The 65,253-nt window shown below is 40.8% G+C and overlaps 4 protein-coding genes and 1 long non-coding RNA gene across 8 annotated transcripts in view; 1 reads left to right on the forward strand and 4 right to left on the reverse strand.

The window, feature by feature from the left end:
- Nucleotides 1-14,038: 14,038 nt before the first annotated feature.
- On the forward strand, nucleotides 14,039-22,112 carry LOC102707280 (protein indeterminate-domain 4, chloroplastic-like). The gene is made up of 4 exons (XM_006647605.3): nucleotides 14,039-14,247; nucleotides 14,697-15,068; nucleotides 16,399-16,798; nucleotides 20,372-22,112. Exons 2-4 carry the CDS (start codon nucleotides 14,840-14,842, stop codon nucleotides 21,573-21,575), a joined length of 1,833 nt encoding a protein of 610 aa, XP_006647668.2. The 5' UTR covers nucleotides 14,039-14,247; nucleotides 14,697-14,839; the 3' UTR covers nucleotides 21,576-22,112.
- Nucleotides 22,113-27,372: 5,260 nt separating this feature from the next.
- Nucleotides 27,373-38,466, reverse strand: LOC102714812 (protein argonaute 1A). 2 transcript variants are annotated; one of them, XM_006648863.3, is made up of 23 exons: nucleotides 38,301-38,466; nucleotides 33,099-33,778; nucleotides 32,787-33,007; nucleotides 32,571-32,720; nucleotides 32,357-32,490; nucleotides 31,607-31,716; nucleotides 31,385-31,491; nucleotides 31,148-31,286; nucleotides 30,904-31,020; nucleotides 30,240-30,347; nucleotides 30,074-30,145; nucleotides 29,738-29,860; nucleotides 29,460-29,625; nucleotides 29,259-29,380; nucleotides 29,036-29,173; nucleotides 28,773-28,915; nucleotides 28,625-28,687; nucleotides 28,493-28,556; nucleotides 28,265-28,400; nucleotides 28,106-28,179; nucleotides 27,926-28,020; nucleotides 27,810-27,841; nucleotides 27,373-27,697 (listed from the first exon to the last, which is right to left on the reverse strand). In XM_006648863.3, the coding sequence occupies exons 1-23, from the start codon at nucleotides 38,344-38,346 to the stop codon at nucleotides 27,483-27,485; spliced, it is 3,255 nt and encodes a 1,084-aa protein (XP_006648926.3). In that variant the 5' UTR covers nucleotides 38,347-38,466; the 3' UTR covers nucleotides 27,373-27,482. The 2 variants fall into 2 exon arrangements, with proteins under 2 accessions (XP_006648926.3, XP_015689391.2); XM_015833905.2 differs by lacking the exon at nucleotides 38,301-38,466 and adding an exon at nucleotides 34,357-34,760.
- A 3,387-nt stretch (nucleotides 38,467-41,853) lies between these two features.
- Nucleotides 41,854-53,663, reverse strand: LOC102707555 (protein argonaute 1A-like). 3 transcript variants are annotated; one of them, XM_015833898.2, is made up of 24 exons: nucleotides 53,529-53,663; nucleotides 47,951-48,630; nucleotides 47,639-47,859; nucleotides 47,423-47,572; nucleotides 47,208-47,341; nucleotides 46,665-46,727; nucleotides 46,491-46,600; nucleotides 46,242-46,348; nucleotides 46,005-46,143; nucleotides 45,760-45,876; nucleotides 45,028-45,135; nucleotides 44,861-44,932; nucleotides 44,524-44,646; nucleotides 44,243-44,408; nucleotides 44,041-44,162; nucleotides 43,814-43,951; nucleotides 43,551-43,693; nucleotides 43,409-43,471; nucleotides 43,277-43,340; nucleotides 43,049-43,184; nucleotides 42,882-42,955; nucleotides 42,691-42,785; nucleotides 42,575-42,606; nucleotides 41,854-42,463 (listed from the first exon to the last, which is right to left on the reverse strand). In XM_015833898.2, exons 1-24 carry the CDS (start codon nucleotides 53,566-53,568, stop codon nucleotides 42,249-42,251), a joined length of 3,312 nt encoding a protein of 1,103 aa, XP_015689384.2. In that variant the 5' UTR covers nucleotides 53,569-53,663; the 3' UTR covers nucleotides 41,854-42,248. The 3 variants fall into 3 exon arrangements, with proteins under 3 accessions (XP_015689384.2, XP_015689385.2, XP_006647669.2); XM_015833899.2 differs by lacking the exon at nucleotides 53,529-53,663 and adding an exon at nucleotides 49,173-49,403; XM_006647606.3 differs by lacking the exon at nucleotides 46,665-46,727 and having other exon boundaries at nucleotides 53,529-53,662.
- Nucleotides 53,664-54,997: 1,334 nt separating this feature from the next.
- Nucleotides 54,998-57,757, reverse strand: LOC121053636. Its single transcript, XR_005811179.1, has 3 exons — nucleotides 57,481-57,757; nucleotides 55,927-56,033; nucleotides 54,998-55,388 (listed from the first exon to the last, which is right to left on the reverse strand). It is a non-coding gene; the product is annotated as an uncharacterized LOC121053636 (long non-coding RNA).
- A 4,223-nt stretch (nucleotides 57,758-61,980) lies between these two features.
- The window catches only part of LOC102715094 (protein argonaute 1A-like), a 7,338-nt gene continuing 4,065 nt past the window's right edge, over nucleotides 61,981-65,253 (reverse strand). The window contains exons 10-23 of the mRNA XM_015833932.2: nucleotides 65,081-65,188; nucleotides 64,916-64,987; nucleotides 64,582-64,704; nucleotides 64,303-64,468; nucleotides 64,103-64,224; nucleotides 63,876-64,013; nucleotides 63,613-63,755; nucleotides 63,466-63,528; nucleotides 63,335-63,398; nucleotides 63,109-63,244; nucleotides 62,928-63,001; nucleotides 62,737-62,831; nucleotides 62,621-62,652; nucleotides 61,981-62,509 (exon numbers count right to left, since the gene is read on the reverse strand). Of these exons, the coding sequence (XP_015689418.2) occupies nucleotides 62,295-62,509; nucleotides 62,621-62,652; nucleotides 62,737-62,831; nucleotides 62,928-63,001; nucleotides 63,109-63,244; nucleotides 63,335-63,398; nucleotides 63,466-63,528; nucleotides 63,613-63,755; nucleotides 63,876-64,013; nucleotides 64,103-64,224; nucleotides 64,303-64,468; nucleotides 64,582-64,704; nucleotides 64,916-64,987; nucleotides 65,081-65,188 (1,551 nt within the window). The 3' untranslated portion in view covers nucleotides 61,981-62,294. The remainder of the gene's footprint in view (nucleotides 62,510-62,620; nucleotides 62,653-62,736; nucleotides 62,832-62,927; nucleotides 63,002-63,108; nucleotides 63,245-63,334; nucleotides 63,399-63,465; nucleotides 63,529-63,612; nucleotides 63,756-63,875; nucleotides 64,014-64,102; nucleotides 64,225-64,302; nucleotides 64,469-64,581; nucleotides 64,705-64,915; nucleotides 64,988-65,080; nucleotides 65,189-65,253) is intronic.

Genomic DNA, 65,253 nt, shown 5'->3' on the forward strand with positions numbered 1-65,253 from the left:
CCCACGATCGAGCTTAGGGGCCTCCTCCTGCCTTCCGGCCCACAAGGTCTGTTTTCGTTCTCTAAGAGAATTATCAGTCTTGTGAACAAAAGAGAGAGACAGAGATCGGCAAAGCATGATACACAGTTCTCTGTCGTGACAAAATGACCAAAAAATAAGAGAATTCGCTTTCTCTTAAAGCTTCGATGACGCGACCGTTGCATGCTCAGTCTCTAGAGCTCTATCTGACGCGCGCTCCCTGGCCTGCCGCTTGGCCGTGGTGCATGCATACATCTGGAGGAATCTTTGCCCCGCGGACTGCGGGTGATTAGTGTGGGTCAAGAAGGTGCACGGGAGCCGCCTCTCTGATGGCCGTTGGTTGGAGCCGCCCGTGAACGCTCCGGCAGGCGGCGGGTCCAGCTCAGGACTGGTCCGTTCTGTTCTGTTCTGTTCTCTTGCCTTTCCCTTTTCAGAGAATATACCTCATCTCACGCGCTCAGCCGCGCTCGCACTGTGACGCGGTCAGTGCCGCCACTGGTAGATGGACGTCGACGTGTACTGTATAGAACGGTACGTGGCCGTGGCCCGTAGGCCATGGTGTTGTATTATGCCACGCGTAAAGATATTTATTGGGTGATTATTTTCATCATCGTAGAAACTATGATGACATGAAATAGATTAAGGAAGAAAAGAGAAGCGTTGTTGCTAAGCATGATAATGATACAAAATTGATTCTTAGCATTTAGTGAAGAAAATTTGGCTGCATGGGTTTTAAAAAGGAAAGAAAGGTAATATAAATTATTTTGATGTATTGATAAAGAGACCATAGTTAATTCTATTTTCGTATGTTTTATTGTTACTGATTTAGATCAAGAAACGTGTCCTAAAGAAATATACTCTATATATGGTAAAGTGTTGGTATTATTGTAGTTGTCATTTAGGTTTCATATTTATAAAAAAATCGTTGGGCTGTAATTGAGAAACTTTTGGAAGCTTCGACCGGACTTTTCAGGCAGAATCTGATCGAACTATGAACCCTTTTTTTTATTTCAATCAAATTCTTTTTTTTTTCTGGAAGCATACGTTCTCATTGATGGTCGACCGTCGATGCAGGCATTAGGCATCGGTGATCATCAGTGTCCGTTTGTATACAGATGCATGCATGCATCTGCAAAAAAGCCGCAAAGAGCCGTAGTCGTACGTCAAGCAACGTACGGCGCGCAGTGCAGCACATGCATGTATTCGATCCAACAACTCTCGCGCTGCAGGAAAGTAGTACACGTTCGTATAGTGTTATCCTGTTTGACATTCTAGTTGTCGGGTGGCTTTAACCTCTTCTTGTCCCTCTCATCGCGGCGGGTACGTTCTTTCAAGGGAAATTATTCTTAATTTTTCTCTCTATCTTTTTCATGTTTTTAACAGTAGGCGATGCGTTTTTAGAAATTGTATACATACTCAAAAATTATTATTTTTACTTTATAGCAGTTAACTTTTTAATCCATAAATAATCTAACGAAATAACACCGCCCGCCTACGCACGTATTCTATGATTAGCGATCGCTCGTCGTTAAGCTAGCGGAAGCTAGCATTGGTTATTGGGTTTCAGTCCATCGCGCAGGACTCGATCAGGATCCGCGTACGATACATTGCACTCTTGGTCCGCCACCGCGCACATGTGCTAGCACGCAGCTAGCAAGCTGCATCCAGGCTGCCGATCGATCGAAAGCCTGAACACAGCTCGGGTTTCTCTTGCAACAAGGACGTCATGCGCGGAACTCGATCGGCTCTTGATTGTCGGTCACGTACTTCTCTGTGTCAGCCACTTTTAAGGCGGTTTTATCTGCGTGGACGGACTTGTATGTCTGCGCGTCTTCGTGTTTCGTTAGGATCAGTACCGCGTGTTTTCTTCTTCCTTGTTCGCGAAGCTTTTGGACGTATCGTTTTCTCACCACCGGCCCGTGAGTTTCCGATCGATCTCTCCCTTAGGTTTAGAGCAATACAACTATCATGAAATTTAAAGTTATAACTAGAGTTTTTATCGTAGTTTATTTTAAGCTAAGAAAAAACACACTTAACTTCACTTTTTTTTGAAAACTCACATAACTTCACCTTTTACTCATGACGATTGTTCTATAAAGACTTTATTCTTTTACCAATTATTATGTTAGAGTTTGATAAAGTAGGGGACGAATATGTTGATAATTGAAAAGGTAGAGCTTTTTTACTTTAAGTGTATAATAATTATGTATATTGCCTATATAAGTATGTGGCTCATATTTTAATTATGAACTAAACCTTAATTCATTTGTATAATTTGCCTATTCACTTTAATATTAAATTTCTAATATACTAGTACATAAGTCTAAAATATACTATCTCGTTTCATAATGTAAGATTTTCTAGCGTATCCTAAATTCATATAGATATCAATGAATCTAGACATATATATAAACAATATACATTGGTTAATAGATGAATCTAAGCATAACTAAAACTTCTTACATTATAAAACGGAGGAAGTAATATTTTTGGCTGTGTACTTGGATAAAGTGCTTCACAAAATAGATATATATTTTTTTCCTATATTTTGGGACAAACGTAGTAGTTAATAACTGCAAGACAGATAATTTATTTCTTATTTTTACCATTTTTATCTGATTATTTATCTAGACTTAAAGTTCAAAGTTCAAATAATATTCTCACTAATAAAATTTTCTTTCCAAACATCTGATTAGCTCTGAAATCATTAAACAATACGAATCAATATAAAATGCTCAAATTATGGTATAAAATTAAAATTTTAAAAATACTTATATTTTGAAATGTATAGAACAGTGAATTTGGTCCCCCTCATGCTCATCATGATTATATGTTGTGTATTTTATCATATCAGTAGTTCAGCGCGCTCGAAACATCCTAACAGATTGTTTTTTCTTTGGGACATAAATTTGGTTTTTCCAACCAAAGGTGCAAAATGTTGGGTGATTGTCAAACGACATATTTATAAACAAAAAATAAATTATGATTAAAATTTTTATATACATACTTTTAGCGATCTAAAATCAATGCTGAAAAATAATCTTTGATGAAAAACCTCAAAAATCAACTCTAATTTAAGTTTGAAAATTCTTTTTTTGCATATAGTTATAAGAAAAAATACGAGGTATCTTGATCCTAGAGAGCATGGAGTATTTTGCTGCGGAAACTCCAGAGATCATGTACGGCAGCAGGCCCGGGTGCGCGCAACAGTTCACGCGATATTGTCAGGACTCAGGACGCTCAGACCTTGCGTAGTTAGTAAAATTTTTTTTCAAAAACATCACATCGAATTTTTAGATATCTAAATAAAGCATTAAACATAGATAAATCAAAATACTAATTGCACAGTTATGTAAGAAATCTTGAGACGAATCTTTTGAGCCTAATTAGCCCATGATTAACCATAAGTGCTACAGTAACCAACATGTGCTAATGACGAATTAATTAGGCTCAAAAGATTCGTCTCACGGTTTTAGGCTAGCCGTGAAATTCGTTTTTTCATTCGTGTCCAAAAACTCCTTCCAGTATCCGATCAAATATTTAACGTGACACTTCTCCCAAAAATTTAGTCAATCTACGAGTACTAAGAACTACACACAGGAGACCGGTAGTGCGGCCAACTATACTCGAGCACCACCACTGTACATATATCGATCAGCTCAGAGCCCCGATCCAAGCAGCATGGGCACATGGCAGATGGCATGCATGCACCCAGCTTTAGCACCGAGAGAGAGAGAGAGGAGGAACAGCGAGCGATCACGAGCCGGCCCGCCCGGGCCTCTTTCCTCTGTACACTGAGGCCGCCCCTGCTGCGCCGCTGGCCTGGTTCCCACGGCCCGACGGGCCCCGGCCAACCCTCGGCCGCGCGCTCCTCCCTCGCTGCCGCTGTCCAACTCGTCGGCTGGGCGGCAGGCCGGCAGCTAGCTAGCTAGCGTTCGTTCGTGTGGGCGCGGTGGCGCTTTCCCGGGCACCGGCGCCGGGAGCCCCGGCCCGTACGCACGCACGCACGCAGCTCGCTAGCGGCGGGCGCCCGGCCCGCGCGCGCGTACGTACGTACTACGTACGTGGCGGTTCTTGTGTCGGCGTGACGCGCGTCGTCGGGAGCGCTGCGAGCGCGCAGTCCTGCGTGCTTGCGCCATGCCGGGCCCGGACCGGTCGGTCGGTCGACCTGCGCGCAGGAGCCGGGATTGTACTGTAGTGTAGCGCCGTGGCCGTGGCCGGTATGAATTTATCTCTCTCGCAGATGCAGGTGAGACAGACCGGGTTCGAGGTGGTCACATATATATAGCCAGGGTGGCCACAGGCTACACTACGCGCGCATGTGACGAGCCAGCGTATATAGCACTGCGACATTGCGAGTATATATGTAGAGAACATGCCTAAGCTTATTAATTGTACGTTAGTGATTTAGTGTTGGTAGGTACGTGCTTACGGTACGATGTGATATTGTCCTAGCTCATTTATGAGATTTATCTCCGGTTCTTTGTATAATGTATGCATGAACTGAGATTTTTGTACAAACAAATACGAAGGAAGAATTGATCGATGTAAAATGCCAGGTAGGAGAAAAAGGTCCAACGACCAATCAGCTGATCGATCATATCCTACGTGTACTGATGAACGGGAAGAAGTTTGATTGTCTGAAGAAAGAAACCAAGTAGGAGTACTCAAATTCCACCAGATGTGCAAGTTGATATCTAGGCGCTGACTGCTGACCGCTTCTGCGCTAGCTTTGGCTGTCTCAGCCACATCCGAAGTTTCATCGACTTCTGGGGTTGAGCGTGACTTCACGGTCCAAGATGACTCCGATCGAGTAGATTGCCCGAGTCACATCTTGTGAATACCCACTACTAGCGGGCCAGTACCTGTCGATAAACAAAATTTGAGCACGTCTACTTTTATGTATAACAATGCTCTCGGTTATCCTGTCACGATAAGGGCAATTACATCGTGACGAGTGGCTGCAACTCGTCATGCATGTTGGTGCGGCTTTTCCAGCGTCCCGTTGAGGGTAGGGTACGGGTGCTCCAGTAGAGCTGAGGCTATTCCGATTCGGAGAGGAGGCTGCCGACTGTCATGGGCCGTATTAGGGAGACCGTTTGTCCTGCGTGGTGTGGGAGGAGCAATCACCACCTACGGAAGCTCGCCGACGCCACAACAGCTTAGTCCTTACCACCTTCAATTCGTGTGTCTGATCAGATACGGCGCCGCAACTGAGCTTATTGCCCATGCATGCGATGCGTTTGCTCCACCATCGTTGATTCGTTGAGATATATCTTTGTCCGATCGATCAACCACAGTCTGCTCGGTGATAACGGTTTAATTAATGACCAGCTTGAGTCAAAATCGACTAGTTTAGACGGTCTGAAATAGCCTGAATGCATATCCAGTTTTTGTTGCAAACCAGACCGTTCTAGATTAATTGCCAGGCCAGTCAGGTTTTTTGAGAGCAATTTTACGGTCTTTGAGTAGATACCGAGAGGTACTAAATTTTTAGCGTAAAATTTGGTATCTTCTAGTTCTAGTACCTATGTACCTCCTGGTACCTTCTCAGGGACCGTAAAATTACTCATTTTTCTATTACATGAGATATGGGGCATTTAACTTTTTGCCACTCTTACAGATGGCCATATTGGCTGAAGAGGGAGGATGGTGGAGATTGATACTTAAACTTTTCGTTTTTGCTTATGTTTATAATAAGTCAAAATTTAAATTTTTAACTTTTAAATTTAAAGTCGATTTTAGGGTTTTTTCACTAAAGTTTATTTTTCAGCCTTAGGTTTTAGATAACTAAGAATACGTATATAAAAGTTTTATTTATAAATTTCTTTTTGTTTACAAATATATCATTTAGCTTACCTATTAGAACCGCCTGATTACGGATCGATGGTAGGAAAAAGAAAAGGAAAATCTTTTTTAACCAAGCTAAATGGCCACAACCAAAACCAAATTAGAACGGATGGAGTTCATGTATACACTACAGTACATACAGACTGACAGCAAAGTATATATATTGTCAAGGAAACACGGGCCAGACGGGATCACTCTGAGAGAGAGAGCAGCGTGACATTCAGGCATGAATTACCACGAGGGGGCCATTGCGTGCATGGTTTCCTCTCCAAGCTCTCAGAGAAAAAGGAAAGAGGGTCGGGTACTCAGTACTGCAGGTTCTTATTCCCTCCCGGATTCTTCGTCGCGTATACCAATCTTCGGAAAGATCAGCGAATAAACTCTGGCCGGCCGCGGCCGGTTATGCGTGTAGAGACGAGCACACGACAACGTCGTCATCTCACGAACCAAAGAGACAGAGTGTGGTTTACAGAGACGGTCGGTTGATGGGACCGCCGCTGTGTACTACGGTGATGAGGTCATGCGCCTGCCCGCTACGCTCCTCCGTAATACGATACTCCATCTCGTATAGACTTGGCTTATTTAAAATTTTATGTAAATACGAAAAATTATAAGCTAGGCTAAAATTTATTTTATAATATATTAAATTATAGTAAAATAATTAATAAGCATATATATATATGGATAAAACGAATAAATATATGTAGATTTAAAATTCATGTCAAATAAAATACGAATCTACGCTACCCATCTTCTCTCTCGTTTCTCCGCTTCTCCTTTTCAGTCACCATCTCGGCCGTCACCTTAACCGCGGAGTAGCGTAGGCTAGGCACGCACGCTGTAACACGTGGGACACGTACTGGGGCGAGTGAAAATACGCTGAAGACGTTTTTGTTTTCTTTGCCACATTATAATGTACGTGTGTTCGAGAAAAAATACAATTCCAATACTGTAGGTATCTTTCGTTCGGGATAATGTTTATCTTTCTGTTAAGACCTAACTAGTAACTAGCTCCTGAAGCGTCGTACGTCATGCGTCTTCTTAATTTCAAAGAGCAAAAAGACATAATACAAATTAAGGTAAGCACTCCCTATGGTCTTACTTCCATATTATCATTCTAGCACTTAGTAGCATTACTGCCACATAGATAAGATTTATCCTTTTTTTTTGACAACTAGATAAGATTTATCTTGAAACGTTGAAGAGCAGGCCTCGGTGAATGTTAAGAGAGAGAGAAAATTTGACTACACACATAAAGCCACACACTACTTTGTACGTGAACAGAACGGAGCAACATATTCAGAACATGGATAAGCTGCACATGGAACCATAATCAATGCCACCCCACAGTACTCAGTACTCAGGTGCGTGGTTTTTAAGTTAAAAAGCCATGTCCGCGTCAACGAAAACAACCGCGATGGAGGCCAAAGCAGAGAGAATCTCAGCGTATACGGCTGGGCCCGAGAGAGAGAGAGAGAGAGAGAGAGAGAGAGAGAGAGCAGACGCGGCATGCAGGCCATATTCCTCTGCCTCCCTCTCTCTGCCTGGGCTCCCTCCGGCTCTCACCCTCACTCGATCGCCTCCCGGTAGAATCCAAACGGCGCGGCATAATTCTGCCGCATAAAACCAAACGACCAAATTCCCTCACACGGGAACAGAACTTGCTCCGGCCTCTGCTGCATCGATCAGCGCTGAGCTCGCTCTCGATTCTGTTCTGTGCTCCAGTAATCCAGCTCGCTCACACAAAACTAGTCACCCTATATATATATATATATATTACGCCTTCCCAAGCTAGGTTAGCGAATGTTTTTAGGCCAAGCCGTGATCTATCTGATAGCATCAGCCTGTCTATCAGCCATGAATATATTAATATACGTACTATACTCTGTGGATGCATATGAATGTCCGGTGCGACCTATAGCTTTCGCGGAATTTCCTCACCTAATGCTTGTGATATCTATAGGTTGTTGGCACGACGTTGGCCATTGTAGGTTAGCGATCTCTACAACTAAATTTGATTAGGTTTTAGAGTTTAGTTTAGTTATTCTTGTTTATTGTTAGGACAGCGAAGGGTCCTGTTTTAAAAGGCCTCCCCTTGACGTACGGATTATAGTTTTGAGTCGTTGTTTGAGTAGGCAGTATAATATAGTATACGTACGCCATTTTTCCCGGCTGATATATGCACGGGCAGTTAGCATCACATTACCAGTAATCACACTGTGACTGCCGGCCTAGCAACGTCATTGGTCGCGGTGCGATTTGACGCCTGCTTGGCAAATCGATCAGGCTATCAAGGAGCTGGGGACATGAAAAGATTGTAAAATCACCATAATCAGAGAAGCACGTTTAATTATTAATGTCCAATCTTGTCCGGATCGATCTCCAGAGATAATATGTATATATATATACCATTTGTCGGTTAGAATATATGATCAGTGATTTTCTTACATGCCTGGTGTGGCCTATTGTACGTTATCTGTGATCTTTTTGGCGGTCTATCGCCTTCTGTTTCGCTACAAAGAAAGTATTACTTTCAGCCATGACGGTACTAATCGGATAAAATTAAACTAGTAATGATAGGAGTTTCACACCCACTTAGACACCTGTATGCTGATAGAGTACGCACAATCAATAACCGACACTATTGAGTTCTCATTACTACCATAACTTAATATCATAATTAACCCTAATTAATAGATAAATTCACACAGCCAAGAGTTGGTCTTCACGATTCCTTCTTGAATTCGGTCTCTTCTAGATAAGCTTTTCATCTATTAATTACGCATTTCCTTAAGCGAATCCACCAAGGAAATTTATCAAATTTGGTGTTAACAACAACATACATGATTATACATTTGTACGTGTCATTATAAAATATAATCATGTTACTAATGTGAATTAGTTAAGAGTTCATAGTATGCTCAATATGCCCATAGAATTCGGAAATCCTAATAATAAATGGATCAGCTCAATTCAATGAAACAAAAAAAGACGTAAAACTGAAATAAATGTCAGGACCCCTGACAAAAAACTAACCAAAATCTGAACCCACATCGAGTAAATATTATCTCCATATTTAAATATCTGGCACTATTAACTTTATTTGGTGTTTGGTGAAACCTTGACCCTTCTTTTACTATAAAACATATATAACCATAATATGCAACACATTATAATACTGTAAAAAGAACTTATAAAAAAAATTAGAACTAGATATTTTGAGAGCTATTGATAGTCAAATTCTCATAAGTTTGGCCTATAGAGTCAACAATATATATATATATATATATATATATATATATATATATATATATATATATATCCGAGGGGGCTAGTCCTAGGTTCAGTTTTATTCGGGCTAAAGAGGCGTTGCCCAGGCCTAAATTATTGAAACTAGGTGATATCCCGTGCAATTGTGCGCACAGGTAAGTAATTGATAATTGAAGTACATTTATATATGATAAACTAAATTATTGAAACTAAAATATATCCCATGCAATTGAGCACATATTTACCTAAAGTATAATTAGATTTGATAAACTCATATATTTTATTTCCATATGTGCAGTTTTTTTTTCTATGCCTATAAAAATTCTGTTGTCCACCCAAATGGATTTTAGAAATATAATTGGATTTCAAATACAACTCTTATATTTTGTTTAAGTAGAGAGATGTATATGTTTTAATATACAATTATAAAATTAATATATGCCTTTATAATCTAAACCAACCATATTTAATGTTTTTTCCTGTTTTTAAGTCAATGTGGGAATTTCAGACTTCAGAGTAGATATGGTGTTTTAAAAGATTTTTTATAAGATATATAGATAGATAGATACATGGATGGATAGACATAGATAGACTGAATCAAAATCGGAAATATTTTATGGACAATACATTCCAACTAAAAAAGTATTGTACATATCCTCGCAAATTAAATACAGTACTCCATGATTCGAATGCCAGAAAATTAAGATTAATACAGAGCCGGTGATTTGTGCTCTTTTTTTTTAAAAAAAAGAGTGCATAGAATACATGCATGGAACCTAGCTACTATATGACAATCAACATAACACTGCACGTGGCAAGGTCCAAAGAGCAAAGCCTCCAGGGCGCGTTATTAGTTAAGCAGGATTAATGTAAATATAATCGTCGAGTTATTTAATAAAGCAAAAAAAACCTTTTTAAATATCCATATAAACAAACAAAACTAAACACGATCTCGCCGCCGTGTATCCGCGAGCATTACGCCCTGAGAGGGATGAGAATGATGGCACGTGAACCGCTAGTACCCGTGTTGAATTGGGTTCATGCACACAGGACCACCCGGAATATCTATCTGCGAGAACCGCGTCAAACACATGGCCCGGCCGGCCCCGTGGCAATGATTGACAGTGTAGAACAACGCTAATCTTGCAACGCCACCGTTAAAATCATCAACAGCTTAACCTAATTAATTTCCTCCATATAGATAGATTCACACTTCGACGCGTCGGTAACCCGGATCACAGTTCACAACACCGTACCCACGCATGGTGTAATGGTCTAATTAATTAATTGTACGTCGTCGTCCATATCATTGCCACGACGATAAATTAATTAATGTACGTGCGAGGAAATCATGTATACATCAATCTATATATATCTATTGTACGTAAAACGACAGAGCTAAGGTTTTCAAAGGGGTTTGAACTGAAGGCAGGCATGGGTGACCGTGGAAAAAACAAAATATCATATTTATAAGTGAAAAATAATTTATAAATAAAATTTTCATATATCTATATATATATATATTCGTAGCGATCTAAAAACCAAAATTATAAATAAACTTTAATAAAAAAATCTAAAATAAACTTAAAATTTAAAATTTAGAATTTAAATTTTAAACTTATAAGCATCGATAGAACGGAATAGGTGGGGATTGATAGCTGGCAGGACGAGCCTATATAAGTCCATGGTTACGTGCCTGCGGTCATTAGCTAGTTTGACGGCTGCGAGCTCCATCCATCCGGTCTGCTTTTGATCGATCGATCGAGCATTTATATTTCTTGTACCAATCTGCTGCGGACGCACGCACGGACGTACGTATGTTCCACACGGACGTAGGCATGCATGTCTCGTGCGCCGCATATATAGATACAGAGCATATATACACGGCAGCACGCGGGGAAACTCTTGGGAGTTGTTGTGGGAGAAGGTGACAAAGCGTACGTACGTGCGTTTGTGATTTGTGTGGCTGGACCTTAGTCAAACAGTGAACTCAGCGCGCGCGCGCACGCACAAGAAATTTTCTTGGTCTCTTTCTCCGAGCTAGTGTGTAGTGTGTACACGCCGCAAAGCACGTTGGGATAAGTCAAGTCTAATACTCCCACCGGTTTCATGTATTATAGCTTACTTTAAATTATCCAACATAGTCAAGTTTAACAATTTACATAAAAACGTGCTTAATATCGATACCACCAAATTAGATTTATTGTATCTATTATTAGATATATTTCATAGTATATTTATTTTGTGTTAAAAATATTGTTATTTTTCTAATAAATATGGTCATACCTAAAATGTTTGACTTGAGATAAAACCAAAATGACTTACTGTATCAGACAGAGCAAGTCAGACTATGCTTGAAACTATTTTCACGAAGCCAAGAGCGCTAACTGGGAGTAGAGAACACTAATACAAATAAAGATTCTAGTATCAAATAACAATATTGTTTTATGGTGAATTCTAGTAACGGGCCATTATATGTGTCAGTATATATTTAGTCCAGGTGGTTTAATGAGGTGTGCCATGCTATTTTCTTTTGTACTTCTGTCTTTTATGGACATAGACCCCAAAAACATATGGATTTTCAATCTAGTTATATCGATTGTATTTGAACCGTTTATATTGCTTTGAGATTTGTGCTTTCTTTCTAAATCCTAATACTCGTCCTCACCTAACCGACAATTAATCTGTAGAACCTATAGAATTTTCTTATATATATATGTACGCACTGAGTTATCCCTATAGCTTTATCCTGACATACACCCCCTCTATCTTGCTAAAGTTGGAGACATCGCCCCCTCTAAAATCTCACCTTCCCACTGCCACCTCCATATGCCTAGATCCTTTCCATGCAATCCTCCTCCCTCTTTCCGTCCTCTATTGATCATCCCCTTCGAGGCTCTCACCACACCACACATTCCTATATTTTTCAACTAATGTTCATGGATCTATAATTGTCATCATTTGTTTCTTAGTAATTTAGTTTCCTTACCCACGTTATCACGAGACATACATACCCTTCTCTCCTGCAACCAAAGCAGTGGCACAGTGAAGCCTCCATCACTTGGCTTTTCTACATAGCCACTACCCCTCCCTCTCCCATATACACACCTAGGACCATAATTAATTAGTTTTGTGCCAACACTCATTAACCATCGTTGTAAGGGGGAACTCTTAGGGGAGTCTATCCATAAGTTTGTCATTTCATTACAATAAACCATATCATTTATGTCAGTTAGGAAACATCAGAAATATACTATAGGAAAATATGTCCTGACATGGTATCGACGGGACTGACATGTCAAAAAAAAACTATTTTGATGGATGGATCCATGTTATGATTAATAATCCTAATTTCTAGTAGGGTTCCCTTTCAATGGATAGAGGGATGAAGAAGTGTATGGTTAGCCTTTGGATTGAGATCCAATAGCCACCATCAATGATCTCATACTTTTTGAGTATCTCTACGATGGTCTCTGCAGGTAGGCCTGCTAATGGGTTAGATGAAAATGGAATAAATGGGTTGGATTTTAATTTGGATTGTCTTTGGTTGGGTGCAAATGAATTGTTACTTCAAATGGATTGGATTGGATTGGGTTATAGAGACAGATAGATTGCTATGGACTGGGTTTGGTTAGGTGACTTTAGATTTTAAATGATTTAACCCGTGGAGGGCAAATGGATCCTTTAATTGGGTAGCTAATGGATAAGAGAATAGACATACGTGGGACCCACATGTAGAAATTGATCAAAATTTGCACAAAGTTGCTCTTACACATAATAAATCATCCCACCAAATTTCAGTCAAATTTGATAAATTTTTATAGTGTGAACACGAGTTTTAAAATTTTAGGTCCGAGTTTATACATACCAAATGGGCACATCCATTCTACTAGAGTGGGTTTGAACCATTTTAACTAAATGGTTTGGTGCGGGTTGGACTAAAATTGAAGTTGAATTGATTTGGATTGGATCCTACTGAAAAATAATTGGAGTGAGTTGGTTTGGTAGACTAGCTAGTAAATAGATGGATTGGAGTGGATTTGAATTGGATTCAAATCCATTGGCAGACCTATCTGCAGGTAGTATTATATTATCAATAGTATCATTTTTAGCTATCAATTTAACAGTTCTAAAATTATATATTCTACTACCAATAGTTAGATGGTAGTGTAAATAGATGTGATCTGACCATTAAATTAGAAAGTTAAGGGGTGTTAATGTATTTTTACTCTAAGTAAAAACCATTACAAAACATCTGTTGATTTTTCTCAACACCTAACTTAAAACCCACGAGAAACCACAGTAACTTGTGCTTGCAGGAATGCAGGCTGTAGCACTGTACTAGGTCACAATAGTGAAATTTTCTTGTCCCAATATAAAAGTACGCACTCCTACGTGTAAGTGGTATCTCGTGTGCACACAGTGCACAAACACATGCGCCGCTGATCGATCGATCGTCTAGCTAGCTAGTGCGTGCGTCCGAGCGAGCGAGCGAGCGAGGGAGATGCGGTAAGCTCGCTAGCCCCCCGCGCGCGGTCGGTGGACCCAATCCACAGCCCGCTTGACGACACCGCTCGCCTGCGTGAGCGTTTCTCCCTCTCCCATCTGAGTAACTCTACGCATACGCGCGTACAGTACACACTGAGCCTCTTTCTACTACTACTACTACTATACCTCAAGTCCTCACTCTGTCTTGTCTCTCTCTGTACATCAGACTATACATTTCTGTACATGTGAATTAATCCTGATAGATACGTATATATGCGTATATAGGGGATCGGAGGAAATTAAAGGGGTAAATAAATCGATGTCGTCCCTGAATAAACCTAGTTAAAAGAGGCTGTTTAAAATATAGTACTAGCATAGAGGAAGAGAGCATATAGTAGTAGAGTGTGGAAAGGAGGCAAAAGTGGGGAGAGAGAAAAGTATGACAAGGAGATGAAAGAAATGAGACAACAACCTTCTTAGCCTCCTCCTCTCCACTAGCTTCTTCTCTTCTTCTTCTTCTTCTCCTCCTTCTCCCTTGCGATGAGTTCCCTAGTAGACCAGGACTAGATAGCAAGAGAGAGCAGCTCGAAGAGTAGTAGCAGCATGCATCGCTAGCGAGAGGTATGGAGAAGAAGCTAAAGCAAAGCTCTCGTTTTTTGCTTTGGTTCTTTAGTTTATATACGTCTGGGTTTGGGTGTTTGCGAGAGCTTTTTTTCTCTTCTTTTTCTTTGTTTCTGAGTGCAACTGTTTGTTTGGATTTCCCTGCGCACTTTGTTCTTTTGTTCATCTCGGACGAGCCCTAACCCTTTGGAGTTTTTCCCATCTTCTTGTCGATTCCTTTGTTGTTGTTTCAGATCGATTCCAAGCAGATACATACATAAACATGAGAGGTATGCCTCTGCCTTCAGTCTCTCTTTTCTGCCCTTTTGTTTTGGTTTTTTCCCCATCCACCTTTTGCAAGAGAACTTTCTGACATCTTCTCATCCTTGTGTGCTTGCGTGATGTGTAGTTTCAATCTTGGTTCTCGCTTGAGTTCGTTATCGCCATGTCTCACTTGGGGAGTACTACAGTTTCTTGCAGTGAAGGGAAATCAAGAAAAGAAAGCGTCTAGCCCGAGCCAAAGTTTCGCAGGAAGGGAGAAGATTCCCGTTTGTTCTTGTTGAATCTAGAGTAGCTAGCTCGCTTCTCTCGGGTAAATCTGAGAGCAGCGGCCATGGCATCCAACTCATCAGCGGCGGCTGTGGCGGCTTTGTTTGGGATTAGGGATGGCGACCATGAGGACCAGATTAAGCCGCTGTTTGGCCAGCATCAGCAGCAGCACCACCACCAGCAGCCACCGATGGTGCCATCCAACGCCACGGTGGCGGTTTCTGCGGCAGGGTCGGCGGCGGGTCAAGCGGCGCCAGCGGCGCCACCAGTGAAGAAGAAGAGAACACTACCAGGTAATCCAGTTCGTCTTCATCTTTTTTTCAGTCTCAAGACTTCCAGTCATGCATGGATGCCCGCACACCATCCTTCGATCTCCTTTTGCTTATCTTGCCTCGATTTGTACTAGCATGCATGCACAAGAAAACAGCTATACTACTTCCGCAAGATTCCACGTGATTTTTGTATCGATTTTACCATGTTTGTCTAGTGGTTCTTTCTTGGTTTTGAAATTTCGATTCACATGCATAATGTCTTTTTTTGAAAGGGGATTTGTAAGCTAGCATACAGTCCAAGATTTGGTTTCCTTGGATTTTAATTACATGAAATGGTCCTATATATTCTTCACTTTCTAGTTTCTTTCTCTTCTCTAGCTTGGTCCATTGAATTTCTTGTGCACTGTAGATGGTAGTCACTAGAACTACTTCATTTAAAGCTTGTAGTCTCACCTGGATGAATAGTCTTAAATTCAGGTGAAGGTACAGAGCAAAAAAATATTTCTTACTGTTTCCCTTTTTTCTCATTTCTTATTCTAAAGCAGCCTTATTTTTCAGTAGATAGATTTGGTTACCCCAATTCATTCTCTAACCGCAGTAATTAAAGTTCCTTAATTCTTTTTTTTGAAGCTAAAGTTCCTTAATTCAAATACACCATTACCATCATTAATTCATCAATTAAAATTAGAGATTTTTTGGTCAAGATTCCATGTACGTGAGCTGTTCTCCTCTTCACCCTTGCTGGCCTCCTCTCCTTTCTCTTACCAATCATGAGAGACGCAGATACGGGCCATGACATATGCACGACCAACGTCAATTCCTGTGTTCCCTACATGCCTCTTGCTGCGAAATTAATTCTCTTTTGCCCCCTTCCTCCAAAATCTCGTGCAAATATTCCCTTTTGCATTAATTTGTCCCTGGCTATTATAAACTCTAAGCAAGCAAAACATCATATTTCCCATATTAACCCGACACCACGCTCTCCTACCACCATCGATCCATTCGTTCATGCCTAGCTAGCTAACCCATCACCAAAAATTTACTCCGATCCGATTGGGGAATTCTTACGTGTTCAGAAACATGCACGCATATGTGTTTATCATCATCAGTGACTGATGTTTTATTTTACCATCAGTAGCGCGGCAAAGCTCTCTGCTCTCTATCTTCTATCAAAATGTCCTAACCATGATCTCATATGTTGAACATCTGGATCAGGTAGCTCAGAATGCATGCATGCATGCACCTTTCGAAGTAGCTGTAAATTCTAATCGAGATTACGATGAAAGTAATCAAGTTGAAGAGCGTGCGTATTAGTTACTAACTGTGTCGTGGTGTCATCCAATGCATGCAGACCCGGACGCGGAGGTGATCGCGCTGTCGCCGAAGACGCTGCTGGCGACGAACCGGTTCGTGTGCGAGGTGTGCAACAAGGGGTTCCAGCGGGAGCAGAACCTGCAGCTGCACCGGCGCGGGCACAACCTGCCGTGGAAGCTGAAGCAGAAGAACCCGGCGCAGGCGCAGCGCCGCCGCGTGTACCTGTGCCCGGAGCCGACGTGCGTCCACCACGACCCTTCCCGCGCCCTCGGCGACCTCACCGGCATCAAGAAGCACTTCTGCCGCAAGCACGGCGAGAAGAAGTGGAAGTGCGACAAGTGCTCCAAGCGCTACGCCGTCCAGTCCGACTGGAAGGCCCACTCCAAGATCTGCGGCACCCGCGAGTATCGCTGCGACTGCGGCACCCTCTTCTCTCGGTACGTTCATTTATCTCACTCCTCCATCTCCATCTCCATCTCCATCGATCGATCTTCTCTCTACCGACCTTGGCTAGCTAGCTAGCTACTCCATCCATGGTGTTTTCTTGCTTCTTCTTGATCGCTAGCTAGCAAGCTAATTGCTAGTAGCTAGCAAAGAATGTTTAGTAGTGCGCACTAATGGCAGCTAGCATGCATGCACGTTCGGGGTTAGGGTTTTGTCTGGGTTAGCTCGCTGGTGGTGGCAGTACTTTAATTGATCTTAGTTTTTTTCACGAGGGCTAATGGCTAGTACTGTGAGGGAGAATTATCTGATCGTACGACCGTGGTTAATTAGGATGTGTATGGTATGGGCGAAGAGCAATTAGGGCTGGCCGCTCGCGGACGCGCGCTACTGCTCGCACGTGATACTTTGCCATTGTCTTGCTGATGCAAATGTTGCAAGCATTTTTTTGCTGGCACATGCAGCGTCATGCGTCGTCAAGCCTGGCTGGAAAGGCCTCTCCGGCCCGTCTCTTCCTCAGCTATGGCAAGTCACAAATACTACTACTTACACGCACACAACGCCGTATGTTTATATATATACGTGTAATGACGTGTGCATATATGTGTGTGTTATAGTACTGATACACATAGCCCCTAGTTTCGGATTGCTAGAAGTGTCAGCTAGCAAACATTCGTAATTAGTTGTGTTGTCCATTTATCAGACAACTGGATTTCAAAATATCAGCCGCTATTAAATGGTCAGAATTGTTCCAAGATTCGTGTGGCAACTGTCACCAAAACTCTCCTGCACCCATGGATGTGCCTCAGAGTGTTTTGCCGCTATGAGTCTTATACTCCCCATGTCCCAGAAAAAAAAACAATTTTTTAGGTTTGAATTTATGTATGTCCAAATTCAAACATGAATTTAATCTTTTCTATGACGGAGGAAGGATGCACGCAAGGTAGGCACCCATACATATATGGTATATGTGATGGTGCGTGAGCTGGCTAGATAGATGCGGTGCAGGGCCTTACGTTGGCCGTACGTACGTGTCAGAAGTGCCTGCAGGTTCACGCTTCATCACGGCTTTAGCTTTCCCTTGGATATGTACGCAAGTCCTGCAGCTCGGCTCCAGGCCCTCACATCTCCTCACAAGGTCACATGGGTGCAACTCACTCACTCACTCACTCACAACTCACTCACTCACAAGAGGAGCAAGTGCTCGCCTCTATCGATCTTTCACAAGTCTGGTATAGAATTTCTTTTTTCATTTGATGGCATGGCCTGTGCATGCAGATTTCTTCTAGAATCAATAATTTTGATGCAATGGGGGGTCTAGCCCTATATGTGTAGGCTCTTGTAGTTTTGCATGTGTTTTTTTCATCTGCATATTCTTGTTGGACACCCTCTCTCTGGTTTCTTGGAAAATGAGCTTTTTACAAAGTCTTCTCATGTCTCCGGGCGAGTTGGCGTATCGTGTGCTCTCTCCCATGGTGATGTCTAATAGTATGTCTACCATATAATAGTAGTGGTAGAAGTACTCCTACATCCCCAGCCTTTTCTCCTTGGAAGCTTCCTACGGAGTATTAAGAACCTATATATATGAGTGATTGAGTGATGACATGCTATATCAGCCTACTCTTTTCTGGCCTCGTTTTCATCCCTGATTGACATGAGTTTCTGGGATCTCGAGCTTCAATTGAGTGTGATAGAAGTGAAACAAACAGGTTTTGGTCAATCCCACACTTGAAAACATGTATGGAAAACTTTTTGCGGCCTTGTAAAAGTCATTGTAAAAATGAGGTCATTCGCCATTTTTTGCTTATAGTCACGAAAACTTTGACAATGTATATTATGGTGTCGTATATATGTTGTTATACAAATACACATGCTCAAACTTTATTTAAAAATGTAGGAAGAAAAAGATCTAGCTACAAGGAATATATATCTACAGTTTTCATAGTTGGATTAAGTTTATACATATACCATATGTAAATTGAATTTGACGATGCAATTAAGTAGAGTGATATATGTATCACACCACAATATATCTATATGGTCGAATTTTGTTATAATTTTGTACTCCATCCATTTTATATTTTATTTTTTTAACTTTAACATTAACAAAATTTGTTACAAAATGTACCAACAATTTTTACACAAAAAATATACCATTAAAATATACCCGTTGATGAATTTAATGAAACCAATTATTGTCGTAGAGATTACTGTGTTTTTAACTTAACTAAGTTTGACTTAAAAAGTTATAATGTCTTATAATTAAAATAGAAGATTTTTTTTTGGATTTTATATATGGAACGGGGCCGTGTGCCTAAATAGATAGAGTTTTTTTTGGCGGGAATACTAACTACAAGAGTTGGTACACAAAATACTCCCATTGTTTATTTGTTGGGTAATCAGTCGTATCCAAATTTTGAATTTCGAAGCTTAACGGTTAGAACTGATTTTAAGGATTTTTTTTTGTTGTGGACTGTTTTCTAGCCTTATCTTTTTTCTTTTTGTTTTTGCTTATAATCAAAAATTTAAAATTTTAACATTAAATTGGAGTTGATTTTGAGTTCTTTTATCGTAGTTCATTTTTCCTTATTTGTGTTTAGATCATTAAGATCACATATATAAAAGGTTTTTTATTTACGAATTATTTTCTATTTATAAATATGTAGTTTGTCTTTTTCATTCAAAATGCCAAAAAGATCATGGTCTTATGTTTTAAACAATAAATAACACATATATAATTTATAATTATAAATTATTTTTGATTGCTCCGTCTGTATGTTTACTGCTTATCAACTGTAGCTAAACCAATCATTTGTTTATAGTACACCACAGTCTACTGTTTACACGACCATTATTTCCCTTACCTCCCTCAAGTCATATATACGCCCAGTACACACCGTACGTCATTCATGGATCCTTGCCTGTTACTCCACCCCACAAGCTTGTGACTTTCCCGTACAAATATACCCACGTCGTCCTGTGTTTGGAACTTGGAATCTTACGGTCGGGTTCGAACAGAAAAAATCGTACGTCTCCTAAAAAGTTCTTATTGTCATAGATGCAAATGCATAAATACATAATTATTGAGTAGACTACTGCATTTAGCTAGTTAATTTAGTAGAATGCAGTTTTTTGGCATGGATTTTTTTTTCTGATCATGCTTAACATGCAATTGGTTTGAGAAAACTAACCATTTTCTTAACTCTCTCTCCGGTTATTAATTGCCCCTACGATGGCAATGCCTACTTGAAAACTTGAGGACGGTAATATATAGTTTTAAAAGAATATTCAGTAACATGCTGTATATGCTACTATTGGATTTGCACGGATGCATAACACGACACAGCAAAAAAAAAAATGCAGCAGCAAGCTAGCTGATGAGCACACCACCACTTCACGTGATTTCTGTATCAGTACTCGACACTGTAGTCTGTAGTGGCGCTGTCCTCCTTGATCAGTTCATCGCTTTGCATGCATCGTACACTTTCACGTGCGAACTTGTGCACGGACAGTTTGATCAGTTCATGCTAACATCGCATGTGTGTGTGTGTCCATGCAATACAATGCAGGAGGGACAGCTTCATCACGCACCGGGCCTTCTGCGACGCCCTCGCGCAGGAGAGCGCGCGGCTGCCTCCCGCCGGCCACCTCTACGGCTCCACCAGCGCGGCCAACATGGCGCTCAGCCTCTCCCAGGTCGGCTCCCACCTCGCCTCCACCCTGCAGGACGCGCACGCCGGGGGCCATGGGCATCACGCCTCCCCGGACGGCCTCCTCCGCTTCGGTGGTAGCGGCGGCGGCGGTGGCATGGTCTCCCGCCTCGACCACCTCCTGTCGTCGTCCAGCGCCGCCTCCGCGTTCCGCCCCCTGCCGCCGCCGCCGCCGCAGTCTTCGGCGCCGTTCCTCCTCGGCGCGGGCCAGGGGTTCGGCGGGGATGGCGACGGAAATGGTCCCCACCACGCCTTCTTGCAGGGCAAGCCGTTCCACGGCCTCATGCAGCTTCCCGACCTCCAGGGGAACGGCGCCGGCGGGCCGTCGCCGTCAAATCCGGGTCTTTACAACCTCGGCTACATCGCCAACAGTGCAAACAGCTCGGGTACTTCCAGCCATGGCCACGCAAGCCAGGGACAGATGACGAACACTGATCAGTTTAGCGAAGGAGGAGGAGGTGGCGGCGGCGGTTCAGAGACATCGGCGACAGCTCTGTTCAGCGCCGGTGGGAACTTCTCCGGCGGCGACCACCACCAAGTTGCTCCTGCAGGGATGTACGCGAATGATCAGGCGATGATGCTGCTGCCCCAGATGTCGGCGACCGCGCTGCTCCAGAAGGCGGCGCAGATGGGCTCGAGCACGAGCGCGAACGGCGCTGGTGCGTCCGTCTTCGGCGCCTTCGCCGGCTCGTCCCCGCAGTCCATCCCGCACGGGCGCTCGCCGGCCATGGTCGACCAGGGGCAGATGCACCTGCAGAGCCTGATGAACTCGCTCGCCGGCGGTGGCAGCGCCGATCATCACGGCATGTTCGGCAGTGGCAGCATGATTGACCCGAGGCTGTACGACCTGGAGCAGCACGAGGTGAAGTTTAGCCAGCGCGGCGGCGGCGGCGGCGACGGCGACGTGACGCGCGACTTCCTTGGCGTCGGCGGTGGCAGCTTCATGAGGGGGATGTCGATGGCGAGAGGGGAGCACCATAGCGGTGGTGGCGGCGACATGGGCGCCCTGGAGGCCGAGATGAAGTCGGCGTCGTCGTCCTTCAACGGAGGCAGGATGCAATGATCCATTGCGACATGGACGTACTCTTCAAGCATATATATACCGGGCACGTTGGCATCGACATGCATGGCAGAAATAAGTTTGTTTGCAGGTTGCTATACAATGCTGTGACTTGTGACATGTGATAGATGCTTTTGCATTCGTCCATGCAAAAGGATAAAGCCATATTCAGATCGAGACACGGCGTGAGCACGAAGGGCTCCTCTCCTGCTCTCGATCGATATATCCTACTAATGCATGAAGGCTAGATCAACAGGAAACATGAGATCGACATGAGCTAAATTAAGTACTTAGGCCTTGTTACTGCTTATATGATAAGTCTTATTGCTAAATTTCATTCGAGAAAATAGGTCTTGCTAAATGTAATTGGGTTAATTATACTGGAGGGATAGTTGCAATTGGATTATGTTGTCCGTTTTTTTTTCCTGTTGTGAGACGAATAAGATCTGTGGGGGGATAATGAGATCGACTTGATTAATCTTTTCTATTTCTTGTCCTCTTATCTAGTTAAGTACCCTCTGGAGGAAAAATATTGTTCTTAAAATTAATGCAGCTGATCATGGTAGCTCTCGTCGATATATTCCGTATATGTTTAATGGTGTGTCATCAACGTGACAGCCGCATTAACGTTTCTAATATATATAAGCCCCTGTTATTAGCGTACCGGAGATTTTGAGAAATACCTTGTGAGAGGTTAGAGTTTCCTAACTTATATTTGTTTGTTAATCATTTTGGATTATATATCTACTACAATGATTTGGATAAATTATCTAGGATGGTTGGGGAGAGATTCCTAAACTGAAGCACACTTTGTATAATTAAACTTTTTACCTTTGTGATTGGATTAATATATTTGAGGAATTGCTTGAGGACACTTTCTCATTCACTAGTTGTCTATGGTATTTTTGACCAGTATGTGCCTATGTGGTCTACATTGATAAACTTTCTTTACATCGCTTAATTAGTTAACAAAATGATCTTTCGAAAATAACTTGCAGGTGGGTTGCAAGTGTGATATAATATGATATTTCCCTTTATCCCAAAATAGCAAAATTATAATATTTAATGTAATAAATAAGCATGGAAAATAAATGGCATAAATACCCCCTCATTGTTAAATGAGTGAAAGGGTGGTTGAGGGTAGTACCTATGTGAAGAAATATAAATATAGGGCGATTAGAGGAAGAGTGCTACCATTGAAGCCATGGCTCTTATTTTGGGACGAATTTTGGGGCCTAGAATTACGGGCTATTTTGGGACGGATGAAGCACTGAACAATGAATAAAATTCTCTCTAACATTTTTCTCTCAATTCTCGTAATCATGCTTCTCGAATGCAATTTTTATAGAAATTGAATTCTTAAATCAGGTGTGGATTTGGATTTTTGATACGTATGGAATTAATGCACAAATTACGTAATACTCACACAATGATATTTATGGGAACTACTTTTGATTTTATTTTAATATAAAATGATTATTATTTTTTAGAATTCACTTTCAGAATCAAGTTGTTTGTTTTCTTTATTGTGGGAGCAAAATTCAGAAATAAAATAAAAATTAAGCAAGACTTGGTTCAAAATAAATTAGGGTACATAATCTTACTACTAGTAGAGTGTATGTGTGCTGCAATTAATGGGTCAGATCCCACCGTTAGAAGGTGGGCCTAGGATGGGTTAGAAGGAGGGATGTGCATGGGACAAACCCATCTTTAGGTGACGATCGAATCGAGAGGGTGGATTGAGAGCTATTGGATCCAACTAGGATGAACAGTGTTGTGCTTTTAGTAGTTTACATACACTACCACCGTTATCTTTTCGGTTCTATATATTTTTATAAGCTAAAATTTAAATTTTTGGCCTTAAATTCTGAGTTGATTTTGGAGTTTTTTTTACCTAAGTTTATTTCCAGTATTGTCTTTTAGATCGCTAAAAGTATATATATATATATATATATATATATATATATATATATATATATATATATATATATATATATAAAAGTTTTAGTTAAAATTTATTTATTGTTTGCAAATATCTTGTTTGGATTTTTTTCATGAAAAAGCCAAACCATCAACCCTACAATTCAAAAAGTCTTCTATAAATTGATAGTCATATAGTTCGTTAATAGTCACATCATTGAAAACTACAACCGTAACTCCCCACACTAAAACATGCTTCATTCGTTCTAAAATATAATCATTTCTTCTTGTATCTCAAAATGAACCTGGACATTAGTGCTTTAAAAATTATAACAGCCATTTCCGACCTATATAATGTGTCAACCCAACTAGAATAAAATGGTGAAAGCATGCTAGACAGTAGCTACGAAGGGAATGCTATTCACAGTTTAATTTGCCTAGGTAGACAAATTCCTATGACCGTTGATCAGTTTTTAGTGGGATCTCGCCTTCTTGGACATTCCGGAGTTTTTTTTTTTTTTTGCAACCGGCCAAACAATTTGTGTACAAAAAATATTTAAATTTAATTTAGTTGAATTATATTCAAACAGCTGAAACTCCACTAAAATTGTGTTTATATTTTGAATTTATCTATATGAGAAGATTTTGCTTGAGATAGCGAGATTAGCTATCTTTAGCAAGTCTTTCTCACTAGTACGTACAGAACACCAAATACGTGATGGCCCATATGTGTCGTTCATCTAAAACTCACAAGTCATACAATCCTCCTAAGGCCTCAAGGTGGTCAACAAATTTAGAATCGACACATATAAGACCGCACCAATGTAAGTTCTTTAAAAAAAACCAGTACCAATAAGTATCAGTACCGGTTCATTAAAAACCTACTAATATTGGTGTCTTGCATATCGATACTAGTTTTTATTGAACCAACACACAAAAAATTGATCAAGTTGAACCAACACAAACCGAAAAGGCCGAGTCAAAACGTCTTTTAATTCTCCATCGATATCTCCTCTCTCTCTCCCCATGACCCTCACCCCCATCCTCGCCTTTTCGAGCTTCTCTCCTCATGACCATTGCTCCAAGTGGTGGCCCCCACCTCCCTCCCCGTATCTCTAGCTTGTGAACGATGTCCCCCCCCCCCTCTCTCCCCAGCCATATAGCTTGCTGACCCTTCTAGCCTCCTTAAATTGTCACAACGATCCTCCCACCCTTAAACAATGGTATAGTGGCGTTGGCAGTTCGCGATACAGGAAAGAATGCTAGGATAGGAATATCACAGGATTGGAGATAGCCACCATGCATGATCTCTGAGACAACTAGGTTTACCAATGCGGTGAGGTTGATGGTGTCAATTTTCCTTGATTTTATGGTGGCACATGTCGTTCAATATATAGCTAGGGTGAAGGCGGTCCAAATCAGCTAATAAGCACCCCCTCCCTCTTCTAAATATTTCGTCCAACCCTAGATATGACCGTGGTCTCTTTGGATCCGAGCAGTGGTGAAGATGGATGACGGCGGTGGCCTCATCCTCTTGTGAGCAATGACATCCACTATGGTTTCAGTATATTTTATTTGTGATTTAGTTTATTTGATGAATGTTATGATTCTATGATGACTTTGATACATTTTTCATAGAATTTATGATGATTCCGTGACTTTGTTTGCTGATTTGGTTTGGAATATCCTTGCTACGAAACATCAGTTTATTTATTTATTTATTTTTACTAGAGCACCCCCATCGATATCTCGGTTCCCAATCCGACACTGATGGGCTCTGGTTGCCAGTGACAGCAAAGAAGTGCCGGTTCCAAATCTGGTGTTGACGATGGTTTTGGAGTCTCCTGTACTAGTGCTTGGATTTTTCAAGAGAGGGTGAGAAGAAAAACCATTGTTCCTAGCTATCGCTATCTTGCTGTCCTGCATATACAAGAACCGTGTGGCTCAGGGTGTGTACAGGATGTGATAGTGATATTTCCCCGTGGTGGGGGACAAGGTTTGAGCTTTCACGAGGGAATGAATTAGACCCAGTTAACTCTGACGTACATTCTTCTTTTCTTATAAATTAGGAACACTCGTGTCATCTGTGAATTTAAAAGTACAACATTCGTATTCCTCGTTGGCAAAATTAGTCAAATCTCGATGGCGATCTCTGCACGTACTTTGCGTTGGTAATTAAATGTGCAAAGCTCGCGTTCCTTTCTGATGGCATTTTTAGGTGAAAGTAAGTGAATGGTTTGGTAGCTAGCTGGTGAAAGTGACCTTTCGAGATCGTGTGTCGCCACAGGCTGGCCAGCTAGGGCGCCGTCGCGTTGCCTTACTGTGTCGTTTCCGTGACAGGGTAGTAACGAAGTAACGAAACGGATGATGACGAGCTTAAAATTTGTCGCGCATATAGTTGGTACCACAGTTTCAAATGGAAGATAAATGATCAATATAGGGTGTACATATGCATTCTTGTGTAGTAATAGCGATATAATCCTATATATGAAGCACAAAACTACCCAAACTCTTACTCCTAAAAAGGTAGTGGTAGTACCACCACGTAAGCCTGCAGAATAGCAGACAGAAGAGTGCTGCTTGATTAATTATTGGTAGTCCTTGATGACAAATGCACGCGCGTGTAAGTGAAACGCGATCAATCATGCATGATTAGCTAAATCTCGTCGGGACGTTGCAATGACCCTCATAATGCCTGTCGATTTGCAGGAGTTAATGATGGATATTCTGTACCTTTGTACTCCAAGAACGCGATAAGAAATTATGGTGATGGCACTTTTGCGACTCGTTGTGCCGGCAAAGCGCTTGAGCTGCAGTAGCCGATCCTTCCGTCCTGGCTGCATGGCAAAAAAAAAAAAAAAAAGCTAAGAACAAATTGTATAAGCTGCTGTTAAACTTGCTAGTACTAGCTAACACAAGTTCTACGGAGAATATAAATAAACCAGAAAGCTTCTGCTCACCTAACACTTGTCATTAGCTTATGCCAGGTTAACAACCCTGCTTATGTGGCGGTGTTTTGTTTCTAGCGTTAGACGCAGCGTGCTTTGGCCTGGACGCACGGCGAGATCCTTCGCCTACAGCCACTAGCTGATAATTGCGTATCTACACTTTAGTATAATATATATATCGCCCACGGTCACGGGCGTACGTGCTGCATATAGTATCAGGGCCTTGGCCCTGGAGAATCCAATGTAGTGGATATATGCTGGTTACCATATAGCTTTCCCGTTTGCAAATCATGGTGCAGGAGAAAGGAGCTGTGTGATCGCTGTGGCTGCTTCTGTAGGCCGTGTCTTGGTCTTTTGCTCATGAGATCCTTCAGAAACAGTAACAGCAGTGAGCGTGCAGCTCGTATTGGGTTTGTATCAGGTAGGGGTCTGTCTGGACGAGTGGCTGGCATAAAAAACAGTAGTAGAATATACCACCAACAGTGCAGCAGTGCATGTTCATTTAATAGGAAAATTATATTGTGCTACGGTATAGGATAGTTGCTCACATGATCAGACAGGCTAATTGGAATGTCTGTCTTCGCCGGGGGGCCGGGGGTATAAATAAAAAATAATTGAAAGCAAGCATACTACCGCTGTCAACCATCATATGATAGAACTTTTACTCATGAATTATTTGAGCAACGGTGAGTTCAACCGCTTAACTGTTATCACGGAATGCAATTCAAGATTCTATCTACCAGGAGCCAGCTAAGCAATAATTTTGTCTCCGAGACAGCCAAAAACATTTGCGAATCAAGGCACATATCCTGCATACGAAAAGGAATATCAGTAGCTGAGCTCAGTTTGTCCTGGGAACATTTCTTCCATGAAATGATTTCAAACAGTTTTAGTCTTGATAATGCGGTAGATAAACAGACAGATCAAGTATATAGATCACAGCACCACGATTATTGAAGCACAAGCAAACTAGTCGTTCCATCGAGATAACTGGGTGATCAAACAGTCAGATGTATTCCCCCATATACAAATATTCCCCAACTTAGCAGTAGAACATGACACGTTTGACATTTTCCTTCAGATCAGGAAGCGGCCTTACAGCAACATTCCCAGCAGCCTTGCCGCCGCGTGCACCAGGAGGGGGGCCACCACCACGGGTATGGGCACCACTCGCCATCGACCCACTATCTGAAGTATCCGGCTCCATGTAAAATCGAGCTCGAAAAGCCGCAAGATGGGCATAGTATGCAGGAGGAACTGCAGAAATTAAATAAATTTAAGAATATGCCATCACACTAAGTGACTGAAGGGATAAATATTTTCTACACCAATCAGGTTAAATAAAGTGCAAGTCGAGTCATCTGCTCACCAATTGATACAGAACGGGTGCACCTGGCATAGCTGCGAGGATAGGATTACACGGAGGGTTAGCTTACAAGTAATGCGATATAAATAGCGAGATATAATAACGTAAAAGAAAATTACGTGTAGCACAGGTTGTTTGTCAGAGTTTGCAAACCATCAGCAGTAAATTTGTTCTCATCCCACAGAACATGATAATGTGCAGGGCGACTTGTTCCCTAAAAATAGTATAAAGTACAATCAAGTGAATTTCATCTTATGAAGAACGTTTTTTGACTAATATTTGAGTATAGAGAAGCTGACCTGAATGCCAGCATGGCTACAGAGGTAGAAATCAAATTCAGTAGGATGGCATATCTTAGAATCAACCACGGTGCCTGAATTCAGTTTGTGAAATTTACTTAACAATTATCATAAAGAAATAAGATATCGATCATAGGGTTGACAAGATATATAAGTTACCCGGTAGTATATTTCCACTTCTATCAACAGTGCGTTGGTCCTTGTGGTTATTAGCAAACAGCCGTGTATGATGACGCTTCTGGACCACCACAAAGGTAACAGGCGGCTGATAATCAGCTTCCAAAGATGCACACGCCTAGGAACCAAATGCAGTCAGGAATTTTAGTGATAACTTTATCATGTGAATATATTCGGTGGTGAGAAAATAAATAGACAAATTAAACTCACTTTTCTAATAGCATCAAGCTCATAGAACAGAACCTGATAGAACTGTCCTTCACTGACACCATCCCTGAAATGAGAGATGTTAAATGTCTGGACAACAGTACCAGCTGGATATGCACAAAGAAAGAAAATTACCTGTAAAATATAATCCTTTGTGGCTTCTGTCCAGTTGACCTCTTGAAAGAAATGAGAAGCTCTCTGTATATTTAACTAACAGAATTTATACGTGTACATCAACTATCAAAAAAATATTCAGGTTCGTAGTGACCTAGGCCATACATACCTGATCATTCCACCACTTATAGTCCCTCTTTGCGGATCTTTCCATACTTTGAAAAGGTCCTGTATCAACTCCTGACGATGGGCCTGTGCACTCACTAACCCAGCATATTTAGTGACCTCAGGCCAGTCTTGAGACGCAACAACCTGCATGAAGCATAATGTCACAATAACAATCAGAAGTCCATGCGATACACGATCAAGGACACAGTTCTACAAGATAATAAAGAGACGATATAGCATAACATTGAAAAGCTATGCACTTACAGCTGCAATGGAAGGGCTAGAATCTTCTCCAGGATGAGGATGCGTAACATCAGCACCAAATATGATAGTTGGCCGATCACTAACTAGGGGGATTCTCCTTGTCAAAGCATCAACAAGTACAGTATTTCTTCCTCCTACCTATAAATTAAAGGAATATAAATATAATAAAAGGTAAGGTAGAAAACTACATCAGGCAAGAAGAATTGGTAGAACATTTCCGAACCTTAACATTGATTTTAAGGGCAACATTTGCCAAATATTGTTTGCTCATCTTAAAAACATGCTTCGTAAGACAGCATTGCGAGACCAACCCAAGATCAGTCTCACATATTCTTTTGAGATCACCTGTGGAATGACAATACTATTAATACAGATTTTTAATCAGATAGCACACAAGTGTTGTTTTGAAATAAAAAAGACATACCATAAAGAGACCCATTATTGTCAGGCAATATTGCAATCAGTAGGTCAAGCTCCCCACCCTGTGCTTTCAGTATATTCATGGCATCTTGATAGCGTGCTTTGAGTGCTCTTTCTACATGCTCAGGTCTTGCAGTTACTGGAGGAAGCACGGGATCAACTGAAAAGTCCTACAAAGAGAGAATACGTAGCATGGAAACAATGTTATGGTCCAAAAATAAAAAGTCAAATGGCACCACTGCGAGACGTCTGGATGCACCGTTAGATGGCAGAAAGACTTACCATGCCAGATATTTGGCACATAATAGCAAGCTCGCGACAGAAACTTCTCGCAGCATTATCTTGGACATGCCGAGAAAAATTGATGCACGTCCAGTGGTTAACTCTGCCACCATTGACCATTTTCTGCAACAAGCACATTACCAAGAAAACTAATAGTTACAATTGTACAAATTTTTGTTGGAGACATCTTGAAAAACGGATCATTGCAACAGTTACTGAAGAACGGAAGAAGACAAAATTTTCGATTACAAAAGAAAAGTGATAACCTAGTTTATACTTTTTTAGGGGATACTTTATGTAGATATGTTTTCCAACAAAACATTTATAAAATCATACCTTATTCATCATGTTCCATTGGCCAATTCTTGGCAAGACATCCTTCTCTCTGCCACTGTCATGGTACTTGAGCTATATAGAATAATAGTCAAATATCGTGGCATAACATAAAAAAGACATGAGAATATGAAATATAGAAATGTCATGTCTTGAACATTGATCTTACCCAGGGGGGAGGTAGAACACGAGCTTCAACCGAAGCAAGTCGCTCATCAATCCTTATGCCAAACTCCTGCGCATATGGATCCTGATGGTATGCATTGTGATGCACAGTCTGGTCATCAAAAACAACCAATTAAATTATATAACTTACAAGTCAGGCCCTGATGTTCCAATAGGGAAACTGATTAACAAATGATATGTGCAAGCAACACAAATAAGCCACCTTAATATGAAAAAACATATAGAAAAAGTTTAAATCCATAATAAGACAAGGACCTGGCCATAGATACAATAACAAGGCATTTGATTGGAAATTTGTGTAAGACCTAAAAGTACCTGATCAAGAGTTCAGAGCTACAAAAAATTTGTGAAAAACGAAAACCACAAACATTTACAACAAAAGGTTTGGTAATACGTAATGCAAGACAAACTCTAGATACAATAACAAGTGTTTATATGCATTCAAATACTAACTCCAAACTCCAAAGAGTAGAGAAATAATTTTCATGCTATTGGAAGACTTTGCATACATGGCCTAAGCCCTAAAATGTACGACTTCATGAGAAAAATAGAGCATCAAGGAATGAAAACAATGATATCCACTTATAGTGCAGCAAAGATATAGAGCAGATGGATATAATCTGCCCAGTAAATGCAGCCATAATAACCTGTAAAATGTCCAGCTCACGATCTTGAGGGCGCTGGCAGGTCACTTTAAGAAGAGCAGTTATCTGCTTCTCATTTAGTCTTTTTGAGTAACGCTGTCCCTCAACAATCTTACAGACCTGGAATTTAAGAGTGGTATGAAACAATTTCTGATATCAAAAGGTGCCTATAGCATTTGTGATCTTGCTGAGTGTTGAACACGTTAGAAAAAAGAAGCTTCTTACAGATGTTATTTAGGACACTAACCTCCATTGGTAGATAATTTGGCCTTTGTTGATTCCCCACTTGCAAGCAAGGTAAAGTGGTGTGCTTAATGTTGAAGCCATATGTCTCCTGGAAGTATTGCACCACCGTCTTCACAGTACCATGACTATCAATGGGGAAGCTATACAGCACAAACCAAGCAAGTGCAATCATCGAATTATCCAACCAGACACACATTGGCAACCAAATAATAGAGATATGAGCAAGCTGACTACATACGACAACTCTCGCGTTGCTTGTGAGGTAAGGCCAGAAATGCGATACTTCCTGCGCATATTGCCTCTATGTGTCACCTCAACCTTTACACCTCGTAAGGCCTTCTTGATCTGACCATTGGGACAAGTAAGGAAGCTTGTGGAGTGAATACAGTGAGCACAAATATACAAATAAAGTGTTGTGTGCTAAAACAGCACGTGGGAATATTATAAACAATGACCTAACCTTAACACGATCAGCATCAGATAACGGTCTAGCTGAGATGTCTCTGTTCAAAAGCTGTGCAACAAAATCAATCACAGGTAGAGGCTCGATGAATGCTGTAGATGACATATCTGCAGGACAATTAGCAGGTTACCACCATATGCAAAAGAAGAGACACAGTTTGATGATATTTACGAGTATATGATCCACATATTATCACCAATGAACACATATCTACACAATTATCACCCGTAACCAGTGACAGATAAATATTTGAATATGGCATCTTAGATTCAAGGTTTCCAGATACAAGTGACTCCTAACATTGGCTGCTATTGTCCATAATATTGGACTATGATATTTAAATTTGTAGGCTTCAATACAAAAAATGGTAATGATGCCATCTGTTCCTGAAATTTATATAGATAACTTAGAGAGATGTGTAATTTAATTTATGCAGCTCAGAAAAACTTTTTCATTATATTAACTAATCAACCTAACTGAAAGTGGCACTAGGGAATGGAAATATTAGAAAAAATAACAGTTAAAAGTTCCATGTAACATAGAAATCTTCTAAGTTATTGTTTCAAAGAAGAAAATGGTATTTGTCAATAGTCAATCAAATAGATTATTGAACACAAACATAAATGTACATGTAAGTCTCGAAAGTAAAAGAAAAAAAAAAGCAAAATAGTAGCTATTCTAAATTACAAGGAATATTGTTCTTCGAGTAGTAATATGAGACATGAATACAAGGAATTGGGATCAGACCAATATTCAGTGAAAGTCCCATCTGTGTGGGTCGTACGCTTTGGTAAAAACCACGCCAACTTTCCAAGCCGTCACCAAGCTGTTGGCGCCTCCCTAAGTTTGGCGAATAGAATGACCTTGCAACTGGAGAATACCTACGTGCAGAAAATACAGAAATACTAAAAACCATGCTAACATGGTAATTATATAGCACCAAATGGCATAGAAAATTTACCTTGCAGTGGGCAATTCACGTAGAACAATGTCAAGAACTTGAAGAGCTTCTTGAGGAGCATCCGCTTGCCTCCCAGATAAAAACATGGCTAAGTGGTGGAGATCAGCGCGTGCAGCAAATTTGATCACGACCCTAAATTGTCTCTCACGCCTGACGACAAGCAGATGAATCATTAGAACATGAATTTACCAAGTTGTTGATATGTCAAAAGGGTACCTCTGTGTGCCTTGCCCAACACCAGGGCTCTCTTCTTCATCCTGCAGAATAACGTCAAAGGTCCTAGAAGTAAATGGTAATGGACCAGCTGTGTATAAGCTCTTCCTTCCATCATAAACTGGAAGACGCCCACCCAAGTGAGACTGCCTATACTGTGTTACAATTTCGCCAATGACAGCACGATTGACACCACGCGAAGGAACCTCCGGAGTTATAGACACCTGATAGCATGTTAAATGAAAGCTCATGAAAACAACAGAAGTTATCAAGCTTCAAATGCATACCAAAGCCACACAGAAAATAAGATCTTACATCATACTGATGAAGGTCTTTGTCAGGAAGTTCAGCAAAGAAATGGTTTGCTTTAACGATGCACCGATCACCAAACGTACCCTTGCCAGGGCGCAATGGGAATCTCACGGATTTGCTCGACGGTGGTGCAGGTTGAATGGCCTGGCTAGTGGAGCTTTGACCCTGGATAGCAAGTTCTTGAAACTGTTGTTGGACTTCATCGGTGCTGACCTCATCAGGCAGCGAAGATGGGCCAGTTCTTGATGGTGACGGTGTAACCACCGCAGCTTGGTACTGGACTTGTGAGGCTTGGTGCAGCTCGGGAACTGTTCTTGATGGACTGGCAGGAAATCCACGTCCACCACTGCCACTCCTGTGTTGTGGCATTCCTCCTTGCCGTTGGCCACCACGGCCATAGTAGTCATGTGCTTGATATTCAACTGGATTACCACCCGGTTGTTGTGGTGTTGGCCCTCCACGACCCTGGTAACGTCCACCACGTCCCTGGTGTTGTCCACCACCACGACCAGCATGTTGAGAATATTGAGGATTCGCAGGTTGCCAACCACCACCTCCATGCTGTTGAGCTCTCTCTGGTCGTTGTGTTGCACCCCGTCCAGGGCCTCCAGTGGTTTGCTGAGTTCCGGAACTTTCCCCAACATCACGGGGTTCAGTTCTTCTCTTTCTCATCATAGGTAAAGCTGCAAAGCAAGGTGCATTTTTAAATTTAGTGTTACTATTATAAGCTAATGCAAAACTAAAGCACGATAGAGTTCCAAGGGATATACAATAGGAAATACTGAAAAAAAAAACAGAATGTGGAAATCCATCAGTGCCATGCAATCAAAGATGCTACATCTGCCATATTGTATGGCCCAAATTACAATCTTTTCCAACATGTTGAACAAGATTTGTGTATAATAGGTGACACGGGAATTTGAAAATCAAATGTAAGAATTATGCAGGTAAGTAGGACTTTGGGAGTTCTTCTGTTTAAAAGAAAAAGAAAAAAAAAAGATATCCCATTCAAAGTTTAGCACATCACTAGGTTTTCAGAAGATAGCCTGACACAGTGTACTATGTTTATCACAAAAGGATGGAAATGTGATAGTGTCATTTGTATCTAAATAAATAAATAGATCTTATATAGCTATCTGCATTACATCCGAACACACATAACTCAAGTAACAGCACAGGACGATATCGCATCATCTAACAAATAATTAGAGGACACAGATCAAACCAAACACCATCCTCTAAGCTCCACGTGGTGGGTTACCTCAAATCGAGACGGATGGCTGGAAAGGGATCGCCCAGTTAGGAACGATTGGGGGGAACCGGACCGAGGAACTCCGTCCCCCGTTTCGCCGTCACCGGCACCGGCGCAAAGCAGCGGAGCCGCAGCCGCCAGGCGGTGCGGACGCCCTACTGCCCTAGGCAGAAGCGCGCGCAGCCACGCGGCGCGGGGCCGGTGGGGGAAAGTTTGGGCGGCGGCGGCGGCGGCGGGCGAGGAGGGCTAGCACGACGTCGCGGAGCGGACGGAGGGGGCAGCGGCGTGCGAGGAGGGCTAGAAGGAGGCGGCGGCCGGGCCGGGGGGCGAGGGCTCGTGCGCGTGCGCGGCCAGGTTGGGGGGCGAGGGGGGAGGAAGGGGAGAGGGCGATGGGACTGGGAGAGCGAACCGACGGAAGGATGACGACTATAGGTAGTTCCGGGGGTGCTCGTGAGCTGCGTAGTGGAGACGCTTTTTATCCTTTCGGTTTTATCGTTTTGATTTTCTCCCGGTTTTCCTCCGTATTCATAGGGATCTCTTTGAAACTTAACTCGGAAGTATTACTCGTCATTTTTAGCCATTTTAATTAATCATAAAATAAGTTTAGTTAAGACTTAAGAGTAATTATTGTATTGAAGCTGGTAAAAACAAACAATAAATACATTGAAAATAAATAAAATAAGAAAAATTGTATTGTATTGGATAAGCGTACGGTATCGTAGCTCTTTTAGCTTTTGTATTGCTAGGTGTGGAATGTGTGAAAAATAAAGTTGTGAAGAATACCTTATCTACTTAACTTGAAATAACTTTGAATTGAGAGTTTTTTTTAACTCGAATGAGAATGTCTTGAACTGAAGTTAAAAGTTTAGGTTGTAATAACTTATCCCGGTATGAAAAATATGGTAATAGATTAGTATATAATTAATTAATTATTAATTATTAAAAAAATATAAAATAGATTAATATGATTTTTTAAACAACTTTTCTATAAAATTTTTACCATTAATTTCTCATTAGCTTGTTTCTAGGATAATTAAATTATGGGGTTTTGCTAATAAAAGAAACAAAAAAGTCAATCTAAAAATCATATTGATCCTTTTTAGTATAAAATCTTTAACAGTTAACTATTAATACGCTAATGGCTCGTCTCATTTCACGTATATTTGTTTCTTTTTATTTTTCATCCTCTCAAACTTAGCCTAAATGTGGACGTGAAGTCGAGAACTTAGGAGGTGTTTGTTTCTAGAGGCTAAATTTTGGCTCATAGTCACATTGGATGTTTAGACACTTATTATAAATAGTAAACGTGGACTATTAATAAAACTTATCTATAATCTTGGACTAATTCACGAGACGAATCTAATGAGTCTAATTAATCCATAATTAACATATGTGACGCTACAGGAAAGTGTCCAAATGTAACATAACAACCCCTTAACCTACCAAGTCTAACGGAACAATAGTTCACGTTTAAGAGCTTTTGAAAGATAAAACCAGTGGCTCAGACCGTCAAACATCCTAGTAGAAAGGAATGCGACGTATGGAAGTTCAGAAGAACAGACATGGGTATATCAACTCCACAACTGCCTTCGTACAGACGTACTTCTAGACTTCTAGCTGTTAGTACTTGACGAAATTTAGGTGTAGTACATATTGTACTCTACTCATGTACTCCTAGTTTGTACTGGTACTGACTTTTTCTAAATAATAAAAGGGGAATGTTATACTATAGTGGTATATACAAAACAAGTATTTTTATTGAAAAAACTAAAAAAAAGAGTACTACATCAAATTTAATAATTCATATAATTTTAGACAACAACGTGATATTCAATATATATCTTTAATTATAACTTTCTATCATAACACATATAAAAAACAAACAAATGTTTGTTTTGTTAAATAACTAATATATAGCTGTTGTGTCCATGTTTTCAAACTAAATATTTTAAAAAATTTCTGATATCAAAAGTTTTAAAAGTTTAACTGCATACTCATCCAAAACCGGCCAGAATTATTAAAAAATACCACAACCGCGTTTGTTTCTGAGAAAAAGGATGTTATTTATCTGGTGTAGAAAACGTACTAATCGATTAATACATGATTAATTAATTATAAAAATCACAAAATAGATTAATATGCTTTTTTAAATAACTTTCATATATAATTTTTTTTAAAAAAATATATTGTTTAACAATTTAAGAAGCATATTCATGGAAAACGAGAAAATATGGGGATAACTACGGGAAGCCAAACACAGCCATTCGCCCTCTCCAGTAAGTTAACTTAAGTCACTCGTTTTTTCCGTGCGCATGAATTTTCTATAGAAAAATTGTTTTAAAAATCATATTAATCTATTTTATTTCTATTAATAATTAATTATATACTAATTTATTATTACGTTTTTCGTGTCGGATAATTTACTTTGTACCCCTCCTCGAACGCAACGCGCCAGGTAAGCATGGGCTATGGAAGGTGACAGGTGGAGACTGGGCCGGCCTGCAGACACCCCAACCCCTGTACATGTCAGCAGCTAGAGGGCCAGCGGCGGCCTCGGCCCACGGATGACAGGGGGTGGACCACTAACGAAAAGTCTAATTCGCGCGCTCTCGCTCCTCGCTCCGAGCGAGCGCGCGCGAACACTCCTCCTCCTCTAGGCCCAGCAAGGCGGAGCGAGCGCCCCGGACGGCCCAATTCCAGGCCCAGTAAGTCGGTGGGCTGACGCCACACGTTTTTTTAAAAAAATTATGTGTAAAGTACAGAGTTTACATGTATAAATTCATATATATAAAGATTTTTATATATTAAGTTTATATATATATAAAGTTTGTGTGTATAAAGTTTATACGTATAAATACATATGTGTGTATATTATATTATATATATATATATATTGCATAAAGTTTACATGTACCAAGTTGTTTATATGTATAAATACATATGTGTGTATTATATATATATATATATATATAAAGTTTACGTATATAAAGTTTATATATATATAATTTATGTGTATAAAATTTACATGTATAAAATTTATGTGTATAATATATATAAAAACTTTATATATATATATGGGAAAAGAAATCCGATCGCTGTGGGGGGGGATCGCGCATTACCCCCCCCCCCCCCCCCCCCCCGACCACTAAGACCTCGAAACGTGCCGCGTGGGATCCACCTAGTGAGGTCCACCACCCGCGCACCTGGTGCGGGCAGGCAACCTGGCCTGCCCCGGCCGCGGGGCCCTCCGTCGGTCGTCAGTGGGCTTCGCTTCCGTGAATGAAACGAGATCGCACGGCCCCCGCCAACTCTCCGTGGCTGCTTCGGTTTTCACGCGTGGTTGGCTTATCTGCAAATTGCAAGTCGAATTTCTGTTCCTCCGTTGCATTTGATGCAGAATTTCTGTTCCTCCGTTGCAAGTATGTTCCTATCGAAGTTTGAAGCCTTGCCGTTCGTCTGTCGAATTCGTTCTCCTGTTCCCTGAGATGGTCGGCCGGTTGGTTGGCCGCCTTGCAACGCTTTCCCGCGGCGGCAGCGAGAGAACGACACAGACCCGCACAGCTGATCGGACATTCGACGGCAGCAGGAGGAGGAGCTAGCAATCATTATCGCTAACCAGATTCTCTCAATCGCCTCTAATTTGGCCACATCTCCGCCGCACGTCAGATCAAGATAAATGAACGACAACAGAAGAGATTTGTACTGTATCTACCAGCAACAGGGAAACAAGATGGAAAGCAACTGCTTTTGTTACAACATGCGATCCAGTTGTACCAAAAGCTAATCTAATTTGTAGTCACTGAGCGTCAAAAAGACAAAGAAAAAAAAAGATCACGAGCTACTATTAGTAACTGCAGACTGTGGTAGAGCTCAGTCGCTCGACACTGATGGCAAAAACTGTGCCCAGCCCAGCAGCAGAGAGGAAGAAGAAGAATTGGAACGGGAATGAGTACCTTGATGGCAGTAATACACGTTGTCCAAATGGAAGGCCATGTGCATGCAGGGTGCAGCCCAAGCAGGCGACAGAGAAGCCTCGACGCCGCAGTCAAGGCCGCAGCTACCTTCCGCCCTCGCCAATGGCGAATCGAGCTCTCTCTCTATATATATATACCCGCAGACAAAGAAAGAAGCTGTTGCTTTTGGTTTCCGAGGGGACGAAGGTAGGGCAGAGGAACTAAACGAGACAGAGGCGAGAGAGAGGGAGGTGTTCTTATGGAGAGAAGAACCGGTCTCGATTTGGTGGTTCGTACGGTGGAGGTGGTGGTGGCCGGCGGTTCTCTACCCAGGTTGTCCCTCTCGCCCGCGCAGCAGAAAGAGACACCGGCGATGGTGTGTATTGGCGGCCGACGCAGCAACGCACGGTCGATCGATCGCAGCAACGCAGGTCACCAGATTTTGTTTATCTATCCTGCTGCTGGTGAAGTGGTGGTAATGGTGAGGCGCCACACACGCACTGTGCAGAAACAGGCAGGGGTGGCCATCGGCCACCACAGGGTTTGCCTAGCTTGCCTATAGATTATGGCTAATGAGAATGGGATATCCTGATTTGGCCATGCTTTTTTGCTACCAAGATCATCCTAGTAGAGGGTAATTAAAGTTAGCTGGAAAGCTCGGAGTCTAGCACTCTAGCTACTTTTATGCTTTACTCCCATCTGAAAATACTCAACCTAGGAGGTGATACGAGCCCTTCAAATAAACGAATCTAAAACTCTATCAAGATTCGTTCTACTAACAAAGGTTATGTCACCCCCTAGTTTGAGTTTTTTTTTGGGACGGGAGGCTAAGATGAGTTGGCTTTAGGGTTAATTAGGAGATTATATTTATAGGTGGAGCCCCTAGAGGATGGTCTGTGTACTACATGTCATAATGTATCAGCGTCGTTGTTGGCGGTTTTGAGCTTCAAGTATATAATGATAGCAGGATGTACAGTGCTCCTTTCGTCTCAAATATAAGTATTTTTAGGATTATAAATTTTATACCATAATATAAATATCTACATCGATTCTTATAATTTCAACCATTGCAATAATTTCAGAGCTAATCATATGCATGGAAAGTGAATCTAATCAATTTAATATTTACAAATTGATTATTGAGATGACTGAATGGGAATATTTTAATATCTCTTTAATCTATACTAAATAAACTAAAACATTTATATTTAAAACAGATGTACGAATTAGTGCACAGTACGTTGGAAAGGGACGGATCACTGGTTTTTGGCGCTTTATGTGGCTCTGCCGCTCGCGCCACCAATTGGTTGTTTTAAGAGGCCAGTGGCCACTTTGGTTTGGTGCTTATCCTTTGCAACTAAACAACAATTATGATCTATGGAGACCTTAATTCTGTGTCCTGTCTACTGTGTCTGCTTAGACAGCTTTAGATATTCAGAGTTTTGTTTAACGGCGAGAGCGCCTAGCTAGTCACATGACACAATCAGAAAAGCAACAATTAATTTCCGGCAATGGCATGCAAAGGCGAAGGAGATTAGGAGGGAAAAAAAGGCGAAGTAGCATGGGAATGTATTGCCCAAAAATAGGCAGGCAAGTGGCGGCATTCCTTGTTTGTGCGTTGCGTGCACAGGTGTAAAGCGCAACGGAGAACGACCTTGGGTGTGTGCGCGAGCGAGCTGGCTTTGACTGCGAGGCAGCTTCACGGTTTCCAGTACGAAAATGCTGAAGGACGGGATCCTGTTTCCATCGCTTCACGGTATTCCTAGCCAGTTTTGACTTCGGCGTCTATGCCGATGTTAACAATAAAATTTGGTATTTTTAACTGACTTAGGGGTTATTTAGATGGGGCTAAACTTTTTATCCCCATATCACATCGAATATTTAGACGCTAATTTAAAGTATTAAATATAGACTAATCAAAAAACTAATTTTATAAATGAGAGCTAATCCGCGAGACGAATTTTTTGAGCCTAATTAATCCATAATTAGCAAATGTTTACTATAGCATCACATAGGCTAATCATGGATTAATTAGGTTCATTAGATTCGTCTCACAAATTAGTCCAAGATTACATATGAGTTTTATTTACAGACTATGTTTACTATTTATAATAAATGGTCTAACCATCCGATGTGACTAGGGGCTAAAGTTTAGCCCCTAGAAACAAACACCCCTTTGGGCATCCACTGTGGAGTGGAAGAGCAGGTAACAAACAATAAATTCATCGTTCTTACTTTTACTAGGTAGTAAGCTATTGCCGATAGTAAGCAAATAAATACATTATTTGTACAACGGGCCCACACCAATATCAACCGTGTAAAATATTGTACTACTGACAGATTGATATTTTTTATGGGTCCTACCTTAATATCAACTATGGCATGGAAACATTGTGGTGTTTCTCTACTCTTGCTACCACTTGCACAATGGCCCTACACTAATATCAAACTCGGTAATAAATATTGAGCATGCCCTTAGAGAGTTTGCTGGATTAGGTTAGAGTTCCATTGGCTTGGCCAATGGGGGAAAACAATCGGATAAGATGAAAAAGAAAAGAAGTCGATGGAATCCGAATCAAATAGGAAACAAGAAACCATATCTGATAGAAGGATGGAATCCGAATCAAACGGGAAGATAGAATCCATTCCAGCCTCACCGCCGGCGCCAATCTCCGTCCGCCCTCCGTGTCTCCCCCGCTCTCTACCGCGCCATTCATGATGCGCTGGTTGCACGGCGCTTTGATATCAAATAATACCAGTTGATATCATCTGATATCATACCAGTGGTATCATCTGATACTAACTACGCGCGGCCACACGAGACACATCGGAGCACGAAGGTGGGAGGTGCACGACACGCAGCGGCGCCCAACATGATGACGCGCAGAGATGGGCGGATGCGGATGGCGCGCGGACGCTCGGAGGCGATGGAGGTGAGAGGCGCGTAAACACAATCATTTTTTTCTGTTTTGTTTACGAATACCATCCAAACGGTATCCTATGATACAGCCGGACTCTTAGCTAAATGTACCCCTCCCACTCCCACGGTATCCTTAGATCCGAGCCAGCTAAACGTACCTCTCCCACTCCCATGGTATCCTTAGATCTGAGCAGTGGCAAAGAGCAACAACAACTGTGGCCTCAGCATGCCATGAGCAATGGCATCGACTATGGTTTTGTTGCATTTTATTTCTGATTAATTTCATCGATGAATATTATGAATTTATGATTCCAAGATGATTTTGATATATTTTCATATGATTTATTATAATTGTTACTTTGTTTCTGATTTTGTGGTTTGGAATATACTTGGCTAGAAACATCAGCTTTTTTGACTCAAGCACCCCCATCGGTGGTTCAGTTGCCAATCCGACAATGATGGGCTCTCGTTGTCAGTGACGTCAAACAAGTGCCGGTTCCAACTCCGGTGCTTACGACGATTTTGGAGTGTTCTGAAAAATGTGCTGTAAAATGGATAGTAGCTCTTCATGTTCAGACAAGCTATTTGGAATGCATGTGCTGTCTACCATCAAATGACTTCGAGAATGCATTTCAAGATTCTATATACCAGAAGCCAGCTAAGCAATAATTTTGCCTGAGACAAATAGGCCAACATTTTTGAATCAAGGCACATATCCTGCAAATGAAAAGGAACCGCAGTTGCTAAGCTATCCTGCATATGGAAAGGAAAGGCCATAGCTGAGCTCACTTTGTCCTGGCAACATGGCACCAGTGCAAATTGTCAAATACTACATTTCATCGATGACATGATTTGAGTAGCTACACTGAAAGAGGAAAGAATTTTCAACAGTTCTAGTCTTGTGAATGGAGTAGATAAACAGACAGAGCAAGGTTATTGACGCACACGCAAACTAGGTCGTTCCATCGAGATAACACGGGGTGATCAAACAGTCAGACGTAATCCCCCATATGAAAATATTCCCCAACTTAGCAGTAGAACATGACACGTTTGACATTTTCCTTCAGATCAGGAAGCGGCCTTACAGCAACATTCCCAGCAGCCTTAGCGCCGCGTGCACCAGGAGGGGGGCCACCACCACGGGTATGGGCACCACTCGCCATCGACCCACTATCTGAAGTATCCGGCTCCATGTAAAATCGAGCTCGAAATGCCGCGAGATGGGCATAGTATGCAGGAGGAACTGCAGAAATCAAATCATTTGTAAGAATATGCCATCACACAAAGGGAACGAAGGGAGCAATATTTTCTACATCAATCAGGTTAAATAAAGTGCAAGGAGTCATCTGCTTACCAATTGATACAGAGCGGGTGCACCTTGCATAGCTGCAATGATAGGATTACACGGAGGGTTAGCTTACCAGTCATGTGAAGTAAATAGCGAAATACAATGACACAAAAGAAAATTACGTGTAGCACAAGTTGTTTGTCAGAGTTTGCAAACCATCAGCAGTAAATTTGTTCTCATCCCAAAGAACATGATAATGTGCAGGGCGACTTGTTCCCTAAAAATAGTATAAAGTACAATCAAGTCCATTTCATCTTGTGAAGAATGTTTTTTCAATTGTAGAAAACTAATATTTGAGTATGGGAAAGCTGACCTGAATGCCGGCATGGCTACACAGGTAGAAATCAAATTCAGTAGGATGGCATATCTTCGAATCAACCACGGTGCCTGAAATCAGTTTGTGAAATTTACTTAACAATTATCATAAAGAAATTTACTTAACAACATATACAAATAAATTACAGTAAGTCAACAAATTACCTGGTAGTATATTTCCACTTCTGTCAACAGTGCGCTGGTCCTTATGGTTATTAGCAAACAGCCGTGTATGATGACGCTTCTGGACCACCACAAAGGTAACAGGCGGCTGATAATCAGCTTCCAAAGTTGCACACGCCTAGGAAACAAATTCAGTTATGAATTTTAGTGATAACTTTATGGTGTAAATATATTCATTGGTGAGAAAATAAATAGACAAACTAAACTCACCTTTCTAATGGCATCAAGCTCATAAAACAGAACCTGATAGAACTGTCCTTCACTGACACCATCCCTAAAATGAGAAATGTTAAATGTCTGGACAACAGTACCAGCTAGATATGCACAAATGAAGAAAACTACCTGTAAAATATAATCCTTTGTGGCTTCTGTCCAGTTGCCCTCTTGAAAGAAATGAGAAGCTCTCTGCATATTTAACTAACAGAATTTATACGTGTACATCAACTATCAAAAAAAGGTTCGAAGTGACCTAGGCCATACATACCTGATCATTCCACCACTTACAGTCCCTCTTTGCGGATCTTTCCATACTTTGAAAAGGTCCTGTATCAACTCCTGACGATGGACCTGTGCACTCACTAATCCAGCATATTTAGTGACCTCAGGCCAGTCTTGAGAAGCAACAACCTGCACGAAGCATAATGTCACCATAAAAATCAGAAGTACATTCAATGCAGGATCAAGGAAACAGATCTACATGTTAATAAAGAGACGATATAGCATAACATTGAAAAGCTATGCACTTACAGCTGCAATGGAAGGGCTAGAATCTTCTCCAGGATGAGGATGCGTAACATCAGCACCAAATATGATAGTTGGCCGATCACTAACTAGGGGGATTCTCCTTGTCAAAGCATCAACAAGTACAGTATTTCTTCCTCCTACCTATAAAATAAAGGAATATAAATATACTAAAACGTAAAGGTAGAAAACTATACCATCAGGCAAGAAGAATTGGTGGAACAGTTCCGAACCTTAACATTGATTTTAAGGGCAACATTTGCTAAATATTGTTTGCTCATCTTAAAAACATGTTTCGTAAGACAGCATTGCGAGACCAATCCAAGATCAGTCTCACATATTCGTTTGAGATCACCTGGGGAATGAGAATAGTATTAATATAGATTTTTAATCAGATAGCCCTCAAGTGTTGTTTAGATGTAAAAAAAGACATACCATAAAGAGAACCATTATTGTCAGGCAATATTGCAATCAGCAGGTCAAGCTCCCCGCCCTGTGCTCTCAGTATATTCATGGCGTCTTGATAACGTGCTTTCAGTGCTCTTTCTACATGCTCAGGTCTCGCAGTTACTGGAGGAAGCACAGGATCAACTGAAAAGTCCTACAAAGAGAGAATACGTAGCATGCGAGGCAATGTTATGTTTCAATACAACAAAGAGTCAAATAGTAACACTGAGAGACGTCTGGAGGCGCCGTTAGAAGCCAGAACGACTTACCATCCCAGATATTTGGCACATAATAGCAAGCTCACGACAGAAACTCCTGGCAGCATTATCTTGGGCATGCCGAGAAAAATTGATGCACATCCAGTTGTTAACTCTGCCACCATTGACCATTTTCTGCAACAAGCACATTACCAAGAAAACTAATAGTTACAATTGTACAAATTTTTGTTGGAGATATCGTGAAAAATGGATCACTGCAACAGTTATTGAAGAACAGAAGAAAACCAAGTTTTGGATTGCAAAAGAAAATTGATAACCTACTTTATACAGTTTTTAGGGGATACTTTATGTAGGCATGTTTTCCAATAAAACATTTCTAAAATCATACCTTATTCATCATATTCCATTGGCCAATTCTTGGCAAGACATCCTTCTCTCTGCCACTGTCGTGGTACTTAAGCTGTAAAGAATAATAGTCAAATATTCTGGCATAGCATACAAAAAGAAATAAGAATATGAAATATTGAAATGCCATGTCTTGATCATTGATCTTACCCAGGGGGGAGGTAGAACACGAGCTTCAACAGAAGCAAGGCGCTCATCAATCCTAATACCAAACTCCTGTGCATATGGATCCTGATGGTATGCATTGTGATGCACGGTCTGGTCATAAAAAACAAGCAATAAAATTATATGACTTACAAGTCAGGCCCTGCTATTCAAATAGGGACACTGATTAATGATTATATGTGCAAGCAACAGAAATAGACAGCAACCTACGCCTGGAATGTATTTAAGCATAGCAATCGACATGAACCAAGCCACCATAATATAATATGTAAAAACATATAGAAACAGTTTAAATCCATAATAAGACAAGGACTTGGCCATAGATACAATAACAAGGCATTTGATTGGATATTGGTGTAAGAGTTAAAAGTATATGTTCAAGAGTTCAGAACCACAAAAGATTGAAAAACGAAAACCACAAACCTTTACAACACAGGGTTTGGTAATACATAAGGCAAGACAAACTCTAGATACAATAACAAGTGTTTATCTGTATTCAAATACTCACTACAAACTCCAAAGAGGGTAGATAAATGATTTTCATGCTATTGGAAGACTTTGCAAGCATGGTCTAAGCCCTAAAATGTGTGACTTCATAAGAAAAATAGAACATCAAGGACTGAAACAATGATATCAAGTTATCCACACAAATTTATAGTGAAACAATGTTATAGAGCAGTTGGATATAATCTGCCCATTAAATGCAGCCATAATTACCTGCAAAATGTCCAGCTCACGCTCTTGAGGGCGCTGGCAGGTCACTTTAAGAAGAGCAGTTATCTGCTTCTCATTTAGTCTTTTTGAGTAACGCTGTCCCTCAACTATCTTACAGACCTGGAATTTAAGAGTATTATGAAACGATTTCTGATATCAAAAGGTGCCTATAGCATTTCTGATCTTGCTTGAGTGTTGAACACGTTAGAAAAAGAGGCTTCATACAGATGTCATTTCAGGACACTAACCTCCATTGGTAGATAATTTGGCCTTTGCTGATTGCCCACTTGCAAGCAAGGTAAAGTGGTGTGCTTAATGTTGAAGCCATATGTCTCCAGGAAGTATTGCACCACTGTCTTCACAGTACCATGACTATCAATGGGGAAGCTATATGGCACAAACAAAGCAAGTGATATCATTGTATTATGCAATGAGAAAAACATTTGGAACCAACTAATAGAGATATGAGAAAGCAGACTACGTACGACAACTCTCGCGTTGCTTGCGAGGTAAGGCTAGAAATGCGATACTTCCTGCGCATATTGCCTCTATGTGTCACCTCAACCTTTACACCTCTTAGGGCCTTCTTGATCTGGCCAATAGGAAAAGTAAGGAAGCTTGTGGAGTGAATACAGTGAGCGCAAATATACATATGAAGTGTTGTGTGCTAAAATAGCACGTGGGAACATTATAAACAATGATGACCATGATACCGGTCAATAGGATAACCTAACCTTCACACGATCAGCATCAGATATAGGTCTAGCTGAGATGTCTCTGTTCAAAAGCTGTGCAACAAAATCAATCACAGGTAGGGGCTCGATGAATGCTGTAGATGACATATCTGCAGGACAAATATCAGGTTACCACCATATGCAAGATAAGAGACACAGTTTGATGATATTTACCGGTATATGATCCACATATTAGGAATAGAATGAAGAATGAACACACATCTATACAATTATCACCTGTAACCAGTGACAGATAAATATTTGAATAAGGCATCTTAGATTCAAGGTTTCCAAATACAAGTGACTCCTAACATTGGATGCAATTGTACCATAATATTGAACTATGGTATTTAAATTTGTAAGCTTCAATACAATAATTATAACGATGCCATCTGTTCCCGAAATTTATGTAGATAACTTTTTCATTATGTCAACTAATCAACCTACAACTGAAAGTGGTACTAGGGAAAGTGAAATATTAGAAAAGATAACAGTTAAAAATTCCATGTAACATAGAAATCTTCTAAGTTATTGTTTCAAAGAAGAAAATGGTATTGGTCAATAGTCAATCAAATAGATCATTGAACACAAACATAAATGTACATGTAAGTCTGGAAAGTTAAAAAAAAAGGCAAAATAGTAGCCATTCTAAATTACAAGGAATATTGTTCTTCGAGTAGTAATATGAAACATGAAGCCAAGGAATTGGGATCTCACCAATATTCAGTGAAAGTCCCATCTGTGTGGGTCGTACACTTTGGTAAAAACCACGCCAACTTTCCAAGCCCTCACCGAGCTGTTGGCGCCTCCCTAAGTTAGGCGAATAGAATGACCTTGCAACTGGGGAATACCTACGTGCAGAAAATATAAAAATACTCAAAACCATGCTAAAAATGGTAATTATATAGCAGCAAATGGCATGGAAAATTTACCTTGCAGTGGGCAATTCACGTAGAACAATGTCAAGAACTTGAAGAGCTTCTTGAGGAGCATCTGCTTGCCTCCCAGATAAAAACATGGTTAAGTGGTGGAGATCAGCACGCGCAGCAAATTTGATCACAACCCTAAATTGTCTTTCACGCCTGACAACAAGCAGATGAATCATTACAACATGAATTTACCAAGTTGTTGATATGTCAAAAGGGTACCTCTGTGTGCCTTGCCCAACACCAGGGCTCTCTTCCTCATCCTGCAGAATAACGTCAAAGGTCCTAGAAGTAAATGGTAATGGACCAGCTGTGTATAAGCTCTTCCTTCCATCATAAACAGGAAGACGCCCACCCAAGTGAGACTGCCTATACTGTGTTACAATTTCTCCAATGACAGCACGATTGACACCACGTGAAGGAACCTCGGGAGTTATAGACACCTGATAGCATGTTAAATGAAAGCTCATGAAAACAACAGAAGTTATCAAGATTCAAATGTATACCAAAGCCACACAGTAAATAAGATCTTACATCATACTGGTGAAGGTCTTTGTCAGGAAGTTCAGCAAAGAAATGGTTTGCTTTAACGATGCACCTATCACCAAATGTACCCTTGCCAGGGCGCAATGGGAATCTAACGGATTTGCTCGATGGTGGTGCTGGTTGAATGGCTTGGCTAGTGGAGCTTTGACCCTGGATAGCAAGTTCTTGAAACTGTAGTTGGACATCTTCGGTGCTGACCTCATCAGGCAGCGAAGATGGGCCAGTTCTTGCTGGTGACGGTGTAACCACCGCAGCTTGGAACTGGACTTGTGAGGCTTGGTGCAGCTCGGGAACTGTTCTTGATGGACTGGCAGGAACTCCACGTCCACCACTGCCACTCCTGTTTTGTGGCATTCCTCCATGCCGTTGGCCACCATGGCCATAGTACTCATGTGCTTGATATTCAACTGGATTACCACCTGGTTGTTGTCGTGTTGGACCTCCACGACCCTGGTAACGTCCACCACGTCCCAGGTGTTGACCACTACCACGACCGGTGTGTTGAGAAAATTGAGGATTAGCAGGTTGCCAACCACCACCTCCATGCTGTTGAGCTCTCTCCGGTCGCTGTGCTGGACCCCTTCCAGGGGCTCCAGTGGTTTGTTGAGTTCCAGAACTTTCCCCAGCATCAGGGGGTTCAGTTCTTCTCTTTCTCATCATAGGTAAAGCTGCAATGCAGGTGCATTTATAAATTTAGTATGAGTATTATAAGCTAATGCAAATCTAAATCACGGTAGAGTTCCACGGGGTATAAAATAGCAAATACTGAAAAATATAAAAATCCATCAGTGCCATACAATCAAAGATGCTACATCTGCCATACTGTATGACCCAAATTACAATCTTTGCCAACATGTTGAACAAGATTTGTGCATAATAGGTGACATGGGAATTTGAAAATGAAATGTAAGGTTGATGCAGGTAAGTAGAACTTTGGTAGTGCTTCTGTTGAAAAGAAAGATACCACATTCAAAGTTTAGCCTGATACTGTGATACATCTTCCGATCATCGTCGTACGTACTATGCTTACCATAAGTATTGCATATGTGACAGGGTTATTTGTATCTAAATAAATAATAGATCTTGTATTAAAGACACATAACTGAAGTAACAGCACAGAACAATATCGCACCATCTATTCCGTAACAAATAACTAGAGGGCACAGATCAACCCAAACACCATTCCCTAAGTTCAACGCGGCTTACCAACCTTACAAATCGAGACGGGTGGCTGGAAAGGGATCACCCGGTTAGGAACGATTGGGTGAACCGGACCGAGGAGCTCCGCTCCCCTTCGTCGTCACCGCCCCGGCGCAAAGCACCGCAGCCGCCAGGCGGTACGGACGCCCTACTGCCCTAGGCAGCCCCGACCGCGCCCGCGCGCAGCCACGCGGCGCGAGGCCGATGTGGGGTAGTCGGGCGGCGGCGGCGGCGAGCGAGGAGGGCAAGCACGTCGCGGAGCGGACGGAGGAGGCGGCGGCGGTGCAGGGGCGGCGAGGGCGCGTGCGCGTGCGCGTGCACGGCCAGGTTGGGGGCTAGGGGCAAGGGGAGAGGGCGGTAGAATCACGGGGATGACGACGAGGTAGTTTTCCGGGGGGCCTCGTGGGCTGCGTAGTGGAGACATTTTCTATCTTTCTGTTTTTTTTTCTTGTTTTCCTTTGTATTCTTAAGAGCAATGCTAATAATATAGTCAACAAAATTATTATAAGATTTTTTATAGTCAGATCTTAGCTCACCTATATAATAGTTAGCTTTTCATCATTAATGTAGGATCCACATGTCATTCTCACAGAGTTTCTTGGTTCTTGTACCCGAGCTAGCTATAAGCTTACAGTTTGCTTACACTATCTCTCATCCCCTCTCTCATCTATATAAGCATTTAGCCAGCTTATAATATGCTATTATACTTGCTCTAAGGATCTCTTTGAAACTTATCGGGTGAATTATCTACTTATTTTTTTGTTAAAATAACTTTTATAAATTGAAAGTTTTTCAGTTGTATTAGACAGATTTAAACTACAGCTAAAAGTTTCGGTAGCGTGTGTGTGAACTCCATCTCTGATTGAATCCATGCGTCATCCGCGCAAGTTTGCTAATAAGCTACACGGATTATAAACAAGAAGAAAATCCATTCTTAAGACTTATCCCTTATATTGTTCACTTGTATATCCTTGTATCCTTGTAGTTTGAAATAAACATATGATTCTTTGTTAATGTAAAATTTTGAAATTGCTACTTGTTGACAAGCAAAGAAACGATTCCTGACGTGTGTTTGTTTGAGCCTAATAAAATTTTGATGTAGTTTCGATAGCATAATGTTATGAAAATATTTTTAAAAAATCTTAGATAACGCAACAACTAAAGTCTAAGCTAGGGGCATGGTAGTAACGAGCCACAAGTAATAAAACTAAGAGTATCTTCAATAAATGTCTAAAAATATAGCCCCAAAAATCTTGGATTGGGATCATCCCAAAAGAGTTTAGCCTTCAAAACATGTCCCAACTCCCTTAAAATTGGTTTCTAAAAATATTTTAGTTCGCACATATGAAAATAAATAGATGATAGCCAACTGTTATATTCAACGTGAAATATAATGGAATGGACAACCATTCCAACTAGCCAACATGATAATGAATCAACTAATTAGTCCTGATGGAGGGGGAGGGGGCAACGGGTGGCAGATGGATGGGGAGGGGGCGGCGGGCGGCAGATGGAGGGGGAGGAGGAGGCGCCAGCAGCCATCGGATCGAGGGAGCATCGCCAGTAGCCGACGATGGGTGGAAGGGGAGGGGCGGCAGATGGAGGGGGAAATGGTGATAGTGGATCTGTTCTCGCACGCCAACAAAAAAAAAATGGTGGCACTGAAAAAATAGCACTAAACGTAGGATTGGTAACCCAGAAGAAGGCCAAAATTTGGGTCAAACACTATTGATGTTTGGAGGTGCTAAAAGTTTGGGACTATTTTTGGACATCTGTTGGAGTGTGTTTTTATACTTTGATGCTAATATTTAATTTTTGGGAATCATATTAGCCTCTTGTTGGAGATGCTCTAATGATGCGTTCGTCTATGGGCGAGGAGAGCGAAACTTTTCTCGTTTCCCGTTAACATGTTTACCGAATAGTTAAATTGTGTGCTTTAAAAAATACAAAAATTTTGCTTAAAATCATTGATCCTTTTTAACTAAGAAATAATTAATAGTTAATTAGTAATAGGCTAATACATTATCTCGTTTTACGTATCCTGCTTAGTTCACGAAAGAAATTTTTTAGGTCTCGTGTCGGACGTTTGACCAGATGTTGGAAGAGGTTTTCGGACACAAATAAAAAACGAATTTTACAGCTCGTCTGTAAACCACAAGATGAATCTTTTGAGCCTAATTAATTCGACGTTAGCACATGTGGGTACTGTAGTACTTATAGCTAATCATGTACTAATTAGGCTTAAAAGATTTATCTCACGATTTTTCCTAACTGTGCAATTAGTTTTTATTGTTTAATGCTCTATTTAGATGTCCAAAGATTCGATCTGATGTTTTTGGAAAAACTTTTTGAAACTAAACAAGCCCTATCCATGTACTTCTATTGTGTACTTGTACTTGTTTTTTAAAATAAAAGGTGAAAGTTATACCACAGTGGTATATATATAACAAGTATTTTATCGAAAAAACATAGAAAAATATAGTACTTCATCCATAATAATTCATATCATTATAGACAAAACGATATTCAGTGTCTATCTTTGATTATAAGTTTCTATTATAATAAATAAAAACAAAATTTTGTTTTATTAAATAACTTTTTAAAAACTAACCTATAACTATTGTGCTAGTGCTTTCAAACAAAATGTTTCTAAAAGCTACTGATATTTAAAGTTTGAAAACTTTAACTTCATACTTATCTAAAACCGACAAGAACTATGAAAACACTATCAAACAAAATATAGGTTACAAAAGTTCGACTAATATATGTGTCAACAGCCAGAGGGCTAGCGGCAACCTAGACTCACCAATGCAGAGCCAAACCACTGAGGGCATAAATAATGCAAGGTTCTTATATAAGTGGTCTCAGTTGCCACGTGTCTACCATGTAAAATAAAACTACTCGTCTCAATAACTGTTTCACACAGCGTAAGATGGTTTTAATGGTGGCTTTAACTTTTTAAGTCAGCCCCTAACATTTTATATCTTAGTACTCGTGTTTTTAATTCTCAGATGAGCCAAATATTTTACGTTGTGCATCTAAAAAATTAGAAAAAAGAATAAACTGAGTGCTCTCTCTCCTACCTCTACCCTACCCTTTGGCCCCTCGTCCCTTCCACCGACAAACAAGAAAGAACGCCGCCAATCGCCATCTTCCTCCTCGTCGGACTAGCATCGTGGCAACTCGAATTGACGCCGGTGCTTGGGCGGTGCAATTCACGCATGCTGCGGCCGGTGGCCGTTGCTACTTCGACCATGACAACATCGATCCGGCGGTGCTCGGGACGGCACGTTGTTGCTTCAACCTTGGCGATGATAGCGTCCATCGATCCGATAGAACTTAAGCTCGGGGCATGTCCTTGCTCAATGCGGCCTTGGAGTCATGGGATGGCTTGTGTGCCGCGTCCTCATGCCACGGTGCCGCCAAGGCTATCGCATCCTATGCGGGGTACGAAGAGCTTGGCGAGGGTACAGCCTAGATTGAGGTGGAGGCTGAACCATGCCTTTTCTCCTATGTGAATGGATAAAACTACTCACACCAGCCTAATACACTGTGTATGGCCCAAGATCTCAAAATGTGTCGTGTGGAGCACACCTGTAACGTCACCCACCCCACAACGTACCTGGTGCGGCACCCTGACCAGCCCCGCCGGGGCCCACCTTCAGTCGGTCGCTTCGCTTCCGTGAAGCAAGATCGCGCGGGCCCCGCCAAGTCTCCATGGTTGTTTCAGTTTGTAGATGGATTAGAAACCAAACAATGTTTGTTCTTGTTGGATTATCTGCAAATCGCAAGTCAAATTTATGTTCCTAATGGAAGTTTGAAGCCTTGCTGTTCGTCTGTCAAATTCGTTCTCCTTTTGCATAGATGTCCGGCCGAGCGACGCAGCATGTCGTCGACACCCCCGGCGCGACCCGCGCAGCCAATTGACGGCAGCAGAAGGATGAGCTAGCAATCATTTATCCCTAACTCTGATCCTCTCAATCACCTAATTTGGCCACATCTTGGCGGACGTAAAAAATCAAGATCATAGAACGACAAAAGAAGAGACTGTATCTACCAGGGACAGGGAAACAGGATGGAAATTGGAAAGCAACTGCTTTTGTTACAAACATGCGATCCATTTGTGCCCAAAGCTGACCTAATTTTTAGTTTCACTGAACGTCAGAAAGACCAAAAAAAAAAAATCACGAGCTACTACTAGTAGCTGTGGACAATGGTAGAGTCCGCTCGCTCGCTTCACACTCTTATGACAAAAACTGTGCCCAGAGGCCATAAGTAGAGAGGAAGAAGATGAACTGAATCAAGGAGTAAGAGACGGCGATCGCGATCGATCGATCGGAGAGGTAATTGGAACGGGAATGCGTACCTTGATGGGAGTAATACCCGTTGTCCAACTGGAAGGCCATATGTGTATGCAGGATGCAGGCCTCGACGCCGTGGTCAGAGCCGCAGCTTCTGTCGTCGCCAATGGCGAATCGATAAAGAAGAAAGCTTTTGCTTTTGGTTTCCGAGGAGATGACGATGAACGGATCAGAAAGGACGTAGGCAGAAGAAAACTGAAGGAGACGAAAGCGAGAGAGAGGGAGGCATTCTTGTAGAGATAAGAACCGGTACGGTCTCGATTTGGCGGTGGGTACGGTGGTGGCCGGCGGGCTCTACCCAGGTTGTCCCTCTCGCCCGCGCAGCAGAAAGAGACACCGGCGATGGTGTATGCTGGTGGCCGACGCAGCAACGCACGGTCGATCGATCGCTAGCCAAGATAGCTTCAGCCTGCAGGTCACTACCAGATTGCTATCTATCCTGCTGCTGGTGAAGTGGTGATAGTGGTGAGGCACCACACACACACACACATTGTGTAGAAACAGGGGTGGCCATTGGCCACCGGCCCACCGCAGGTGCTGCCTAGCTTGCCTACAGATTATGACTGATGGGATACCCTGATTTGGTCATGCTTTTTGCTATTAAGATCAACCTTGTAGAGGGTACGTAGTTAAAGTTAGCTGGAAAGACTCGTAGTCTACCTGCTTTTATGCTTACTCCCATAAAAAAAAAAAAACTCGACCTATGACCCTTCCGTAGTAAAACGAATTTGAATAACTCGTTGTAAAGATTTGTTGCCTTAAAGAGGGGTCACATAACCTTCTAGTTTGAGTTTTCTTTTACGGAGGGAGCTAGGAAGTGAGTTGCCTTTAGGGTTAATTAGGAGATGATATTGACAGGTGAGGCCCGCGGGTGGAATGCTAGTTCCACTGCCCCTTCTACGTGTAAATATTTGATGTTGAACTAGCCAACGCCAAATAAAAAAAAGTTAGGAGAAAGTACATGTCACATTGTATCAGGGTTGTGAGAAAGTACATGTCACATTGTATCAGGGTTGTTGTGGGTGGTTTCGACCTTCGAGCATATGATGATAATATGATGTAAGTACTCCTTTTTGTCTTAAGTATAAGTATTTTTGAGATTTAAATTGTGTACCATAATATAAGCATTCTTGCCCATTGTAATGATTTCATGGTCAATCATATACTTGAAAAGTAAATCTAACCCATTCAAAATTTTCAAATTGATTACTGAGATGACTAAATAAAAATCTTTTAATATATCTTCAATCTATACTAAATAAACTAAAAATACTTACATTTCAGAACGCAGTATGCTGGAAAGGGATGGATCTGGTTTGGCGCTTTACGTGGCTCTGCCGCTCGCACCAGCAATTGGTTGTTTTTAGAGGCCAGTGGCCAGTTTGTTTTTAGAGAACTTAACTAGTAATCGTGCACGTACAATGTACGTAACAACCTGAATGAATTAAATCAAACATTGCTAGGTAAATTGACAATCGAAAATACATTGAAAATCCTATTCATGTGAAGAAATGCCAATAGGCAAGCCATATGCTTCATTCAATTGCACCAAATGAGAGCCTAGCTCATACAAGTATCTATCCTAATCAAATCCCACTTTAAATATAAATTTAATACCAAATGTGCATTCAAAGTACCTAATGATCAGGAAGTAATTCATCTAGAGTGAATATTCAGTACCAACCTCGAAGGTATAAATTGTTAGAACAAAAGTTTGAGATAAAATCAGCAGAAGAAACAGTCAACAACGCCATGACCTCTATGAACCATCGTTGATAGGTGATTCTGCCACTGACGCTATAGAACATCAGTGGGTATCGTTGCTGCTTGGTGGAGTTCCATTTCTCCTTAAGCTTTTAGGGAACCTGAAAACAAAATTCAAAACATTCAGAACTCATATACTCATAGCATCATACCATAAAGTTGTACTCTTTGCTAATTATAATTATATATATATATAGAGAGAGAGTCTAGCTACGGTGAGTTACAACTCACGGGCTCCTCCGTGAGTCCGGGTCCAAAAACATATCAAATCACCTCTAAATTTCGATTTATATGGCTCACTAGATTCTTCATATCAAAATCTGGTACCACGCAAAAAATTTTCATTTTTGGAGTTTTTAAAGTATTTTTTTGAGATTTTTAAAAGTGATACATAACACATTGATTATTTTATTAATATAGTACAGTCACATTTAAAAATCTCAAAAAATACTTTTAAAAAATCCAAAAATAAAAACCTTTTGCGTGGCACCAGATTTTGATATAAAGAATCTAGTGAGCCATATAAATCAAAATTTAGAGATGATTTGATATGTTTTTGGACCCTGACTCACGGAGGAGCCCGTGAGTTACAACTCACCGTAACATACATATACATACATACATATATGTGTGTGTTACCTAAGATCTTAGCAGGCATTCAAATCCTCACTTTGGATCATGATGTCTGATGTGTACAAGAGAATATGGACATATTACATATATATGGTCATGGTGATCCTCCTGCCCTGAAAGCAAAAGAAACCAACAAAATGATAAGTACACAGTTGAAATTGCTAATGCCGGAACAATAATCATGATCTGAAAATTTTGAAATGATAACAGTCATAATACAGTAAAAGAAAGAGATGTAAATATCATTGCCAAAGTTCGTAATAAAAAAAAACTCTCATTCATTTATGGCCCTAATATCTCTATAACAGAAAAATGACAGGTGGTTTACAGGACTGTAGCACATGCAACTTTTAATAGGAAGATTTAAAAAGAGATGTTTTACTATAGCAGGGCTAGAGAAAACAAAAATTTGACCAGCACTTACATGCTTGCAAATCCAACAGCCTCATGAATTCTACCTAAAATAAAAAGGTCTCATATTTGCTCCCAACACCACGAGACTGATATGGCGTTCTATACATCAACATCATGAAATTATATACCCAGGGAGGTAACACAAGTAAATCAGATTTTTTTTATTCCTTTTGGTTTATGTGTGTGTAAACTGTAAGACAAGTATGTTCTGTTTATAATAGCAGAAGTGGGAGGTATGCACCCTCTCTTGAGAGAGAGAGAGTAAAGCTTGTCTGTGTTTTTCCCTAGCTAATGAAGTTCAGATTTATGTCTAACTATTTATCTGACCAAGTATCGTAGTATCTATTAGCTATTACTATAGAATCTTTCAAATGACATAAGAATTATTTTTAGGCACTTAAGATTATACCATGAGCTTCCAACAGAACTTATTATACATGTAAACGTCAAACACGAATATAATTAACCATAGCTACACAGAAGAACAAAATTAACTCAAGCTCTGAATAGCACAATCGATTATTAATCCAAAATCTATTTCCCCATCACACAGTACCAAATTTAATGTAATTCACAGATCAAGAATAACTAATGACCGGCAGATAAGCAATTTCACAAGAGGTGGCAGAAATTATCCATAGTTTCTAGAATCAAACTCCTAGTGGTAATGAGCTTAGACAAAGAGTCAACCTCCATAGCTAATAACACAAAGCGATGCACAAGTCAGACCATATATCCTCACAGATGCCCAAATCGATCTCATTCGATGAAAATTAACTTCAAGCCATAATGTAACCTAAGTATCGGTAAGAGGGAACAATATATCCGAATGCAAGTGAACACAGAACATAAGCATCCACCATAAGAACGTAAATTCATCTTAATCCCATGTCCAATAGTTCAATGCTGAAGAATTGATAGTTCCAATCAAGGGTTTAAAATTAACAGTGATGGGTAATAGAACAGGCATATTTTACAGGTGCTGCTAAAATTAACACCCGATCATCCATATTGTACATAGACAAATTCAAGCAATCAAGCACGCATACATACCCAATCACTCAAATATAACTGAAGGCTATAGCTAAATGCAGCAGGCACGGATCAATCAAGAAAGCCGGTCTTCCGCCACACGACATTGCGTACCTGGTAGCGGCGGCGGCGGCCTGTTGGGGCGTGGTGGGCGCCGGCCGGGAGCGGAGGCGGCGGTCTGCGTCGGGGCGCCGGAGGAGGGCGCCGACCGGTCGGAGGCGGTCGGCTCTAAGTCAGGCACAGGCAGCGGTACCGGGGCCGTCCGGGAGATCGGGCGTGGGCGCGGCGACGGCCGGGAGAGCAGGCGTTGGCGCGGCGATGGCTAGGAGATTGGGCGCAGCGCCGTTTACTCCTTTCGTTGGGCGGCTTGCGTGGGATGGATAACTTTCATTTCGCCTCAGTAACCGGGAGAGCATGGTTAGGGGGTGTGTCTTGTGTAGGATTGGGGGTGTGTCTTGTGTAGAATTGCAAGAGAGATATGTTTTAGATTATTCTAGACCATTAGATATATACATCTAACGGTAGAAAATGGATCGACTAAATCCTATATATATTTGTTGGTGTGACCATAAAAAAACTTATAACTCCTTATATTAGTATAGATTATGTGTCCTGTCTACTATATCCGTAGATATTCAGGGTTTTTTTAAAGGCGAGAGCGTCTAGCTAGTCACATGCCACAATGTCGGCCGTGCAGAAAAGCAGTGATTAATTTCCGGCAATGGCATGCAAAAGGCGAAGGAGATCAGAGAAAAAGTGAGACCTTAATTCCCTTGTGATTGCTGTGACCTGTTACTTTCTCATTTTCTCGCTGTGGTATTTTTGACCAGTATGTGTGCATATGTGGTTTACATTGATAATTTTTCTTTACATCAGTTAATTTGTTAACAAAACGATCTTTCAATAAATAACTTGGAGGTGGGGGTGCAAGTGTGATCTAGTGTTATAATTCCTTTATCCCAAAATAACTAAAATTCTAGTATTTAATGGAACAAATTAGTAGGAAAAATAAATGGCATAAATACCCCTCATTATCATGAGCGGAACAGTGGTTGGGGGTAGTAGGTATGCGAAGAAATTTAAGCATAGGGAGATTAGAGGAAGAGTAATGTCCTTGAAGCAATGGCTCTTATTTTGGAACAAATTTTGGGGCCTAGAGTTACGGGGTATTTTGGGACGGATGAAGCAGTGAGTAGTGAATAAAATTGCATCATTCGAATCCTCGCCGAATGGAAATGTTTCTTATTGCTTTCAATTCTCGTGATCTTGCTTCTGGAATGCAATTTTCATAGAAGTTGAATTCTTAAATTGGTTGTGGATTTGGACTTTTAATACGTATGAACTTAATGCGCAAATTATACAATAGTCACAACGATATTTATGGAAGCCTCATTTTATTTTTTTAATGTAAAACATTTTTATTTTGAGAATTAGCTTTCAGAATCAAGTTGTTTGCTTTTTTGGCTTTTGATTATGGGAGCATAATTTAGAATTAAAATAAAATTAGCGGGACTTGGTTCAGGTTATAATCGTATTGGTAGAGTGCCTGTGCATATTGTAGTTAACGGGTCAGACACTCAGACCCAACCGTTAGAAGGTGGGCTTGGGATGGGTTAGAACGAGGGATGTGCATCAGACAAGCACATCTTTAGGTGATGGGTTGAGAGGGTGAATTGAAAGCTATTGGATCCTACTAGGATGTACAACTGTACTTTTTTAGTAGTTTACATAAACTACAATTCAAAAACATTTTATAAATTGATAGTCATATAGTTTGTTAATGATCACATCATTGAAAACTACAAATATAACTGTCCACACTAAAACATACTTTTTTTTCCCAAATTACAAGCATTTCTACGTGTTTCACAAAATGAATCTAAACAATACGAAAATGCTTAAACTCCCTCCTTCTAAATGTTTGACGCCGTTGACTTTTTTATATACGTTTGACTATTCATTTTATTTAAAAAATTTACATAATTATTAATTATTTTTATATTATTTTATTTATTGTTAAATGTACTTTTATGCATATCTATAGCTTTACATATTTGACAAAAAAAATTTGAATAAGACGAATAGCCAAACGTTTATAAAAAAATCAATGGCGTCAAACATTTAGAGATGGTGGTAGTATTTTGGAGCAGATGTAGTAATTGTTTTGTACAACTCTAGCCAACGATATTGGGTTATTACATTTTATATCTGACTAGCTAAATATTCGTGTTTTATAATGGATTAAAGTAAATTATATGTATGCAAAATATTGCCTAGAGTAAATTTATTGTGAGAGTCTGGGGACAATTTTGTCCTTGTAGGTGCCTTTGCATATTCATTTTAGAGGTGAAATAAGATAGAATCATATGTAGAAGGACTATGTTAAAAATACATGAAGGAGTAATTGGTAAAAGAAATACTTTATGCAACAAAGTTGGTAAGGTGGCAAACTGACGGTCACTGCCATTTGTCTTGTTTAAAGGAGGCATATATTTTTTTTAGTCTTTACACGAATATGAGAGACATATAATCCAGGAAATTGGAACCTATAGTTTAATAGGTTTGTGATAGAGCAATACGCCTTGTGATTTAACTCCTAGAAATAATATTTCTAACAATTATCCTTTCTCAATAATTATGAGTGAATTTGTATGGTCCATATAGTAATTTTATTAGCATTTAAGATTTGAAGTCTTTTAAAATTGTGTGAATTTGATTAGCTCAAAACATTAGTGCTTTAAAAATAAAGCCATTTCCAACCTATATTCGCTCCTCAACTATTAACTTACTTATATCTCTGAAGGTGCATCAACACAACTAGAATGCACGGTATATATACATAAACTCGTCGTTAACCATAAAATAATGAAAGCATGCCTGACGGTAGCTCCGGAGTAGGGATGCTATTCATAGGGTAATTTGCCTCGATAGATAAATTCCTACTACCGTTGATCAGTTTCTTATTGGGATCTCGCCATCTCGGAAACTCCAAAGTCTTTTTTGCAACCGGCCAAACAATTTGAGTGTTAAAAATTTTCAAATTTGATTTAGTCGAATCTACTAAAATTGTATTTATCTTTTGAATTTATCTCTATGAGAAGATTTTGCTTGAGATAGCAAGATTAGCTATCTCAATCAACCCTTTCTCACTAGTACAAAACATCAATTACATGATGACCCATATGTGTCGGCTCATATAAATCTCATATGTAAATCATTACGATCCTCCAAGGCCTCAAACTAGTCAACAAATTTAGAATCGACTCATATAAGACCTCATCGGTTTATGTTTTTTTTAAAAAAAATATTAGTACTAATAAATATCAGTATCAGTCCATTAAAAACCTATTAGCACTGGTGTCATACACATCAATGTTGTTTTTATTGAACCAGCACAAAAGACCGATTGAGTTGAGCTGACACAAAACGAGAAGACCGAGTCAGCAAAGTCTTTTAATTCTCAATATATCCTCTCTCTCTCTCTTGGTATATTCCTCTCTCCTCTAACCCTCACCCTTCCCTCCCCCTTTTGAGCATCTCTCCCACATCATTGCTCCGAGTGGTGGCCCCGCCTCTCTCCCTCTATCTCTAGCTTATGAACAAATGTTCTCTTCTCTCCCTAGTCAGGAAATTTGTTGACCCTTCCAACCTCCTTAAATTGTCACAGGAGCCCTTCTTCTTCCCCCCCCCCCCTCTCTCCCCCAATTCTCCTTGTGCTAGAAGACGGTCTAATGGGGGTGCTGAGCATGGGAAATGATGGAATAGTGGCGATGATGGTTCATGATGCAAGCAACGATGCTATGATAGGGACATTACAGGATCATATCTACCCACCATGAGCTCCGAGATTGATAGGTTTGCTAAGACGGTGAGGTTGATGGTGGCAACTTTCCCCGAATTGATGGTGGCACATGCAGTTCAATAGCTAGGGTAAGTTGTGGTGATAGCGGTTCAGATCAGCTAATAAGCACCTCTCTCACTTCCGAATATTTCCTCCAACCCTAGATATGAAACTTGTTAAGACTAACTACAAAACAAAATGAAAGATGGACTTTTAATACATTGTTGGGTACTTTATATTCTATTAAGATCCGCGCATGTCGCCCTAGCTTTCACCGGCGGCCAATGCCTCTGGGCCCTCTACGTTCATCGCCATGCCACTGCCTCGCCATCAACCCACGGGGCCCTAGTCAACGCAAGGAGCTGCCAGGGTCAGGCTTGTTTTTACAAACCCAGCTCCGATCCACCCTATTGCCAACCCTTGTTCGGTTTGTATTAGGTAGAGGTCTGTCCGGAGGAATAGCTGGTTTTTTTTAAAAAAAAGTAGAATATACCACCCTCTGTGAAGTACTGCAGTGCATGTAGATGTAGCAACATAGCTCCTGTACAGTTCTCAGGTACAGGTACTAGTACTACACATGTTCATTCACTAGGACAAATGTACTGTGGTGGAGGGGCGGTGAGAATAATAATGAACGCAAGCACACTAGAGTTGTCTACCATCAAATGACTCCGAGAATGCATTTCTAGATACTGTCTACCACAACAGTTGCAACTCAAGGCACATATCCTACGAATAAAAAGGAATGGAAGTGGCTAAGATGTCCTGCATATGAAAAGGAACGACAGCAGCTGGGCTCACTTTGTCACGGGAACATGGCAGCAGTGCAAATTGTCAATTATTACATTTCTTCGATGAAATGATTTGAGTAGCTACACTGAAAGAGGCTAGAACTTTCAACAGTTCTAGTCTTGATAATGCAGTAGATAAACAGACATAAAGGTACATAGATCATAAACAGACAGATCAAGGTACATAGATCACAGCACCACGATTACTCAAGCACACGCAAACTAGTCGTTCCATCGAGATAACTGGGGTGATCAAACCGTCAGGTGTATGCCCCCATATACAAATATTCCCCAACTTAGCAGTAGAACATGACACGTTTGACATTTTCCTTCAGATCAGGAAGCGGCCTTACAGCAACATTCCCAGCAGCCTTAGCGCCGCGTGCACCAGGAGGGGGGCCACCACCACGGGTATGGGCACCACTCGCCATCGACCCACTATCTGAAGTATCCGGCTCCATGTAAAATCGAGCTCGAAATGCCGCGAGATGGGCATAGTATGCAGGAGGAACTGCAGAAATCAAATCATTTGTAAGAATATGCCATCACACAAAGGGAACGAAGGGAGCAATATTTTCTACATCAATCAGGTTAAATAAAGTGCAAGGAGTCATCTGCTTACCAATTGATACAGAGCGGGTGCACCTTGCATAGCTGCAATGATAGGATTACACGGAGGGTTAGCTTACCAGTCATGTGAAGTAAATAGCGAAATACAATGACACAAAAGAAAATTACGTGTAGCACAAGTTGTTTGTCAGAGTTTGCAAACCATCAGCAGTAAATTTGTTCTCATCCCAAAGAACATGATAATGTGCAGGGCGACTTGTTCCCTAAAAATAGTATAAAGTACAATCAAGTCCATTTCATCTTGTGAAGAATGTTTTTTCAATTGTAGAAAACTAATATTTGAGTATGGGAAAGCTGACCTGAATGCCGGCATGGCTACACAGGTAGAAATCAAATTCAGTAGGATGGCATATCTTCGAATCAACCACGGTGCCTGAAATCAGTTTGTGAAATTTACTTAACAATTATCATAAAAAAATAAGGTATTGATCATAGGGTTGACAAGATATACAAATAAATTACAGGAAGGCAACAAATTACCTGGTAGTATATTTCCACTTCTGTCAACAGTGCGCTGGTCCTTATGATTATTAGCAAACAGCCGTGTATGATGACGCTTCTGGACCACCACAAAGGTAACAGGCGGCTGATAATCAGCTTCCAAAGATGCACATGCCTAGGAACCAAATTCAGTCAGGAATTTTAGTGAACTTCATGCTGTGAATATATTCAGTGATGAGAAAATAAATAGACAAACTAAACTCACCTTTCTAATGGCATCAAGCTCATAAAACAGAACCTGATAGAACTGTCCTTCACTGACACCATCCCTGAAATGAGAGATGTTAAATGTGTAGACAACAGTACAGCTGGATATGCACAAATGAAGAAAATTACCTGTAAAATATAATCCTTTGTGGTTTCTGTCCAGTTGCCCTCTTGAAAGAAATGAGAAGCTCTCTGCATATTTAACTAACAGAATTTGTACGTGTATATCAACTATAAAATAATATTCAGGTTCGTAGTGAACTGGGCCATACATACCTGATCATTCCACCACTTATAGTCCCTCTTTGTGGATCTTTCCATACTTTGAAAAGGTCCTGTATCAACTCCTGACGATGGGCCTGTGCACTCACTAATCCAGCATATTTAGTGACCTCAGGCCAGTCTTGAGAAGCAACAACCTGCATGAAGCATGATGTCACCATAACAATCAGAAGTCCATGCAATGCACAATCAAGGGCGCAGTTCTACATGATAATAAAGAGATGATATAGCATAACATTGAAAAGCTATGCACTTACAGCTGCAATGGAAGGGCTAGAATCTTCTCCAGGATGAGGATGCGTAACATCAGCACCAAATATGATAGTTGGCCGATCACTAACTAGGGGGATTCTCCTTGTCAAAGCATCAACAAGTACAGTATTTCTTCCTCCTACCTATAAACTAAAGGAATATAAATATACTAAAAGGTAAAGGTAGAAAACTACACCATCAGGCAAGAAGAATTGGTAGAACATTTCCGAACCTTAACGTTGATTTTAAGGGCAACATTTGCTAGATATTGTTTGCTCATCTTAAAAACATGCTTTGTAAGACAGCATTGCGAGACCAATCCAAGATCAGTCTCACATATTCTTTTGAGATCGCCTGCGGAATGACAATAATATTAATATAGATTTTTAACAGATAGCACCCAAGTGTTGTTTTGAAATCAAAAAGACATACCATAAAGAGAACCATTATTTTCAGGCAATATTACAATCAGCAGGTCAAGTTCCCCGCCCTGTGTTTTCAGTATATTCATGGCGTCTTGATAGCATGCTTTGAGCGCTCTTTCTACATGCTCAGGTCTTGCAGTTACTGGCGGAAGCACAGGATCAATTGAAAAGTCCTACAGAGAGAAAATACGTAGCAAGCGAGACATTGTTATGGTCCAAGAATACAATGTCAAATAGCAACACTGAGAGACGTCTGGAGGCACCGTTCGATGGCAGAGAGAGTTACCATTCCAGATATTTGGCACATAATAGCAAGCTCGCGACAGAAACTCCTGGCAGCATTATCTTGGACATGCCGAGAAAAATTAATGCACGTCCAGTGGTTAACTCTGCCACCATTGACCATTTTCTGCAACAAGCAAACCAAGAAAATTAATTGCTACAATTGTACAAATTTTAGTTGGAGACATCTTGAAAAATGGATCATTGCAACAGTCATTGAAGAACAGAAGAAAACAAAAAATTCGATTGCAAAAGAAAAGTGATAACCTAGTTTACAATGTTTTCAGGGCATGCGTTATGAAGGTATGTTTTCGAACAAAACGTTTCTAAAATAATACCTTATTCATCATATTCCATTGGCCAATTCTTGGCAAGACATCCTTCTCTCTGCCACTGTCGTGGTACTTAAGCTATAAAGAACAATAGTCAAAAATTGTGGCATAACATACAAAAAGACATGAATTTGAAATTATGAAATGGCGTGTCTTGAACATTGATCTTACCCAGGGGGGAGGTAAAATTCGAGCTTCAACAGAAGCAAGTCGCTCATCAATCCTTATGCCAAACTCCTGTGCATATGGATCTTGATGGTATGCATTGTGATGCACGGTCTGGTAATGAAAAACAAGAAACTATATTATATGACTTACAAGTCAGGCCCTGATGTTCAAATAGG

The sequence above is a fragment of the Oryza brachyantha genome, chromosome 2 (genome assembly GCF_000231095.2).
Source record: "Oryza brachyantha chromosome 2, ObraRS2, whole genome shotgun sequence".
In the NCBI taxonomy this organism is placed as follows: domain Eukaryota; kingdom Viridiplantae; phylum Streptophyta; class Magnoliopsida; order Poales; family Poaceae; genus Oryza; species Oryza brachyantha.

Excerpts from the sequence above, each read along its gene's own strand:
- LOC102707280 (XM_006647605.3), top strand. The coding sequence starts at position 14,840 with ATGGCATCCAACTCATCAGCGGCGGCTGTGGCGGCTTTGTTTGGGATT. Across the intron at positions 15,069-16,398 it reads GAAGAAGAGAACACTACCAG|ACCCGGACGCGGAGGTGATC; the intron begins GTAATCCAGTTC and ends CAATGCATGCAG. Across the intron at positions 16,799-20,371 it reads TGCGGCACCCTCTTCTCTCG|GAGGGACAGCTTCATCACGC; the intron begins GTACGTTCATTT and ends AATACAATGCAG.
- LOC102714812 (XM_006648863.3), bottom strand. The coding sequence starts at position 38,346 with ATGCACATGGCCTTCCATTTGGACAACGTGTATTACTGCCATCAAG. Across the intron at positions 31,492-31,606 it reads CTGATGCTGATCGTGTTAAG|ATCAAGAAGGCCTTACGAGG; the intron begins GTTAGGTCATTG and ends CCCAATGGTCAG. Across the intron at positions 29,174-29,258 it reads CCCTTAAAATCAATGTTAAG|GTAGGAGGAAGAAATACTGT; the intron begins GTTCGGAAATGT and ends TTTAATTTATAG.
- LOC102707555 (XM_015833898.2), bottom strand. The coding sequence starts at position 53,568 with ATGGCCTTCCAGTTGGACAACGGGTATTACTCCCATCAAG. Across the intron at positions 47,573-47,638 it reads GTTGGGCAAGGCACACAGAG|GCGTGAAAGACAATTTAGGG; the intron begins GTACCCTTTTGA and ends GCTTGTTGTCAG. Across the intron at positions 44,933-45,027 it reads GTGTTCTACCTCCCCCCTGG|CTTAAGTACCACGACAGTGG; the intron begins GTAAGATCAATG and ends TATTCTTTACAG.